This window comes from Conger conger, chromosome 16, assembly GCF_963514075.1.
Source record: "Conger conger chromosome 16, fConCon1.1, whole genome shotgun sequence".
Taxonomy (NCBI): Eukaryota; Metazoa; Chordata; class Actinopteri; order Anguilliformes; family Congridae; genus Conger; species Conger conger.
Window position 1 is genome coordinate 17,112,902 of NC_083775.1, and position 71,861 is coordinate 17,184,762.

The window sequence follows — 71,861 nt, forward strand, 5'->3', positions numbered from 1 at the left end:
TCACTCGGGGGTGCAGTGGTAATGCCTGGCCTGGGAATTGAACCTGGAACCTTTGGATTATGAGGTGAAAGAGTGAGAGAGAGTGACAGAGATAGTGAGAGAGAGAGAGAGAGAGAGACAGAGAGTGTGAGAGAGACAGACGGAATCGGAGAGCGGGGGAGAGAGGAGTTGGCCCTCGGTGTCAGGCAGGGGAGACGGGTGGGCTGCTTTGTCTCCTGGCCCCAGTTCCCTGGCCTCCATCCTGCCGGTGCTGGAGAAAGAACAAGGTCTGACGCATGCAAACAGATTCCCTCCACGCTCTGTTCCACATAAACACATCTCGGCTGCAGCTTTGCGAGGTGTCCCCTTCCACGCGATTTTTCACAACGCTCCAGGAATGCAAGCCAGGTTTCCCGACTGTCCCCTCCCCTCCTTCTCTCACAAGAATGGTATTCCCTTTGACAAAGGCACAGCAATCATGTGGTTAGTGGAAAACATATTTTTTTGTTTTGTGTGTGTGTGTGTGGGGGGGGGGGGGGGGGGGAAGGTGGGGGGGTGCTGAAGAGCAGGGAGTGCCGAGACAAATGTTGTCGGTTTATGCAACATTTTGGCTCTACGCTCCACCTACACCATTGTGAATGTGATTCTCAGCCCTGTGGGGCTTTCTGTGCCTGATTTATGCCATTTGAGGTTTGTCTTCATATTTACGGGGTGGGAAACTTTCTGAAGATTAAAATGGCATCACCTGGATGGGTGGCGGTGGTGAAAAGTGAAGTGAGGCGTTTAGCACTCTTATCCAAAGCAACTTCTTTTGCATACAACCCATCTAAAGAGCTGGATATTTGCTGAAGCAATGTAGCTTAAGGACACAGCAGCCATCACCTGGGAATCCATAGAGTTGCAAGTTCAGTTTCCTAACCAATATGCTGCATTGCTGCCAAAACCATACACCTTGAAGGCTTTTGGCAGAGAAACTTGCACATTTTATTATTTGTTTTGGTCTTTCACAGTTTTTCGAAGGCTGGAAAATTACTGAAGCAGTTCTAAGTGCCTAAGGGAACAACGGCAATGCCCCGCCTTGGCCTCGCATAAAACCATGGCCTCGTAGTGACGAGACCGGTTCTCTATCCACTATGCTAGATGGCTTCACTCAACAGCAGGCACACCCCTTCCCCCGAAAGCCAGAAGTACTGTGGCACAGACAGTGTCCCAAATCTTCCCTGTTGCCCCAAACATTTGTAAATTCACCAATTTCCTGGTCCAGCATCTGAATATAGGGGAGTGAAAAAGGACATTATACTGAATGAAGGGGAAAAAACAGCACTTAACTAAAGTTTTCATATTAGTTGACCACAATAATAAAATATCAATCAAAATCATTGCCGTTTGTCAAATATTTTTAGTCAAAGGTTTAAATTGTAGTTTATTTTACAGTGGCAATGCAAATGTTGATAGCTATACATAAAGAATACTCAATTTTATAAACAACCTTTCCTGAATTAACACCTAGGTTTAATAACCAAAATTTTAAACAAAAGTTTTGTTTTCACCAGATCATTTTAAGTTACCTGTCACAATGTGCATTTAACTCCCACAACACTGACCTCAGTGGGACACAGAGGGGGGTCGGACACGTGAAGGTTAAAAATGAAAATAAGCATGGCAGCTGACTCCATCATGTAAAACCGAATTCATTAAGCAAATCACTTTGTTCCCATGTTTTTTTTTTGTCTTCACAAAGTGGTGAACATTCGCCATCGTTCAGGGAGAGATCCACTAGTTCTAGCTTGCACCACAACCGCAATTATGGACATACCTGTCAAGCACTGCACCTGCGTAAAAGTTACCACCTTGCCAAGCTGTCAATCTCAATTACAGATTGACTATAGGGACTTAAATGAGGGTATTATGAGCTGGTGTGCTGTTCATGGGAAAGTTTACCTTTATTTCCAAAGGCAGAGATGTGTTTCCTATTGCTGATACATTTAGTCCCTATTTGGTAAGTACTATCTATCTGTGAATAAATTAAATGAACACTCACATTTCATCTCTAAAGTTTAAGGAAAAGGCCTGTTTGTACCCAGATGGAAATAAATCCAAGGTGAAGTCATCTGTATAGACTGCAATCTCAATCTCCTGGAGTAAACCACTTTAAAATATTGGCAGTTTCTCATGCTAGAATAGCCTAGCACAGTGATTTCGGTCGGGTCTCTCGGCTATGCAGTAAAAGAGTCTTGTGATTTTACTAATGCTTCAGCAGTTTTCAGGGTTTTTAAGTCAAACGGCTATTTTGTTTCTCCTACACCCCCAAAATGGTAGTTTTGGCAGAATAGTTGTTGGTAACTAGGAGCCACTGTACTGTGATATGGTCTGAAAGGCCACCACGTTCTCTTGTTCAGGCCTACGTCCTCCACAGACACTGTTCCAGTACCCCACCAATCACCACTGTTTGCAGAGCTGTGATTAAGGAGCCATTTCATGGGAAAATAAGAACAAAAAAGCACTTCTTTAAATTGTTTACTCAGGCGTTCAATGTGCATATGCACACCATAAACAGCTGTGTGAGCTTAGAACCATGCACTCTTCCACTGAAACCCCAGTGCCATTCAAACCATATTTATCTAGTAATATCCCCCGCATAAGGCCTTCTGGCTTGTTGTACAAGGTCCACAAGCAGAGAGACAGTTTAATAGGACATGTACACTTCTTTGTTCTTATTTGTATTACTTTACAACATGGGCCATGTATGAATCTGCGCTACAAAATTGAACATACAGTATTAGAGGTGGGCAACAGGAAATGTAAGCCGAGAGAGGGCTCATACCACTGGTAACAGTCATGTAACCTGTTCTTCATGATTAGCTAGTTTTACTACTTTAGTTTAGCATACTGTATAATTCTTTTTACCTCTGTGGATGTGGGAAAGAATTTTAGTTCTGATGCATTGAATGATTGGAATGACGGGTCCCATTTAAAAGAAACTTTTCTTTTACTGTTAAAAAAAACCAAGATACATTAGACAGCACCAGTGTCTGCAGACTGCATATGCTGGATTTTCTTGACAGCTTAATTCCAGTGTTTTTTTTCCCCAGACCTACTGCTTAGAGTATACCTGCCTGTACTTGCTGTTTGTGAGAAACATTTCACCGGATTTCTTTTAATTTGTTGCTATTTTATTGAAAAAACAAAAACAAAACAAAAACAAAGCCAAATGGTACACAATCATATTAACAATATTAATAATAATAACAAGATTGTCCAGAACATAGAAATCTGTACATTCCGTGGTTTTTGTTATACATTAGGAAGACAAAAATATCTGATACAAAAAGACATGTAAATGATGCTGTCTTTATGAAAAGTAAAGCTAAAATGATGGCAAGGCCTTCATTTAATGATACTAACACAGGAAGGCTAGCACTGCCACTAGCCATCAAGACATCGCTATATGCAAACTCTTCTGGCTCAGAGAAGCACACTCTACCACATCAGTACTTTTGGCGCATAATCTTTATTTACCCCAAGATTCACTTTCAGAAAAATGTGCATAAAACATTATATTGCTTCTGCTGAACTAGGCATTTTCAATTTGAATTTATAAAACAAATTCCCTGTAGCTTGTGTCTGATACTAAATGTAGTAATGATTAAATAGAAGTCTTGTCTGTGTGTTATTTCATCAAAAATATTTGGGTTTTAGGGAGGTTCTCGTGAGTGCTGATGCAATAAGGCTTGGGGAGAAGCCTTTTATGTCCTGTAATTCAGGGGTTTGATATTTATCCCAAGCTACGAGGACACAGCGTGACCTTTCCAGTGTGCCATATTCAGTGTAGACCACGGGTCCTCCATGTGCATGACACGCCACTCTCACCTTTTTAAACAGTTACCTAAACCATTTCATACAAACACCAGGAGCAGACCTGGGTCAAATATGTAATTGTTTTGGATTCTGTGCTCGATTGATCTTGTGTAGTGCAACTGAGCCAACCAGAAGGTGGGGTTTTCACTTTGAGAGCATTTCGTAGGTTCCAATACACCAGCTCAGTAAAGTGTAGAGAAGTATTTGAATCCAAAGCAATTACATATTTGGCCCAAGTCTGACCTAGAGTGTGTCATGTATGGTCCTCTTCTGCTGAGGAACAGTCACTTTATTTGCTTCACCGGTATGTCAGAAATATTTTGTGCGTTTCAAGGCGCTTGACCGAGATACTTTCCAATGTCAACAGGAACACTGACAGGACATGAACACAGGTTTGAGGTTGTGATGTCATAATGCTATCACCATTCATTCAAGATTTTTCAAGGTATAGTAATTAAATAATAATAATAATAATAATAATAATAATAATACTTTTTATGTTACAACAAAGAGAAAGAATGAAAATAAATAAATTAAGGAGCGTGCACCATTTAATTCTCTCTCGTTATGGGGCTTGTTCAATGTAAAGTTCCTAAATTCAAACTGATGAATGCACAACACAGGGAGACAGCAGCACTTCAACCAGATTAACTCAAAGGACTTAAACTCTATCCAGCTGAAATGGTAATTAAGGGGGTTATATAACAGAGTAATCCTCTCTTTTTCACACAGTTACTCATTTACATTTGGCTATAAATATGAAAATAGTTTCTTATATTTACATTTGCATTAGAAAAACACAAAAAAAAAGAAAACCATTCTATTAGAGGGAGTGCCCCATTTTTGGTTCACAGACCAAAAGCACAGTGCTTGACCTACTTGTTAAGAAATAGTCTCTCTGCGTTTCTAAGAAATATTTCTTGTTTACTTAAAAAAAAAAAAAAAGTTCATTTCAGAGAAGGATAATACATTTCGGCCATCAGTCTTTCTTTTGAATATTTCAGTGTATTACTTAGCAGCACTTTTTCTCTGACATTCATTTACTCAGTTGATTACAGACAAGGCTGTCTTGATGGTTTAGGGTGTGGTCTGCTACCAAACTAATGGCCCTGCATTGCTCAACAAAAGCTGACATGTTACTATGACACTCCAAACACCCCTCAACCAGCCTTCTAACCCTCACCATTACAGCTATCTGTAAATATCCTGCAGACAGTCACCTCAAAGTGGCTAATGCTAAGTTTTTCCCCATTTTTCTGAATGATGTTCTGACTCTGGCCCAGATTCTCATGTTGCAAGGCTATGCTATACTTAGTCAAGACGAAGACGGATCGACCTACACGTATAATGTACGTGCTCTCATATTAGCCCTGCTCTGACACAAATGTATGCTACCCCCCCCCCCCACCCCCGACACATGCACACACTCCACCATGCACTCATTTCAGCTTCTTTAATGGTGTCGCAGTCACTATGCAAAGGTCTCTTGCTTAAAGATTGGGTGCCATGGGACCAAAACACATCACATCACTTTAACAATCGTGTTAAAAAAAAGCAGGTTTGTGTCTCAGTTAAGAGGCCAGCTCATTAACAGACCATGTACTAGTTTACTTGCAATAGGTGTCAACTTACAGTACGGCAGCCAAATGAGTACCGACAGCGTGCGTCAGTTGTTGGCATTACACTGTAAAAAAGGCTGCACAGAGATCGGAACATTTTCAACTCTCACTTTCCATTAGAGGGGTTATCGTTTTTCTCTTTCAGAATAAATATTTACTTAATGTTGGCAGTCACAGCATTCAATTGGTTTCAAGATTTCTGCCATGAGCAGCAAGCATGACGGAAGTTCCTCAAAATCCCAGCCGTTCCTCTCTTTCTAACAAGAATCTCTTTCCTACCGCCAGTACTGTTCCTGCAGGAACGTTGGTCAGATTAAAACAAGGCTTCAGAACTTTCTAGACCAGGACCACATTTTTTTAATTTCTGTGCAAAAAATAGCTTCTTTGGTTTTTTTTTCATTGTGACATTTTATATATATATACTGTATATATATATATATATATATATATATATATATATATATACTTCCTACTCCAGGGGGCACTTCATTGTTTAAAGTGCTTTTTACTTAAAAAATACCACTGTGAAAAAAGGTGAAAAGGTGTGATCTATAGCAGCTCCTCATAGTAAATAAGGCAAATAAACCTATTGTTTTTTCATCTCTGCAGGACAGATGAAATATGACAGGACATTGCTGTTAGCTTTTCTGTTTTCACTGTTTTTTCTCTTGGTTCTTTCCCTTCAGATTTTATTTACCCACACATATTTGTTGATTCAATAAACCATAATTAGCATACCATAATCCATTCTCTGTTTTTTTCTCCGACAGCCTTTGCCTCTGTATCTGCACAAACCCAACAGTGCCTCCGTCCTGTACCCCTGTCCTCCCAACCCTTCATCTTTTCAAGAATAACACTCTTATTTTAAGTTCTCAGTCCAGCTACTCCACACTCCTTCACGGCCGGTCCATTGGGCTCAGAAGTGGAGGGCGTGAGGGATAGTTCAGCTTATACGTTCCTTTTTTACAGGAACCTCAAATCTCTGCTCAGTTTGTCCAAACGGTCATATTTCTGATTCCCTACGCAGGGTCCTGGGGTCAGGAGGCACCATGCACTGGTTGGGCCCAGAGTCCGATACAGCGTCCGTGTTGGTACCCTCGGGCCCCACGCTACCGCCCCCACTGTCGTCCTCCTCCATTTCCTCCTTGTCCGTCAACGCCACCTCGTTCTCGTAGCAGAAGGAGTTGGAGCTGGACGAGGCATACTTCTTTTCTGCGAACTCCCTGGCGCTACAAAGTGGTGTGCTGGGCACCTCGTAGGTCTTGTGAAAGCGGGAGTAGTCCACCTTGTAGTAGCTCCTCTGCTCAAAGAGGACAGGCTCAAAGCGATGGCCCCACAGGACCTCACTGGCCACGTAGGAGCTACGGCACTGCGTGGTCATAGCTGTAGCCTCCACCATCCCCTCCAAGATCACCACGATCTCGAACTCGGAGGAATCCAGGTCTTGCTTGCTCATGTCGTAGAAGGGGCTGTCCTCGTCGATCTCGTGGACGATGGTGATGGGGGAGACCAGGAAAATGCGGTCCAGGCCGCTGTCGAAGCCCACGTCAATGTCCACCTGGTCCAGTGGGATGAACTCGCCCTCGGCCGTGGTGCGGGACTTGAGGAGCTGCGCCCGGATGTGCGCCTCCACCAGGTGGCTCTTGCGCAGGTTGCCCACACGCCACATGAGACAAAGCTTGCCGTCACGCAGGGCGATGGTGGCGTTGTGGCTGAACACCAGCGTTTCGTTCCTCTTCTTGGGCTTCGCCATCTTGGCCATGACGGCGCCGATGATGAAGGCGTCGATGATGCAGCCCACGATGCTCTGGAAGACCACCATGAAGACCGCCACAGGGCACTCCTCTGTCACGTAGTGGTAGCCATAGCCTATGGTGGTCTGCGTCTCCACGGAGAAGAGGAAGGCCGACGTGAAGCTGTTGACGTTGGCGACGCACTTCTGCGAGCCGTAGAAGATGGCAACCAGCCAGAAGGCACAGCCAAAAAACAGCCAGGAGAGGAGGAAAGACAGGCAGAAGATGAGCATCATCCAGCGCCAGCGGATGTCCACGCAGGTGGTGAAGATGTCGGCCAGGTAGCGCTGGCCCTTCTCGCTCATGTTGACGAACTGCACGTTGCAGTGGCCGTCCTTCTTCACAAAGCGGCTCTGGGACCGCTGCCGCGTGTTCACCTTGCCCTGGCCGTTGCCGTAGCCGTTGGGCACGGCGATGGTGGCCAGCTTCATGCCGTCCTCCTCCGAGGACACGATGCTGTAGCGGTGGGCCCGCACGCTGCCCATCGCCTCTGCCTGCGCCTGGGAGGGCTGCGTGGAGTCCGCCTTGGGGAACAGTCTGAGTTTTTGGAAGAACCTTTGGAGAAACAGTTTTGAACTCTTGCGGGGTCCAACGCACGCGGGAAATAGGAGTGACCGGACTGGAACAGGAGTGGTGAAGGGGGCGGGGGGAAGGGGGGGGGGGGAGGGGGGGGTTAGAATCCGCAGGTCGTGCCGAATGCAGGAAGTTTTTGGAAGAGGGGTCGCCTCTGCCTTGGTCAGCTGTGGCGAAGGGGCTCCGCTGGGGCCCTGAGTGTGTCGTGTCACTCAGACCTCTGCCTCTGGCAGTCGGGATCTCATCAGGGAAGTGTACTGTAAGAATAACGTCAGAGAGAGAGAGAGAGAAAAACTGTGTGAGACTAATTGGCGGAAACAAGAGGAAAGGCTTCTGCCTTCCGGTATTATGGTTACCTGTTCCCTAAATAATGCATTCTGAATTAGCAGTTGCCAGCCCATGCTCTTTTGTTTCCCCTTCCAAAGTTAAGAGAAGAGCTTTTCATGCATTGTTTACTGCAACTGTTCAACACTTTAACAATAGGCATCCGTTCAACTTTTTGGGAGATGCCCTCTCCTAAGGCAACATTAAATGTTAAATATTTGTCTAGCCAGATATGCAGATAGGTATTTCACCAAAGTAGTTTATGTGCCTTCTCTGGGGCACTACCATTATGCCCTTGAGCATGGTACTAAACCAACCTGAATTGGCAGTGAAATATCCAGCTGTATAAATTGATAATAATAATAATTATAATAATGAATTATTCATAAGGAATATGTGCACATTGTTCTGAATTTGTTCTGAAAAAAGTTGAACAAGATCAAAGATGTTTTTCAGAAGTGATCCTGCAACCTTTGGGTTATGAGCCCTGTTCCTCTAGATTAAACCGCCTATTGCACATGAATTACCAGTGAACTCATGTTGCAGGTCCTGTTTGCAGTATTTCAGCAGGCACTTGTCACAAGGGAAGGAAATACAGTGCAGTTTGCTGCCCAAACTGAGCACCCAGCAACTGTGAGTACATCAACCCGTAAAAAAGAAGAGGCACACTGCATTGATACTGAAGGCTGTCCAATCACAGCAACCCTGCAGATGTTTAACATTTTAACCTATACAAATATTGACATTTCCTATTTTTACGCAAGCTTGTGAATCATTTATCTTACTATCACACAAATACACACACAGGTATGCACACATACATCTGCACACACATGCACAAACACAGATAGCTAATAATTTTGCCATACTGTATATTGAATAGCTATCTACTGTATAGATCCAAAAATATAGAAAGACAGATCCAAATATGTCATTCTTTTTACCTAAAACAGGTTGCCATGTTAGAGAAGGAAGTGTCTGTTACAAAATGTTCCAATATCACATTTCCCAGCCATGTCATTTTTCATTTTTCATCAGTTTGTTTTTAATATTTGTGAATTGTAATGACAGTACACTGATTTTCCATACAATGCTTACATAACATTGAATACAATGTAGCTCAAGAACATGGGCTGCTAATTAGCAATCTGCTATTGACTGGGGCAGCAGGCTGAAGGCAATATTTTTTCTAGCTACGCAATGCTCCCCTATACACTACCAATATTTCATGCAGAGCCAAAACCAACTGCCAGTGATTTAAATCTTGTCCGCTATTCTGTGGGTCAGAATGATCTCTTAGAATGATCCACACCCACACCCTTGGAGGGTTCCTAAATGTACATTTAAGATTTTACATTTAAATTTTACATTTTACATTTTACATAATGTATATATAGCACTTAAAGAAAAGCCAATCATTTTCAACTTAAAAATGTATAGCAAAAACTGAATTTAGCCTATAATTGATATTAAGTGTTCACATCCCTGGTGGAGAGTATCCAATTAAAACGTGTAATTGTAATAAAGAAAATTCAGAAGCACTCTTTTTAGCTGTCTGTCAGTCTAGTTGTAATTACAGATTGTGTTGTGTAAACCCATTGGCACATTTCATTATATTGTTTATTTTATTTATCAGGCACTCAGATTACTTTGAAGAGTAATTATTCTAATGAAGTAAAGTGCTTCTCCATCTTCCATCTAATGGTGACATTAGATGTTCATATACAAACCTAATAAGACAGGCCGATTGCTACTGGGGATTAAGTACGTGTGTGGAAATATGAGCTATGAGAATTTTATATGTTGCCTGATGTCCGATGCACCACAGGTTAACCATGTTAAGGCGAAGCTTGGCTAATCCATGTCTAAACATGTCCAAAAAAGCCGTATTGAACTCTTCTGCAGGTTTTCTGTTATTTCCCTTATATTGGTACTCCGGTTGACCACCAATTTATTTAACAACTTTTGTCATTGTACAGCAAATATCTATTCTGGGTGTGAGTCACCACACCAATACACCTCTAGACCCTTCCCATTGTCTGTCATTACTTTGGGCTGCCTATATATAACCTAACTATCACTTGTTTTCGAAGTCAATGTTAAGTTTGACAGGAAATATAATTTATTTCTCAGAAGCTACAAAGCCAAGCATCAGTCTTTAACTTGCCATGTCTAATACCAATGCTGCAATTGAGCAAAGACTAAAAGACTAAAGCCATGACACAATATATCACTATCAAGATCGACAGAGAGGCACTAACACTGCAAAATTACACAACCATGTCAACAACAAGTCCAAAGACATTTTTCATGGCTGAGACCAGGGCCACAACATTGGTGACCTGAAGACAAAGGCATGAGGTCTATTGATGGGTGAAACCAGCTGCCAGCAGCACAGTGAACTGAGGAGATTCACAAACTGGTGACTTTTGTCAGTTACAATGCAGTTACAATTGCTGCACTCTACCTGACAATAAAGTCACATTCCCAGTTATTTTAATAATATCTTGTGCACTTGGACACTACATTTGTCCATAAATTGGGTGTTCTTCCTCAGGCAAACCAGTCGTCATCATAAATAGGAACTGTCTTATGTCATCCCAGAGAGACTGGAACTCTTAAGACTGCAAACTTTACTTCTTCAAAGAGAGCAATTCTCCTCTGTGCTGGTAAATATTTTTCATGGATGATAAAGCAGGCAGGAAAGGGCCCTATTTGCCTCTAATGAAGCTCCCACTCATTCTGTGTTAGTATAAATAAAGTCCAAGGCAAAAAAACAAATGGAAAATGATTACATAAAACACATTCTATTTCCTGCCCAAGAGATCAATAGATTTTTATTCAATATCCAGGAGTGCTGTGTTTTGGCATGACCTGTCACACATGCCTGAGCTTCTATAGAAAGTTGGACAAGTATTAGAGGACAGTCCCCTGATGATGATGATGATGATGATGATGATGATGATGATGAGAATTCAAATAAATCCTATCTGCCACAACTGTATACATCTTGTTTCATTATAAACTACATTCAAACGTATGACTCGTATGACTCACTGAAGTAGGCCAATAGCGCTTAATTATAGGCATTGGTTATTGCGGTGGTTATATTGCTCATAGCATTAATGGAATATTTAGAAATTGCGGTTACGCCAGATTCATCTTTTTATTTTACATGTGTAATATTTTCCAAAAACAATTTGGGCCGACCCGTTAAATGCGGGTTACATCTGGACTTCATTTTATTTTCGCCCTTTGTCAGTGACATCGTGTTTGCACTTATAAGCGGGAACAGGTGCTGTACTAAAACAGGGTAAATATTTTTCGGTGTGAGAAGGAAGCGACTCTGTGACCAGATGATAAACTTTCAAAAACGGGTGATTCATTCGTGGTCCGTAGTCCAGTTAGGATCACAATAAACCCTGGGAACTGACGTCCCTAATATAAACACTGTTGCCCGTCAATAGCGCATGGATTAGCCGGGGGGAAGTTGGTGCGGGTTGCAGTAGGCGCAACTGTTGTAGTCAAACATGAATTGCTATGACCAGGAACTGCATTCCACTGACGGAACAAACTATTTGCACGAACATGAAGGAAATAAATATTATACACGTGATAGCTATGGGCTACTTAAATTTTCCACTGGAATATAGGCTAGCTACACTATCTAAACGGAAAGTAGCCTAATTCGTGTCATAAACTTAAAATCGCTTGAGAAGTGCAATGCTCTACATTAAAATTAAATCGAAAACGGCGCAACAATACTCGACTACATCTGTGTAGTATAATTATTATCGATAATGAATAAACTATTTTTTTTTATTTAACATTTTACGGACACTGGTAGCCTACGTTATTTAATGTTTGAGATGAATCCTTTATTAATCTCTTAAATGCTTGTAGTTTAAGAAATTTTAAAATCTTTCAAGTGACACTTCACGATGCGATTATCCACAATCTTAACGTGGAGTTAAAATATTGAATATGTTCATTCTAAAATAGCCTATACCAAGTAGCGTCACTTAGATTTCTGACCACAACGTCATGTCACAATTTACCGAGCACAAGATGATATTTACATGCGTGCAAGTAAATCCCGTTTAAGCGAATTGGACAGTGTTTATCATGTAGCATTCAGGTTCATGACTGACTCCACTCATTGCACACATCACTGTACCCTGTATCAGAAAGCTGGACTGCCCTCTCAGCCCGTAGGCAATATCATTGGTTAATTTGGATTCATAAAGCTGTCCTTGGTCAGCTCCCACTGTATTTAAGTTATTTGCTATAGAGGACAAACACAAATTCATATTCATTGAGATCACATCACATGATTTTGTTTAATGTTCCAAAAGTACGTGCTGTCTTTGGTGAAAAGGCGTTCAGCTATGCTGCACCCTCAACATGGAAGAAGCAGCTACAAGAAAAAATCCAGCTTAATATACTGATTCCATTAGAAAATTTTTAACTGCTTATCCGCGATGCAATGGACACTGTGTGCACTTGTTTTACCTAAATGTTCTATGTTATTACTTGTTTTAGCCTAAATCGTTTGTATATTGCGTATGTTCTTCTGTGTCTTGCTGTATGAAATGCAAATCTGTGTTATTTGTTATATTTTAAGCCATACAAGGACTCTTATAAAAGAGATTTAAATGTCAGTGGGACTATTTCCTGGTAAAATAAAGGTAAAATAAAATAAAATAAATAAATAATAAGTTTTACTGAAGCATCCTTTCACATCACATAGTAATATTTGACGGTGTAGTAATTATGAATATATTGCAATAGTTTCTGTTTTAGGTTCTATAGGTTCCTTTTTTACCGTTGTAACGATGCTTCAAGCGAGAAAGAGGAAAGTTTCTAGGCACTGCATAACAGAAGCTTACCTGTTGATCATCTGCGATAATAAACATGCACTGGCTTATTGTGATACATCCTCGGAGATATAAAATATCCATGCATATCCACAATTTGATTCTTTTTGCCTTGTCCTCATGTACTTGTTGCGTTTTTTCTGAAGACTGCTATGTACCAATTTAAGTTATGACGGCAAAGGCATACCCGTTCCATTCGCCACTGCAATGACTGAGAGTTTCACTTCACATCGCTGAGAGTATTATTAACACCGCTTTCCGCCTATCCCCGCCCCATCAGGACAAACTAGCCAATCAAATTGCAGGAGAGCACACGTTGGCGGCTGTTCGAGACAGTTTGTGCCCTATGCATACATCTGTAATCTGCGGAAGTAAGTGAACGTCTTTGTCGTCATAATGGAGAACTTCGTGAGAAAATGATGATAGGAAATTATGTAATAAAATGAACGGGGAACAAAGTTATGTCAGCGCCAATATGAATATGAATATGAATTAATAGGCTACCTAGTATGCTTGTGAGACTTAGGTAGTCCAGCAGTGTGTCTCCCGTTGAAATGAAAATGGGAATTGAGTGAGCCCATCCTACATAAGCTCATGCAATATCCCATGAGTACTACTTAAAATGCATTAACTGTGTGTTTGGAAATTAACTTATTATTAACCCAGAACCTACACTGAGTCTCAGACCTCAGAGAATCACCAGTCACAGCCTAATTTTCTACACGTGGAACTACCAACCCGGTTTATTTTCCCGAGTTAGTTTTACATTTATCCTCCTAGCTTTTTATAATGCAGTTATATAAGCAAAGTAAGCAGTTGCGTTATTAAATCCATGTCAGTGTAGGTTGTTTGGTTAAAGAAAATTCGTTTCTTTTTCTTTAAAAGACAGAGTTTAGCCACAGGGCAATTACTTACCAACAAGAATTCATATTGTCCACAAGGACTGAACATTATAGTAAATGGCATTTTAAAAGTGTTACCAGGGGCGTCTGGCTTCAATTTACGTTCCAGCAATCATCAAATCTGGACCTCAAATACAAATCCTGCCCTGGTTTTCTTTTCACCTAGTTAATTGGCTGAACAATTAGTGCTACTGATTGGCAGGACCGTCTTCGCACCTGAGTCCCAGGTAAAGGGAGGGTGGAAAAACAGCAGTTCTCTGGCCTTGAGGACTGTGATTTGATGATCCCTGATCACTATACCCATGCCACAAAGACTGTCATAATTGAATATAGGTTATAATCCATTTCAATATTGTTAGATAATGCAAGTTTAGTTTTTTAAGCTTCCTGTTTGTAGTTCACATAACAAGGTATTTATGATATTTGTACTCCGTTTTAATTATTTAATTATTAATTATTTACCCACTCATTTATTGACAATTATTGAGTCTTTTGGATTGTGGAACAATTTAACTATTTATTTGGAAAATTACAGTAGCCACAATTGAAGTAAATCTGTAAGCCTTGTTTTATTGTATTTTTATAGGTATTGTATCGGAGACACCGAGGAGCCAAGACTCATAATATCTTAAGACCAGACCCTGGTAGTCAAGTAGTCATCATAGATTTAGCCTGTTTTACGATTGTTAGGATATGCTTTATGGTTTTATATAGATAGGTGTATTAGGTGTTTGTTTTTTGGATCAAGGTTGGCCAGGCAACGTCACTGGTCAAGTTTAACACTGCTGTTCGCTCAACTCGTGTCTTCTCTTTTATTTAAAGCTGAAATAGTCAGTAGTATGGAGTTGTAGACAGTTAAATAGAGAGTGTGCATTTGTGACAACTTACGCCATCAGTGGTAACACTATGTCGGGTAAATTATCACGCTGGATTATCAACAGATAAGAACACAACTAATTAATTGTCAATATATATATATATATATATATTTTTTTTAATTTTTTTTTTTATTTATTTATTTATTTATATTTTTTCATTATTAAATTAAATTAAAGAACTCCAAATGTAAACGAACATGCTTAGTAATAAATAGCCTATAAGTACTGTACAGTACACATACAAATACGGAAAACGTTTTTGTTTTTTTCTGGAGCTATTTCGAATAATTTACTTTCAAATAGAAAAATAAATTATCGGAATAATCCAGTAGATAATTTGATAGCAATTAGATTTACGTCTTCACACAATCGAGATATTTTTTTTCTAAACCCTACAAGCAGAAACTTGTAGTCCTATTGTGAGTGTATCATTCCCACGTATTTGGAGTAAGCTACGATACTTCATTCACAATTCGTCATTGCGGGGGCGAACACTACCCAATTAACGTGAAATGCCGGATTGACCTGCTCTGTCTCGATAAAAGTGGATGTTAATACATTAGCCGTTGCACATAGTTAATACACTCCGTGCAGATAGTTCTGGGGTTGTGGTTATCGATGAGCTGTATCGCGATGCGGGCGTGTTGATTTGTGTTTAGATAGTGAGACGAACACAGCGTATTTTAATACACTTGATGGAAATAGAGTGTTTTTGTTGTTACCACTTTTATCTCCTGCCATACATAATGAGGGGTATTTTAAACCTTCGCGTGCTGCCGCATCTGTTGTGTCTCACCTCACTGCGTGTGGGGAATTTTTATTTTTGAACCGAACTTTGTTCAGACCACAAGGTGGCGATCGCTGGTGAAATATTTCCTAATTATCTGACTGCTTGCACATGGGCTCGTTTTTCCTCAAATCAGTTACTCGCCATTGCTGGTATTGGGTATTGACCAGCTACGTCTTTCTTAGCATTTATCACTTATAATCAGCCTGAATTAATGAATTAATTGAGTGAAGTACACATGCTGTAGTGGCCAAACCAACAAAAAAGTTACTCTCCAGGATCTGACACCCAATATTTACGTATTTAACCAAACAATTGAACAATTGAACCTTTCTCAGAGGTTCTGTCTATTAACAATAAGACATAGGTTCTGTGGTTTTCTGCTTGGATACTTGGAATAACTATTTAGGCAGTGCAAGTGCTGCAGAGGTTTACTGGTGAAGGTACCTCATAAGAGCCAAAGAAAGAAAAAATACAAATAGGCATCGCTGGTCTACACCAGAAAACCTGAAAAGAATTGCCTTTATTTATGTACCCTGCCTGTACGTAGGCCTACAGTGGGTAAAGTAAGCCTAAGTCATCAAAGCCTGGTGTTTTTTGTGACATAGATCAGGAGACAAAAAGAACACAGATTTTTTGAGGGGGAACACAGATAACTTTTTTATTTGTTTGGCAAATGACAGGAAGCACCAAGAGTAGATTATGATTGAAAAGGCATTATGTTACCTTTTAACGGCTGTATACATTGCCTATTAACTTGGGTCTAGATAAAAATGGCCTAGTGATTAAGAAATGGACATGAAGGTGTCCAGGTCTGTTTGCATATGTGTATGGTTTAACATTTAGTATCACTTGCTGGGCTGTAAATGACATTTTTCTCAGACCATAAAGGCAGCTTATCAACCCTGTTTGTCATGTGAAATGCAACATCACCCTCCAGTACAACCACCTCAATCAGAAGACTTTCTGATCAAAATAACATATAGGCTAGCATAATGATCGCTTTGGGAACAAGCCTTGTAATATTAGAGATTGTCAGTCACCTCTGCGGCATACTTGTAAAGAATAATTGTATTATTAAATCAAGGCAGCCTGTAAACACAAACAAGTCCACACCCCCGATGCATAGCGGCAGTTGTTGCTGTTTTTTATGATAATGAACGATCAGCAATCCTTTGCAAGTTGCTAGCATGATGGTGTTCATGACACCACTATTTTGACTGTGTTTATCATGCTATAATTGCAATAACATTGCGATAAGAGTGACCTTTTAATGTCACTCACAGTCGTCAATAATGTTCTGAGGGCCTCATTCTCACTGTATGCACTTATTACGTGTGTGTGCGTATTTGTTACGTGTCTGTGTGTATATGTGTAAAAACATATATAAATGTGTGCCAGGATACATTCCTTTATTGGAGACAATTAATAAATCAGAAGAGGGTTTGTGCTGAAGCAGAGGAATAAAAATGAATATTGAGGAATAAAGTCTTGTCAAACACACGGTATAAAACTTAAATAGGTCTACAATAGCAGTACATTTACATGCTTAAAAAGTAAATAGACAACTATATTACATATCAAGTATCTGGATTGGGTAAGTGCTGCAACATGAAACATGAACATGAAACATGAAAGAAACCATAGTCACTCACTTTCCACTTTTTCTTTTCCTCCCCATTTCAGCTTATAAGATTATACTACAGCATATCAATAAAACACTACATAAAAGTGTGCTCTCAGAAAGCATGTCACAAATGAAACAATTCTTCCCCACACTTGCGCACACACTTGCGCACACAGATAAGACTATAGTTTTATGTCTAACAAGTAGAAAAAAGCTCTTACATGGATTGAATTTTTCACCACACGAATAATGTTTGGAAGATTTGTCAGGGACATGATGTACAACAATCATTCATCAGGAAGAACCATAGGCCAAATGCATCAGAAACCCTACATTTCCATTCATTGACCAAGCTTTCATCCAGCAACAAACCCTGTTTCTGAATCCGGCAAGGTACAGTCCTGAACAAATTATGGCAGACCTTGGGTGAACAATCTGAGAGGGATGGAGGGAGAGAAAGAGGTGCATAGATCAATAATTCTCTCAATCCACTTTATTGGATTGTCTGTTCCGCTCCTTTTTAATGTTGTTTGGGCATTACATGACCTTTTTGTGCAAACTGATCAATCTGGTCTAGGTTCTCACCCATTCACTAGCATTACTTGTAAACAGCTTTTTGACATTACGCACCACACCATGTTGCAAATAGCGTACCATGAATCTTGGCTCATGAAGGTGTTTTTTTTGTTTGTTTTGTGAGGTCACCAGCCACCCCCCAAACACGAAGAGCATCTATCCACAGATGTGAAATGCGTATGCATATGTGTGTGTTTGTGTGTGTATCTGAGAGAGAGAGGGAGGGCAGGAACAAAACTCACACCTTGCTCTTCTATTGACTTGTTGTCCCCATTGATCTCTATCTTTTATCACCCAAGTGTGTATAAAAGGATTAACTCTACTTTCAGAAGAAGGAAATCTCTTTCTGCTGAGAAAATGTCTGCCCTTAATCAGGTTGGCTTATCTCTCTCAGGGCTAAAGTTTAGGTCAAGGCTGTTGGTTAACTGGTTGGTACATTTACATGCTTAAAAAGTAAATAGACAACTATATTACATATCAAGTATCTGAATATTAAAACAAAAGATAAACTATAAAATGTTCTCTGCAAGTACATAGTCTTTTCTGCAGTAATTTTTTGTACTATAGTAGAAGGAGAAGGATCCACCATAGAACAGTAAAATATATTAATTCATTGTGAAATTGGTAACTATTAAGTAGATTAAATGCAAAATACATATACATTCATACTGATTTTCATACAGATTTTTATTTAAATGCATATACCACTAGAAATGTTTGAAAAAAAGTTTGTTCTTGCCCCGAGCTCTGGACGTTGAACCAACTGTCTGTTCAGGGTGCTGCAGAAAAGATGCTGGGGTTTGTAGGGCCATAGTCAGCTCTTGGGTCATACCAAATGTGGCTGGGGCCAGCCCACTACAGCCAGGCTTCCTGATAGGTGCTCGCGTCAAAAGTGGCGGGAACGGCCGAGCCGTTGGAGAACAGCGTGCGTGGCGTCATCCTGTCGTGCTCGGCTGCGCTGACGTGCGGCACCGCCACGGCGACGGTCTCATGGAACGTGGCGTAGTCCGCGTGGTAGTGGGTCCTCCCCGCCTTCAGCATGTCCTGGAAGCGCTGGCCCCAGCGGATTTCGGAGGGGGTGTAGGAGGTGCGCGTCTGGTGCAGAACGCCCGTGGAGTCGCCCGTGTAGGTGAAGGTGACCACCACCTCAAAGCTCTCCTTCAGGAGGTCCTCAGGGCCCAGCCTGTACAGGGAGCTACCCGGCACCAGCCTGTGGACAAGAGTGGTGGGAGTGGCTAGGATAATATGGTCGCACTCGATCTCCAGGTTCAGGTAGGATAGGGCTGTGTCCCCGGACGGGCGTGGCACATGGCGGATGAGCTGTGCCTGGGCCACGCCCTCCAGGATGTGGTTGCCGCGGAAGTCACCCAGGCGCCAAGACAGGCACATGACGCCGTCCCGCAGGTTGACCACCGCGCAGCTGCTGAAGCCCACGGTCTGCGCCCTCTTGCGGGCGGACGCCATCTTGGCCACCACGAGGCCGATGACCACCGTGTCGATGAGGCAGCTGAGGACGTCCTGCACTGTCACCACGGCGATGGCCTCGGCGCAGTTCTCCGTCATGCCGCGGAAGCCGTAGCCGATGGTGGCCTGCGTCTCCATGGAGAAGAGGAAGGCGGCGGCGAAGCTACGCACGTTCTCCACACACGGCCGAGTGCCCGGGTCCGTGAGGTCGCCGTGGGCCAGAGCGATCACCCAGTACAAGAGCCCGAACAGCAGCCAGGACACGATGTACGAGAGGGAGAAGATGAGGAACATCACCCGCCACCTGGACTCCACCAGGGTGGTGAAGATGTCCGTCACGTACAGGCCGCATTCCCCCGGGGCCTGGCGAAAGGAGACGTGGCACCGGCCGTCTCTCCCCACGTAGCGCCTCGTCCGGGCGCTCTCCGTCCGCACGCTCAGGGAGGCGGGGTCACTGGAGCCACTCGCCCCATCGTACAGGTCGCTCTCTGAGTTCATCCCGTCCGGGAGAGGGGTAGCGAAAAGAAACTGTCCTTTTCTGCTGGATTGGGTAAGTGCTGCAACATGAAAGAAAACATAGTCACTCACTTTCCACTTTTTCTTTTCCTCCCCATTTCAGCTTATAAGATTATACTACAGCATATCAATAAAACACTACATAAAAGTGTGCTCTCAGAAAGCATGTCACAAATGAAACAATTCTTCCCCACACTTGCGCACACACTTGCGCACACAGATAAGACTATAGTTTTATGTCTAACAAGTAGAAAAAAGCTCTTACATGGATTGAATTTTTCACCACACGAATAATGTTTGGAAGATTTGTCAGGGACATGATGTACAACAATCATTCATCAGGAAGAACCATAGGCCAAATGCATCAGAAACCCTACATTTCCATTCATTGACCAAGCTTTCATCCAGCAACAAACCCTGTTTCTGAATCCGGCAAGGTACAGTCCTGAACAAATTATGGCAGACCTTGGGTGAACAATCTGAGAGGGATGGAGGGAGAGAAAGAGGTGCATAGATCAATAATTCTCTCAATCCACTTTATTGGATTGTCTGTTCCGCTCCTTTTTAATGTTGTTTGGGCATTACATGACCTTTTTGTGCAAACTGATCAATCTGGTCTAGGTTCTCACCCATTCACTAGCATTACTTGTAAACAGCTTTTTGACATTACGCACCACACCATGTTGCAAATAGCGTACCATGAATCTTGGCTCATGAAGGTGTTTTTTTTGTTTGTTTTGTGAGGTCACCAGCCACCCCCCAAACACGAAGAGCATCTATCCACAGATGTGAAATGCGTATGCATATGTGTGTGTTTGTGTGTGTATCTGAGAGAGAGAGGGAGGGCAGGAACAAAACTCACACCTTGCTCTTCTATTGACTTGTTGTCCCCATTGATCTCTATCTTTTATCACCCAAGTGTGTATAAAAGGATTAACTCTACTTTCAGAAGAAGGAAATCTCTTTCTGCTGAGAAAATGTCTGCCCTTAATCAGGTTGGCTTATCTCTCTCAGGGCTAAAGTTTAGGTCAAGGCTGTTGGTTAACTGGTTGGTTTAGATCAGTGGTGCGTAGGAACTGTTTTTAAGATTTTAAAATATCCATATATCCATACACAGTATGAATGAAACCACAGCCTAAAAGAAAAACTCCTGTGAGAGATTCCTTTAAAAGTGAATTCCTGTGAAGTCATACACACTGACAAGCATAGGCCATGGATTCAGCTGCCAGCTCAGAGGACTGGTGCAAGGACGCCCAGTTTAAGAGGGTGCGGAATGATACACTTTCATATGACCCAAAGGCTAAAGGCTGACCTGCCCGGGCAAAAGCTCAATGCCATTGACCTTGGATCCAAGCAATAAGCGGCATACTATGTTGATAGACAGTATTTGCACCTAAATGGTAAATGGTTGGCATTTATATAGCTGTACAATTGATGCTTCTCATTCACCCATTCACACACCAACGGCGATTGGCTGCCATGCAAGGAGCCGACCAGCTCGTCAGGAGCATTTGCGGGTTGGGTGTCTTTTTCAGGGACACTTCGACACAGCCCGGGCGGGGGATCGAACCGGCAACCCTTCGACTGCCAGACGACTGCCGACTGCCTCTTACTGCCTGAGCCTATGGAGCCTATGGAGCCTATGGAGCCTATGGAATTTCAAAGTAACCATTCGGAAGGATTAAGGACTTTGTCCGCAGTGATTCCAGATGTGTTGACGGTGTCGGGAAACTGAAAAGGCGAACAAAGATTTTGTCATTCTTGCCATTTTCTTGACCACCACATCACATCACAGGTGCAGAGAGGTGTACGCATCAACCAGCTATACTGAAGCCAGCCTGCTCTGTGAACATGCCCCAACTATAATAATAATGTTCAGAACAAGATTCTTGGCTTTGCCAAATTGAGGAGAAATGTGGATACCGATGGTGAGCAGGTGAACTAAAACTTGGTTCAATACATGAAGGGAGTCTGAAGGGAAATAAATCAGTCCAGATTCCCTAAATTTAGTTCCTGTAATTGGTGCCCTCAAATTACTAATTTATTCCATCATAATAGTACCTGGCGGCACGGATGGTGCAGTGGGTAGCACTGCCGCCTCACAGCAAGGAGGTCCTGGGTTCGAATCCCCGTCGGGCGGGGCCTCTCTGTGTGGAGTTTGCATGTTCTCCCCGTGTCTGCGTGGGTTTCCTCCGGGTACTCCGGTTTCCTCCCACAGTCCAAAGACATGCAGGTTAGGCTGATTGGAGAGTCTAAATTTCCCATAGGTATGAGTGTGTGAGTGAATGGTGTGTGTGCCCTGAGATGGACTGGCGACCTGTCCAGGGTGTATTCCTGCCTTTCGCCCAATGTATGCTGGGATAGGCTCCAGCACCCTGCAGCCCTGTTCAGGATAAGCGGGTTAGGATAATTAATGAATGAATGAATGAATAATAGTACCTCTTGCCCTCAAATAGCTTAAAAATCATTCATTTGAATTGCTAATGGGTGCCCTCAACCAAACATGTTGCAAGAAACATAAACACATTTTCACCCTCTCTGCACGGAACAGTGTACCAAACATAAGCTGCCACGATAAACAGAGAGATGAAAATGGAAAGCATTCTATGAGAAATTCCAAGTTTAAACAAGAGTGATTTGAAGCCCCAAATTCAAGAGCACCAATTCTTGATTCAAGGTCATGGATTATAAACTTGTTGAAGTAATTTGTGGGGGCACGGATGACTAATTCAAGGGCAGCAATTATTAATGGGAGGGCATGGATGGTTAATTCCAGGGAACAATTTAGAAATTTGAGGGATTCTTTTTCTCTCTCTTCATTAGATGTTTACTGAGTTATTTTTGATGATTTCCAATTTTGCTGAAGAGTGCACTGCAGCCATTTTCAGCTCCTGCTTCAGCCCCCACTTAATTCAGTCGGATTCAGATCAGGTAAATTACTTTTGGCTTTACACAACTCCCTTGTTGCTGTAGCAACATGTAAATATGTATGTTTGGGGTGACTGTGTTGCTGCTGGATGAAGCGCCATCCACAGGATTTTGAGGCATTTGCTTGAACTTGAACAGATAAGATGTTTCTGTACACTCCGTACATTCTGCTGCTGTTATTAGCAGTTTCATCATCAATGAAGACAAGTGAGCCAGTATTTGTGGCATCCATACATCCCCAAACCATAAAACCTTCACTACCATGCTTCACAGATGAGAGGGGAGGGATGTTTTGTCAATCTTGTTCTTTTTTCCAGAACTCTGCAGGCTCTTTTAGGTACTTCCTAGCATGCTGTAACCTGCCCATCCTGTTTTTGTAACTTGCCTCTGTAGTTCTGTTTGTCACTGTCACATCAAACCTGTTTCTGATCTGTTGCACAGGTGTTTGGGTGTTTTTCTTACAATCATTCGGTAATCAACTGTAGAGGTCTTCCTTGGCCTACCAGGTGCAATTACTGAGCTCCCCAGTGCTCTCTTTCTTCTTAATGAAGGTTCAAAAAAGCCTAAGGTTTGGCCTATCTGACTATCTTTTTCTTATTTATCAGCCTTATAATGGCTTTCTTGACTTTCCAACTCCAGTCAACATATTGACAAACACCAATAACAGACCCTAAAGGCAATAAAAAGACCAGAATCAAGACTAGTTACTGAGAGCTTACTTATACCTGCACCAAGGATGCAATTAAACACAACTGAGGCTATTTTTCCCAAACATTACCGTGGCCTGAAATAGGGGAGAATGTGCCCTTTAACAACATGCACATTATTTGATCACAAATTTATATTTGTGGAGTGCAGAGCCAAATCAAGGACAAATATGACTTTTTTTACAAAACTGTATGGACTGTACACTATATATACGTTTTAATAAATACTATTTTAATCACTATTAACTGATCGACCACAATATAGAATTACTATGATGTCATTGGTTAATATTATTATGTTAATGACTGATAACAGTATGCGACAGGCTCCCTTTCACAGAGTTGTCAACTTGCTGTCCCCCAGGCTTGGGGAAACACAAAGCCCATCATGCCAAACAGTGTGTGGGGTGGTCGAGCACTTTGACTCGGCCACTTGGCTCTCAGTACCCACTTCCAGCGCAGTGTTTCCTACTTTTCTTTTATCATCCATTTCTTTCTCTCTGAAGCAATATAATTCACCCATGCATGCCATGTTCAGTAGTTAGTTGGCCACTGAACCTTATACGGGTAAATAAATACCTTTGCAAATGACCCTCCCCCGCTAAGTGTTTCCTGCAGAAGAAGATTGTTAACCTTGAAGGGCTTCCCGCCTTCCATTGCCTGGTTTTGTTCTATTTTATAGTCACGAACGTAGAATTAACAATAATTCAGTCCACAATAACTTATAGTCCGAGCAGAATTATGCGTTTTGTTTCCCATAGGACTTCATTACAAGAAATCTTGGTCGGATTTAACAATCTGTGCAACAGCTTATCATTACAGCTTGGTAAGTCGATGGCTCTATTTTTCCACCATTCAAGTTTGCCTCAGAGATAAGTCCACCGTGTACACATGTACATGAAGTGCCTTTGCCACACGGAATTTAAACACAGCTGAATTTGGGTTCCACAACCAAACTTACTGACCAATTGATTTCAAATTGACCATGTCCACTTAAGTGCAATGTCCTGTAAAGCATTTTCCGAATTTCAATGCATGTTACACTTTACTCAGATTTATCAGAAGGCATCTATATCCTGTTATATCCTGTCTTTATTTTGAACATCAATATCATTAAGGAGAAATGCGTTTCTGACTTCTGAAGTTCCAGTTCCTTGAGGCAAGTCAGTTGAACCATTAAGCAAGTGACTTAACCTTGAGTTGCTTCAACCCTACATGGATAAGAAACAATATAATCTATGTAATTTTCCACAGATAAAGGCATCCGCAAAAGCAAATAAATTATGAGCAATAACTGTGTCCTTTCAAACAGCACAGAACATTTGTTTACTTTGATCCTGATTGATTTATTGCTTTATGAGTTCTTTTATTGTTTGTTTCAGTACATGCAGTTTATTTAATATGATGAAAGCATTCATTGGTGTACTGTATTTCAGCTTTGCACTTCATTATACAGTGCCCTCCAAAAGTATTGGAACCGCAAGGTCAATTTCCTTGTTTTTGCTATACACTGAAAACAATTGAGTCTGAGGTCAAAAGAAGTACCGAATTTCAGCTTTTCCTGGTATTTTTATCTAGTCTTTGTTAAACAACTAGGAACATCCATCCACCATTCACTCACACCCTCATACCTACGGGTAATTTAGACTCTCCAGTCAGCCTATCCTGCATGTCTTTGGACTGTGGGAGGAAACCCACGCAGACACGGGGAGAACATGCAAACTCCACACAGAGAGGCCCCGGCCGACGGGGATTCGAACCCAGGACCTCCTTGCTGTGAGGCGGCAGTGCTACCCACTGCACCATCCGTGCCGCCTACTAGGAACATACCACACATATATAGACCCAAAATACACTGCCAACTAAGGACATCATTAGGGAGAAAAAGTGAAAGGTTTTAGCCTGGCCAAGTCAATCACCAGACCTCAACCCAATTCAGCATGTATTTCACCTCCTGAAGTGGAGATTGAAGGGAAACAAACAACAACTGAAAGAGGCTGCAGTAAAAGCCTGGAAAAGCATCACAAAAGAAGAATGTAACAGTTTGGTGATGTCAATAGGTTGCAGGCTTGATGCAGTCATTGCAAGCAAGGGATATGCTACCAAATATGAAGTGTTATTTACTTTCATTCACTTAAATACCCTCTGTTCCAATACTTTTGCTCACCTAAACATTGGGTGGTCTGATACCAAAGGTGCTATGTTCTAAGTAGTTTAACACATCTAGGTTTAAATACCAGGAAATAAAAGCTGGCCTTGCTGCTCCAATACTTTTGGAGGGGACTGTCTCCAATACAGTCCTTATTAATTAATTCATATTTCCATTTATTATTCAGCTAATTAAATAGCATATAATCTAATCGATCATTTCTGCACTATGGGGCCCAGGCTGCACTGTCTCAGTAAGCACTTTTGATTTAAAAAAAGATTTACTGTTTCTGTAAATCCTCCATTCTAAAAATCATTATTCCAAAAATAGCTGTAAATAGAATATGACAGCCTATAAGTGTCCCTGTGACAACCTGATTAGTTTAAGTGGATGGGTAAATCTTATGTTTCCTAATTTCTGAGGATCTCCCAATAAATTGAACTGTACATTTCAATAAAGCATTGTTTTTATTGTTTCTTAGCTGTGAATGAGAATGCCTTAATTTCTCATATATTGATAGGTGGGCTCTCATCTTCCCTGGCTTACACTCTCCAGAAGACAGCAGTACAAATTAACTTGCAAGTGGCATGGATGCCACAGTTTAGGATGGGAGAAGCAGTGTAAAGCACGTACAGACCCTGCGTCATTAAACAATGACTTTTGCAGTGAGACACCACCACGGTTTACTGCATTTATCTAGGCCAACTTTGTTTACCCATGATTCCCTCCGTATGAACTTGTGCTGACCGCAAACATGTGGTGTCAACAAGAGGCTGTCTGTTATAAATAATGTGTTTCGATTGCACACATAAGTTCAAAACTTGGTACAAGTGCAAAGATAATAGCTATCCCAAGTAATTTAGTTACAAAATGAAGATTTAATCCTCTGTTGTTTGGAGATACTGAGTAATGATTTAATTCCCCAAAAGGAGTATGTCACTTTTTGGAACCAAACAATTCTAATGATCATTCCGTATTATATAAATGTAACTAACTTCTACAATTTTAGATTATTAAATCTGCGCAAATATATGTTATTTCTAAGTCCTTATTTCCTACTATCATAATGCTCAACAGAAATTTGGAATGCCACTGTTTTCCCAAAAAGAAGCAAAAATGCTTAACTGACATTTTTGCTTGTTTATTTTTAAAAACAATTTAATAAAGTGGTTTTCACTGAATTTAATAAGCATTAAAGAAATTACATTTGCGACAAGTAAGAAAATTTACGCCATACAAGCGCAGTTTTAAGGGATTACCTGAGAGGGAGAAGGTAGAGGCAGCCAGGTGGAAAGCAGTGGAACACAGGGAACCGGGCAAGAGGAGGAGGAAAAAACCGTGCTGACACCTGAAGGGAATGTGTGCATATGTGTTTATCACCCAATTACAAGCACACTCAAGCACATGGGCGGGGCTTTCCCTTCTAGTCAAAGTCTGACGAGCTTATCCTGTACTTACTCCACTCTCAGGCATGGCTGCTATTTTTACAGTTTTACAACTCTGACGTGCAGTAATTTGAAAGGATATCCCTATGCAGATGGACAAGCAGAACCAAAAAACAAGAGGTGAGAGCCAAATACTCAAGGCTGTCATACCAGCCTTCTCTGCACAATTAACCGTTAATTATAATTATAGTAACTGATTTTCTTTATTTTTTTTGTCCCTAATTTTGATTCTGTGTTTACTACTCTTTGCAGGAGAAGGGAGGATTTGGGACATTTAGTCACGTATCATCCGTAATTCATTTGTCAGCCAGTTAACCTTTGCACCACAAAGCCCAAAGGTCTTTATCATTAGTGAGATCTTTTATTGTCCTGGCTGCACTCTATTAGCAGCTAATGGCTATGTAGCAAGATGAAAAGGATGCAATCAAGCTGAATCTGTTGAACTACCACCCTAAGCCTGTTTTTTATTGGGTCCAGAGTGGCAACACTATCACAACATGGCAGCCTTTGCCAGCTTCTTTCTATCTTGGCTCACAGGGACAGCATAAAGAAAGCTCAATGACTAAGTAATTTCAGTGCCTGAAACTCACCTACTCTGAACTTTGCGTAGTGAACTGCAAAGGATTGTAAGGAAAAGGAAAGTAGTGTAAATAAAATGCTTGGAATTGGGGGAAATAATGGTATGGGGAAGTGTGATCTCATGAGATTAGTTTCACAAATCTTTGATCATCGTCACTAGGATTTAGGACTATTTTTGTGTTTGCTGCTGTTTTTATTTTTTAAATTTGACCAACAGACAAAATACATACTTTAATACTTTTTTACTTTAATTAAGAGGTTTGCAGCCAAATGTGTGTCAGGTATGCATCCTCTGGCACCCACTATAATAATCCTGCTTCAGGATTCAGGCTTCTGGGACACACTCAAAGCACTTTCTGTCATGGTGGGAGGTAGTGACCGATTATGGCCACCAGAGGGCAGGGGCTCATTGTTTTCACCTGGCCCTCATTAGTGCCTGGGGAGCCTACCTCCTGAGAGTATTTAAAGCCAGTGCTGGCAGTCTATCAACGCTTTGGTGTCAACTGTTTGCTCTTGCACAAAGCTGGTAAGCACACGGTAGACTCAATGGGTCTCATTCATGAAACGTTAGTAAATCTATGTTCAGATTTGCACATAAACGTCCACGCTACTAAAAACCTACTCCGGATTCATGAACGCTGCGGGAAACTCAGATCTGATCGTAAACTTGTGTGTATGATCATGAATGCCAATCCATCGTAAAGTGAAAGCGCGCTCCCGGTAATCAGCAATTAGCATAAATCCCCGCCCATGAATAGACAATGATTACCATATAATGTAATGATTACGCATCCGGTCGACCTGTCAGTCATCATGGCGCAAAAACAAATAGAGAGAGAAAGAAAAAAAACTTTTCCGAAGCGGAGATCGAAATCATTTTGGGTGAAGTGGAGTCAAGAAAAAATATTTTCTTTTCTTCTATCAGTAGTGGTGTTCTGACAGGGACAGGTAAAGCGAAGGCCTGGAAGGAGGTGACAGATGCTGTTAATGTTGCCTCTGTAGACAATAGAATCATATCCGAGGTGAAACGTAAATGGTTTGACATGAAACTGGAGGCAAAGAAACGCATAAGTGCACACAAAAAACATGCATCAGCCACAGGAGGAGGAGGCTCACAGGCACAAATATCACCTGCTGACGAGCGCATCACTGGCATTATTGGGGAGACCTCTCTGTCAGGAATTATACCTGACGGAGACACCGACATGCCTCCACTGGAGACAACATCAAACCCAGATGGTAAGGTGATAATTGTTGTATCATAATACATTCTTAAAACCATCACTGATAGCTTAGTGGTTAGTATAGTTTAACCTAGGTCGTACAGTCCCACCAAACAAACAAAACATTTGTGGGGGTTTCTCTTCGGATTGAATGAAGTGGAAACGGGAAACCAGTAATGTTATATTGTGCGTAATGGTGCGTAATGGATATCAGTGTCGGAATGTAGAGCTATTTAATATTCATTTCAAGAAAGGGTATGGATAACATATAGCCCACTGCAGTTTTGTATGCATCGTCTTCAAATTATTTGAATCTTAATAGCCTAAAGTTCTGTTTTATACTGTACAGCTCCAAATAAGTCAGTCTGCAGCCAACGTAAATTAAACATTTTTCAAATAAGATTTATTAAAGATTACTTTCAAATGAAAAAAGAGCCACACATAAAACAAAAAAAAAACAAACGTTGTCTCATATTTCTAGCTGGCGAGTGCAATTGTATAGGCAGGCTATATTCTTACCAATGAGCCAGTCGTTCCTCACAGCTCCATCCTCCAAACGCGTGCCAACTGCACTATTACGCAGGATAAATGCATCATGCGTCCCACCAGGCCACCGTGCCACAACGTTTAACAGCACACACTTTGCATCACAGATCAGTTGCACATTAATGGAATGAAAGTTTTTCCGGTTTATGTAAGCAAATGCATCACCAGATGGAGCCTTGATGCGTACGTGTGTGCAGTCTATGGCACCGATGACACCTGGCATGTTTGCAATTGCACTGAATCCCTGAATCACTTCTACCTGCCATTGTGCGTCATAGGGAAATTTTATGTACTCTGGCACTAGTTTTAAAATACCATTGAGCACAGCAGGGAGAATTCGGCTCATATTGGTTGTGAAATGCCGGACCTGTCACCTATCTCGCGCTGGAAGGTCCCTGTGGCTAGAAAACCAAGCACAGATAGTACCTGTAGATGTGCAGGGATGGCATGGCTGCGTCTTGTTGGCCTTGTCAGATTAGGCACCAAAATGTTGCATAAATGCAAAAGAATTGTTCTTGGTATTCGGAAACGACTAATCAACCATTCATCACTCTCAGCCAACATATCTGCCCGATCCCTGAAATACCTGTCTCTCCAGCGTCTTAATTGCGCCAAATCATGCAAGAGCGCAAGGTCAGCCATTGTTACCATTAACTAAGACTGAAGGCCTTTTATATTGTGGGAAGTGACCCAGATATGGTAATTGTTTACATCCTTTTTGTGATTTTAGCCTATTATTGGCCTATATTCTTATATATAAATTTTTTTTTATTATCATTCAACATGTAGAAAGAATGTGTAATCTATTGAGTCGATTTACATAGATAATTCACAATCATGAACCTAATCTGGATCTTAAACCTGCTAATTGCCAACTTTTAATTGTTTGTCATGTTCATATCACGTGTTTCAAAGGCATCTGTGTATTGTTTACATAACAGAGCGCAATATGAAGTAAAATGTAAATTTCCAATAGTGACAAGCATTATTTATGTGCATTCTTGAATTTACACAAGCACTACGCGTGGTCAGCAGCAGGTGTAGATTTTGTTAGTAGCTACGAAAAGATCGGATTGATGAATGCCAAAAACCTGTAAATTTCCCTCTACTCACATTTTACACACAAATTCATTCTGCTCACGTTTCATGAATGAGACCCAGTGACTTTATGAGTCAGGTATTGTGCTGGTTTGGGTTTCGTATACATTTAAAAGAAAAAGGTAAGGAAGGTGTTCAGTTCGCTAGTGTTGTGTACACTGCTGACTCCTTCCTAAAGGTTCTTTATTTTTCTCTTTTATTTTCGAGCTCGTGTGAGCCTGTGGTTGAGGGACGTTGTCCCCGCTAAATGTATTTTGGTTTGTGTTTTTTCCTGAGCTGCGTCTCAAGGTTTTTATTTTCGTGCCTAGTGTTGTAGGTTGTACTTTTATTTTGATCCTCGGTCTGGGGTTTTCAGTGCTCACCTTTAAGCACTTATTTTGGTTGGGTAGTTTGCCCTGTTTTTTAAGGGTCGTTTTCTTATAGCCGTTTTGGGCTTTATTTCTGATTTGGTCGGAGATTGCGTCCAAGTTCTTTTCTGTTCCTCCCCCTGTTTTGGGAGAAGTCCCCATTCGTATTTGTGTTATCCCTGTTCCTTTATCTTCCAGGATTTTGTGGAACTAAGGGTTTACCCTTAGTCGCTTCTGGCTCTCCGCCTATCCCCGACATCACACTTTCATGCCCATTTTTGAATATTTTCTTATCACTTCTTATCACATATTAAGTCTATAAGCCTTATATCTCTTAGGTAGTTATACTCACCTTATACAATACTCTTGTTAGACCACACTTGGGTGCTGGAAAAGGTTCAGAGAAGAGAAACCAGATTGATTCCAGGTATAAATGAACGCGAGGGCACAAATGGAAATCAACAAAGGAGAAATTCCGTACAGATATAGGAAAGTTTTTTTCACACAGCGAGTACTCACTGTGTGGAATTGCTTGCCTGGACATGTAATGGAGGCTGAAACACTGGGGGTTTTCAAGAGCTTGATGCAGTACTAGATACTATTTAGCTTTTAGGCACCTAAGCAGTAGGTACACTTTGGGGTAGGAAAAGGCGAATATTGCTGGGCCGAATGGTCTGTTCTCGCCATCATGTTATGTTTTGTTAAGCATCGAGGCAGAGATTTGCATGCATGACACATGTTATTTTGTAGCAACTACCAGATAATAATAATAAATGTGTTGGCTGTCAATCAATAGCAATAAAAGATAGAACACCACAGATCAGTTTTATTGTCAGATGAATGTTTTTTAATCAGAATGTTTTTTTACATGTGACACAAGTAACATACAAATACAAATTCATCCAATGAAAAACATCGAAAAACATCTTCACGAGGGAAAAGACACCATGGCAGCAAACTCTTCAGGAAATTCAGACTTTATTAGCACAAGTGCATAAAGCCGGACCAGTTTTGCAGAAAAATTGACTTTGAATGTCATTTTTACACCCATTTTATACACTGTTCTTATCTTAACTCCTCCTACCTAAAACAGGTGCAAACATCATTGTGGCAAATCACCCACACTGTTCTTATCTTAACTCCTCCTACACCAGGTGCAAACATCACTGTGGCAAATCGCCCAAGGTCCTCATGCTCTGCCAACTCTCTACAAAGTTCAGGATGCTCCTGCCTCCACCATTTTGTATCTAAGCATACACGTCATTTTGTATTTTTCCACTCAGGTTACATATGGGTCAGCATAAAAATCATGTTTGGTACTTTGGATTACACATGGGTCACTTATGCACTTCTAACACGAACTTATCAGCAGTAAATCATTGAAAATATACAGACATACTAAACATTTGATTAATATTCTCTTCTAATATTATTTTCTCATATACAGACGTAGTAAACATTTGATTAACATTCTCTCCTAAGTGAGTAAATGTCCGTTGCATTCTTTGCTCTCATTTCAACAGTTTTCACTGTGGTTTCTTGAGTTTTCATAAGCCCAGCTGTAATTAATGTTCTAGGTTCATTTGATTTGATAACAAGCAGCGTACATGTGATATATTGATTATAAGCCACTTACATATAGATACACCTTTAGCATAAATCATCGAGAGTTTTGGAGGAACTAGCTTGCTCATCAAGGTTGAGTCTGATTTTGACTTTGTTTATCATGCTTTTAGGAGGGAGATTAGGAGGGAGATCTTTTGTTCTGTGAATTTTCCCCGAAACTATATTCACTCACATCATCAATAATCTTTATCATCAGGGGGTGTTACTTTTTTTTACAGTACGTTGACTTTTAAAAACCATCATGCCCCTGCATTTATCTCTAAAAATAAGCTTGACTTTTTAGTCTGAAGTGGAATTTTTGTCAGTTGTGGGGTATTTTCAAGACTGCTTTTTTCATCAGTCTGAGAAAATTGGCAGAACTGGACTGGATGTATATTGAATATCAAAAGCAATTGGTCCTCTGATGTTGAATCCCAAGTAAAATGAAACCAGGCCAGAAGAGTGAACCTTACTGTCAGGATGAACCAAAACCTTGTGTTGTCCATAACAGGCAAACATTTTACGGTGCTCAACGACCCCATTAACCCGGAGGAGTTCAGCATTATCCCAGGCTGCTGAATTTCTCCACTGGTCAAAGGCCCTGCTCCCCTGCGTATCAACCTTGACATCGGCTATGAGTCGATGTTTGACCACAGACCAATGGACCAGCCGGCTATACTCTGTCCCTTCCTTCAGGAAGAAATGGGGCCGGATGTAGCGGGAGCGAAGCTGCTTGTGGTAGCACTGCTCATAGGCCTTTTGCAGTTGTGCCACATAGTTGTTTATGTCATAGCCTGCTTCTCTGAGGTTGTTTTCTTGACCACCATCCTGGGAGGGGATACTGTCAGTGTTACCTGGCCACAGCAACATCAGGGCCAGGAAGTACAGCTCTGGTTCATGATCTTGTCTATGTTCCTCCCTTAGCAGTCTGTGTAGAATGGATGTCAGTTCTGCAAAGGGCAGGATGTCTTCAGATTCTGGATCCACACAGCTCAGAGCAATGTTTGAAAGCAGGTAGCACAGAGTGTCTGAGAGGGGGTCAGCAAGTGAAGGGAGGTCAACAACCTTTTTCCAAATCTCTGTGATCTCTGTTATATCCTTGACCCCTTTGTTCGTCTCCAGGCAGCAGTTCTCTTTTTGAGTTCTCCATGAATCCCAACTGCTCCTGGTCCACTGAACTTATTTCCCAAATCTACATACTTGACATAGCAGGAAGTGACTGTTTCACGGATATGAGGCATGTCCTTGTCCTGTTCTGAGTATGTGAGGAAGCGCTCAAAAAAGTTGAATGTCCTCTCGACTTTGTCCTTGAAGCTGGTAAGCAATGTCTTGAAACTCTGGAGTGTTATACTGGTGACCATTCCATATGGTAACTCAACTTCTGCCAGCATCAGGGCCATCTCTTGGGCTTCCTGGGAAGGAAGGCATTCAAGCATTTCAATGGCAACAAAGCTGGCAACCTGCATAAAGCCTAACAGGCCACTGCAGTTGAAGAAGTATGCTGTGCCCTCAGCATCCTCTGGCCCTGCCTCCTCCTCTGCCACCTTCCACTGCTCCTCAAATGCATCAACTGCTTTTTTCACCAGCTCCAGTTGCATGTCCAGACTGTCAGGCGTCTGCTTCTGCAGATGGCGTTTATGAAGCTGTCCCAATGTATCTGCAACAAAGGAGTTGTTAGGCATTACCCTCTTGGCTTCAGAGGCATATTTTTCTGCCTGTGAGTAGTCCTCCTCGCTAATGTAAAGGAAACGGGCCAGGACTTGCAGTAAGAAGGCATTATGAGGGTACTTCTCGCAAACAGACTTAAGAAGGTGTACACAGTCCGAAGGTTTGCAATTTCTCAGGTCCTCAATCAGGGGGGAAAACCTTTTGTTTGTCCTTCTGACCTGCTTGTCAAAATCATTGATCAAGGCCCTTGTCATCTGATGTAACGTCAAGCCAGCATCCTGAAGGGCCTGAAGACAGTAAGTAGCTATCAATGGGTGAGCCATACAGACAAGATCATGACTGACCAGGTTCTCCCATCTGGAAAAGGTGATTAACAGCCCTGTAAAAGGCTCCATCAGGGATTCAAAGGATGGGCCGCCATTAATGGAGTCAGGGGGTCCCAAGAAGGCTTGGCATTCTGATTTTAACAGGGAGGATCCAGGGACATAGGAGTTTAAAAGGGCCAAAATGGAAAGAAGTTTGGTGTTCTTAGCAGCAAGCTCCGCCTTGTCCATGATAGGGCCGATCACATTCTTCACAAACTCTCCTGAAAAATTGTGTCTCATGATGTTGAAGCCGTGGAATCCCTCAGTTTTCTGTCTATGGAACTGCCGCACTGAAGTCTCTTTCTCAGTAAATTGTTCCTCTTCATGATACGACAGCTTCTGCGGGCAGATGATGTCAGTCTGTTGCTGGCTGTCACTAATGATAACTCGCATGCAGTTGAGAATGATGACGACAGGGATGTTGCCATCTGCATGGCTGGTGGCCACATGACGCACCAGGCCTCTCTGTAGAATGTCCATCTTGGGCAGGTTGTCAATGAGAAGGAGGATGGTGTTCTGCTTCCTTGACCCTCCAGCCTTGTACAGGGCAATGATCTGGTGTGCGATGTCCTGGACAGTTGCACCACTGTCCCTCAGCACAGCACACCGCAGCCTTTTCCGGAAGTCCCACAGCACCTGCATGGTGTAATGTTAGTATGTTGCTGCAATGTGTGTTGCAGTCACCCTTACACTCTGCTAGCTCGGAGCATAATGGTGTCTCATAGCCAGGGGAACTGACTGAAATCAGCTGAGTGCACCCTTATTCACTTTCATTCATTCATCCATCCATTATCTTAACCCGCTTATCCTGAACAGGGTCGCCGGAGCCTATCCCAGCATAAATTGGGCGAAAGGCAGGAATACACCCTGGACAGGTCGCCAGTCCATCGCAGGGCACACACACCATTCACTTACACACTCATACACTCATACACTCATACACTCATACACTCATACCTACGGGCAATTTAGACTCTCCAATCAGCCTAACCTGCATGTCTTTGGACTGTGGGAGGAAACCGGAGTACCCAGAGGAAACCCACGCAGACACGGGGAGAAGATGCAAACTCCGCACAGAGAGGCCCCGGCCGACGAGGATTTGAACCCAGGACCTTCTTGCTGCGAGGCGGCAGTGCTACCCACTGCACCATCCGTGCCGCCCCCCTTATTCACTTGACACTCAGTAAGGCGGTTGCATGGAATTTAAGCTATTCCAGACACTCCTACTGTAAGTTTCCTTGTGGTTACAACAAAGATAAGAACTTGATATCTTAGAAATGAAACTATAAGCAAGTGTGGTGGAAATCTATGATTACTAATTAGATATAAAGAGATGGGTGAAGTACAAGTCAAGCAGGTTCCAATTTGACCTTTATTAAATAAGTTATCTGGGGAAAAGGAAACTGACAAGTTGACAGGGCTTTGTTTGAAGACAGATGGTGGTGTGATCATAGCTACTAATAATTAATATGGTTTTCAGAGTCTGAAGTAAGCAGGGGTATAGGGTTTAAATCTTTTTTGTAACTGGTCAAAACCTTGTATGATACTGCATAGATAACGACTGATGTAATTGTGAAAGTTAATTGCTCTGCAGAATAACTCTCACACTCTGCAGTCTTTGGATTGCAATAAAGACTGTGTTCCTCTGGATAACTTTGTCTCCGAGTGATCAATTGCTACTACATAAGGAATTGGGGAGTGTCAGTGCTCGGCAGAGGTAAAATGTGCACAATATCTTGCATGGCATGATATCATCTCCTGCTGTCCCCTGCCACCAACCCTGCCTCTCAGCATCAAAATGTTTCTGTGTATTTTGTCAGGAGTTGTGTCGTTATACTTCAAGGCCTGGGGTTGGTCTTGGCATGAGTAACGATTTCAGTGAATGAAATTAATACATGGAGTGCCACTACAAAGAAAATGTGAAACAAGAGTCTACAAATATACAGCCACAATTTACACAGCAGCACGAGGTTAAACCAGTCTCTTCTTCTAAGCCTGACAGCTAGTCCTTTAATAGCTGTCAGGCATCAATATGCTGGTCAAATTTTAAATATTAACACCCACATGAAATGGTTAGAAAACTCACCAGGTGATTCCCGTACTCAATGTGTGTTGCAGTCACCCTTACACTCTGCTAGCTCGGAGCATAATGGTGTCTCATAGCCGGGGAACCGACTGAAATCAGCTGAGTGCACCCTTATTCACTTTCATTCATTTATTCATTATCCTAACCCGCTTATCCTGAACAGGGTCGCAGGGGGGCCGGAGCCTATCCCAGCATACATTGGGCGAAAGGCAGGAATACACCCTGGACAGGTCGCCAGTCCATCGCAGGGCACACACACCATTAACTCACACACTCATACCTACGGGCAATTTAGACTCTCCAATCAGCCTAACCTGCATGTCTTTGGACTGTGGGAAGAAACCGGAGTACCCGGAGGAAACCCACGCAGACACGGGGAGAAGATGCAAACTCCGCACAGAGAGGCCCCGGCCGACGGGGATTTGAACCCAGGACCTCCTTGCTGCAAGGCGGCAGTGCTACCCACTGCACCATCCGTGCCGCCCCCCTTATTCACTTGACACTCAGTAAGGCGGTTGCATGGAATTTAAGCTATTCCAGACACTCCTACTGTAAGTTTCCTTGTGGTTACAACAAAGATAAGAACTTGATATCTTAGAAATGAAACTACAAGCAAGTGTGGAGGAAATCTATGATTACTAATTAGATATAAAGAGATGGGTGAAGTGGCGGCACGGATGGCGCAGTGGGTAGCACTGCCGCCTCACAGCAAGGAGGTCCTGGGTTCGAATCCCCGTCGGCCGGGGCCTCTCTGTGTGGAGTTTGCATGTTCTCCCCGTGACTGCGTGGGTTTCCTCCGGGTACTCCGGTTTCCTCCCATAGTCCAAAGACATGCAGGTTAGGCTGATTGGAGAGTCTAAATTGCCCGTAGGTATGAGTGTGTGAGTGAATGGTGTGTGTGCCCTGCGATGGACTGGCGACCTGTCCAGGGTATATTCCTGCCTTTCGCCCAATGTATGCTGGGATAGGCTCCAGCCCCCCTGCGACCCTGTTCAGGATAAGCGGGTTCAGATAATGGATGGATGGATGGAGATGGGTGAAGTACAAGTCAAGCAGGTTCCAAGTTGACCTTTATTAAATAAGTTATCTGGGGAAAAGGAAACTGACAAGTTGACAGGGCTTTGTTTGAAGACAGATGGTGGTGTGATCATAGCTACTAATAATTAATATGGTTTTCAGAGTCTGAAGTAAGCAGGGGTATAGGGTTGAAATCTTTTTTGTAACTGGTCAAAACCTTGTATGATGCTGCATATATGAATGGTAAATGGTTGGCATTTATATAGCGCCTTTATCCAAAGCGCTGTACAATTGATGCATTCACCCATTCATACACACACTCACACACCAACAGTGATTGGCTGCCATGCAAGGCGCCAACCAGCTCGTCAGGAGCAAATATTAACACCCACATGAAATGGCTAGAAAGCTCACCAGGTGATTCCCGTACTCAATGTGTGTTGCAGTCACCCTTACACTTTGATTGCTCAGAGCATAACTGTGTCTCATAGCCAGGGGAACTGACTGAAATCGCTATACATACATCTGGGTAATCAGCAAACAGTCCCATCATGCACCAGGGCTGTAAACCATAACTGTCAACTAAAAGCTGCCATGCTAAAAAGGTAGGAGAGGACAGTGCTCAACTAAACATATATAAATCATTGACATTTTTCCATTGAACAGACCAAAAGGAAATCTAACCAAAAACAAACACAAATCATTAAGGTGACATACTTAGAATGCAACTATATACAAGTGATTATCGTAATTATAACTATCTATAGTGAGTACACCGTGAGTACAATAATTAATTGGACAGTGACACATTTTTTGTTATTTTGGTTCTGTACTGTAAAGCAATTTAAGCTGGCCGTCATAAGGCTCGGAAATGAAAATCAATCAACCAGGAACATTACAAAAACCCTGGGTGTGCACAAGTCAACAGTTTGGTTCATTATTAACAAAAAAAAAACTACTGGTGTACTAAATTACTGGTGAGCATCCATTCACGGTGTGGACGGACCACAAAAATCTGGAGTACATCCAAACCGCTAAGACACGCAACTCACGTCAGGCCTGCTGGGCGCTGTTTTTTGCGCGTTTTTCTTTTACTGTGACGTATCGTCCATGATCAAAGAACATAAAACCAGACGCCCTCTCTCGGGTTTTTGATGAGACGGACAGGGAACATGCTCCTGAACCCATTCTCTCTGGGGCTCAAATCTGGGCGCCACTGATTTGGGAGGTTGAGTCGGCAGTGCGGAGAGCTTTACGCCTAGAGCCGGATCCAGGAGGGGGTCCGCATCACTGCCTCTGTGTGTCCGCTGGGGTTTGGTCCCAAGTGCTACAGTGGGGACATGCCTCACGGCTGGCGGAGCATCCCGGGGTTCACCACTCCAAGGATTTTTTGTCCAGACGGTTCTGGTGGATGGAAAAGGACGTCCGGGAGTTTGTGGCCACCTGTCCGGTTTGCGCATGCAGCAAGGGCTCACACCGTCTCCCCTCAGGGCTGCTACGCCCGTTACCTATCCCGAGGCGCCCTTGGAGCCACGTCACCCTGGACTTTATCACGGGGTTGCCGCCATCAGAAGGCAAAACGGTCATTTTGGTCGTGGTGGATCGGTTTTCCAAGGCAGCTCATTTTGTGGCGCTGCCTAAATTACCGTCGGCAGTGGAGACTGCGCGGTTGGTGGTCGACCACGTGTTCAGGCTACACGGCCTGCCTCAGGACGTGGTGTCTGATCGTGGACCCCAGTTCGCCTCCCAGTTCTGGCGGGCGTTCTGTTCCCTGTTGAGTGCCACGGTAAGCCTCTCATCTGGCTTTCACCCAGAGACCAATGGGCAGATGGAACGCACCAATCAGACACTGGAAAACACGCTCCGGTGCCTGGCTGCTGCCTACCCCACTTCGTGGAGTCGCCAACTCACGTGGGCGAAGTACGCCCGCAATACGCTGCATAATGCCTTCACAGGTCTCTCGCCTTTCGAGGTTCAGTTTGGGTACCCTCCGCCACTGTTCCCGGAACTGGAGAGGGGGGGCGAAGTGCCCTCTGCTGAGGTTTTTGTTCGGCGGTGCCGGGCCACCTGGAATAAGGTGCGGGCTGCGCTCCTAAGGGCTACAGCCAACCAGAAGAGGCTGGCCGACAGGCATCGCCAGTCGGCGCCCTCCTATAGAGTGGGGCAATGCAGGGGGCTGAAGGATCGTCTGGGGCCGCTCCTTAGTAGGGGGGTCCTGTCATGGTGGGAGGTAGTGACCAGGTATGCATCCTCTGGCTCCCATTATAATAATTCTGCTTCAGGATTCAGGCTTCTGGGACACACTCAAAGCACTTTCTGTCATGATGGGAGGTAGTGACTGCTTGTGGCCACCAGAGGGCAGGGGCTCATTGTTTTCACCTGGCCCTCATTAGTGCCTGGGGAGCCTACCTCCTGAGAGTATTTAAAGCCAGTGCTGGCAGTCTATCAACGCTTTGGTGTCAATTGTTCGCTCTTGCACAAAGCTGGTAAGCACACGGTAGACTCAGTGACTTTATGAGTCAGGTATTGTGCTGGTTTGGGTTTTGTATACATTTAAAAGAAAAAGGTAAGGAAGGTGTTCAGTTCGCTAGTGTTGTGTACACTGCTGACGCCTTCCTAAAGGTTCTTTGTTTTTCTCTTTTATTTTCGAGCTCGTGTGAGCCTGTGGTTGAGGGACGTTGTCCCCAGTAAATGTATTTTGGTTTGTGTTTGTTCCTGAGCTGCGTCTCAAGGTTTTTATTTTCGTGCCTAGTGTTTTTTCGAGGTTGTACTTTTATTTTGATCCCCGGTCTGGGGTTTTCAGTGCTCACCTTTAAGCATTTATTTTGGTTGGGTAGTTCGCCCTGTTTTTTTAAGGGTTTTTTATTTTTTTATAGCCGTTTTGGGCTTTATTTCTGATTTGGTCGGAGATTGCGTCCGAGTTCTTTTCTGTTCCGGGAGAAGGCCACATTCATATTTGTGTTATCCCTGTTCCTTTATCTTCCGGGATTTTGTGGCAAACATGTTAGCGTGTTCGCTAAGGGTTTACCCTTAGTCGATTCTGGCTCTCCGCCTATCCCCGCCATCACACTTCCATGCCCATTTTTGTATCTTTTCTTCTCACTTCATATTAAGTCTATAAGCCTTATATGTCTTAGGTAGTTATACTCACCTTATACAATACTCTTGTTAGGCCACACTTGGGTGCTGGAAAAGGTTCAGAGAAGAGAAACCAGATTGATTCCAGGTATAAAAGATAAGGGTAATGAGGATAGATGCTTAATCTCTTTAATCTTATTAAAAGGAGACTTGGGGGGAGGATTTGATTGAGGCTTTTCATTCATTAAAGGGATTAACAAAGTTAACTATAGGCGATTCTTCGGGGGGGTTCCATGAACGCGAGGGCACAAATAGAAATCAACAAAGGAGAAATTCCGTACAGATATAGGAAAGTTTTTTTCACACAACGAGTAATCACTGTGTGGAATTGCTTGCCCACACATGTAATGGAGGCTGAAACACTGGGGGTTTTCAAGAGCTTGATACGGTGCTAGATACTATTTAGCTTTTAGGCACCTAAGCTGTAGGTACACTTCGGGGTAGGAAAAGGCGAGTATTGCTGGGCCGAATGGCCTGTTCTCGCCATCACGTTATGTTTTTGTAATGGTCACAAGCATACTAAGAATTAACCCTGCAGAGCAAGGAGAAGTTTGGAAGTATCAAAATATAATTTATTAAACATTGATTTCATTACGGAATGTTTGAGAGCATAATAAAACTTCCCCAAAGTTAGCAAGGACTAACCCAAAACTTAAAACAATTATTTTACTCTTCTGAGGCAGAGCAAAGGGTTAAACACACCTTCGGTCAGAAACACCCCACACATAAAGGATCATCCGGTGCAAACAAAGAACCAAGTTCAAATCTTCACACAATGTGGCACTGCAAACATTAGCCCTGCTCTTCCTCCCAACATACATATATCCGGCGCTGGGTTAGCCTGGCAAACAATCAGGAAGGTTTTGACAAACAAAACAAGCAAACAAATATACAAAGCTGCTAACCAGCGCCGTCACAGGCCAGAGTGCTAAGTGAACACAGGCTGATCAACTCATCAGCATTATCATGGGTGCTGGCTAGCAAAAAGGATTAAACACTCAGAAACAAAATCAAACAAAAGAAACATGAAAGAACACCAGAGGAACAGCGATTGCCACACACTTCCACTCTGCTGTTGTCCTCTCAATGAAAAACATCCCCAGCAGTCTCCCAGGAAACTGTACCCGCTCATACCTCCATACCAGGAGAACAATCAGCAGCTTCCTTCCACTGGCTGCACACACACCTTGTGAGAAGCATGGGACAGGTGCTGAAAATCAGTGGCCTTCATTAAACATTCCCTTCCCCCATCACATATAGGGAGGAACCAGTTTCAAACATGAGCCATCTAGTGGCTAGTTAGTGTAACTTCCACCCCACTGCCACATTCTGTTAAGCATCGAGGCAGAGATTTGCATGCATGACACGTTATTTTGTAGCAACTACCAGATAATAATAATAAATGTGTTGGCTGTCAATCAATAGCAATAAAAGATAGAACACCACAGATCAGTTTTATTGTCAGATGAATGTTTTTTAATCAGAATGTTTTTTTACATGTGACACAAGTAACACACAAATACAAATTCATCCAATGACAGAATGCAATGGATCTTCAAAACACTACTATATATACAACATTGCATATACTGTACAATTTTCAATAGGAAGAGTAGGAGGCATTTAACTTTCACTATTGTCGTGTCTAGGAAACGACAGAATTCTAAGTCCAATCTCCAAATTGTCGAAAAACATCTTCACGAGGGAAAAGACACCACGGCAGCAAAAAGCCGGACCAGTTTTGCAGAAAAATGGACTTCGAATGTCATTTTTACACCCATTTTATACACTGTTCTTATCTTAACTCCTTCTACCTAAAACAGGTGGAAACATCTTTGTGGCAAATTGCCCAAGGTCCTCATGCTCTGCCAACTCTACAGTTCAGGACGCCCCTGCCTCCACCATTTTGTATCTTTCCATGGTTTTTTATAAGCATACATGTCATTTTGTATTTTTCCACTCAGGTTACATATGGGTCAGCATAAAAATCATGTTTGGTACTTTGGATTACACATGGGTCACTTATGCACTTCTAACACAAACTTATCAGCAGTAAATCATTGAAAATATACAGACATACTAAACATTTGATTAATATTCTCTTCTAATATTCTTTTCTAATATACAGACATACAAAACATTTGATTAATATTCTCTTCTAATATTCTTTTCTAATATACAGACATACTAAACATTTGATTAATATTCTCTTCTACTATTCTTTTCTAATATACAGACATACTAAACATTTGATTAACATTGAGCTCTTCTAAGTAAGTAAATGTCCGTTGCATTATTTGCATTCTTTGCTCTCATTTCAACAGTTTTCACTGTGGTTTCTTGCGTTTTCATAAGCTCAGCTGTAATTAATGTTCTAGGTTCATTTGATTTGATAACAAGCAGCGTACATGTGATATATTGATTATAAGCCACTTACATATAGATACACCTTTAGCATAAATCATCGAGAGTTTTGGAGGAACCAGCTTGCTCATCAAGGTTGAGTCTAATTTTGACTTGTGATTGTTTATCATGCTTTTAGGAGGGAGATTAGGAGGGAGATCTTTTGTTCTGTGAATTTTCCCCGAAACTATATTCACTCACATCACCGGTGTTACTTTTTTGTACAGTACCTTGACTTTTAAAAACCCTCACAGCATAACTGCCCCTGCATTTATCTCTAAAAATAAGCTTGACTTCTGAGTCTGAAGTGGAATTTTTGTCAGTTGTGGGGTATTTTCAAGACTGCTTTTTTCATCAGTTTGAGAAAATTGGCAGAACTGGACCGGATGTATATTGAATATCATAAGCAATTGGTCCTCTGATGTTGAATCCCAAGTAAAATGAAACCAGGCCAGGAGAGCGAACCTCACTGTCAGGATGAACCAAAACCTTGTGTTGTCCATAACAGGCAAACATTTTACGGTGCTCGACGACCCCATGAACCCGGAGGAGTTTAGCATTTTCCCAGACTGCTTGATTTCTCCGCCGGAGAAAGGCCCTGCTACCCTGCGTATCAACCTTGACATCGGCTATGAGTCGATGTTTGACCACAGACCAATGGACCAGCCGGCTATACTCCGTCCCTTCCTTCAGGAAGAAATGGGGCCGGATGTAGCGGGAGCGAAGCTGCTTGTGGTAGCACTGCTCATAGGCCTTTTGCAGTTGTGCCACATAGTTGTTTATGTCATAGCCTGCTTCTCTGAGGTTGTTTTGTTGACCACCATCCTGGGAGGGGATGCTGTCAGTGTTACCTGGCCACAGCAACATCAGGGCCAGGAAGTACAGCTCTGGTTCATGATCTTGTCTATGTTCCTCCCTTAGCAGTCTGTGTAGAATGGATGTCAGTTCTGAAAAGGGCAGGATGTCTTCAGATTCTGGATCCACACAGCTCAGAGCAATGTTTGAAAGCAGGTAGCACAGAGTGTCTGAGAGGGGGTCAGCAGGTGAAGGGAGGTCAACAACTTTTTTCCAAATCTTTGTGATCTCTGTTATATCCTTGACCCCTTTGTTCATCTCCAGGCAGTGGAGCAGCCCTGGAAAGCTGGCAGCAGTTCTCTTGTTGAGTTCTCCACGAATCCCAACTGCTCCCAGTCCACTGAACTCATTTCCCAAATCTACATACTTGACATAGCAGGAAGTGACTGTTTCACGGATATGAGGCATGTCCTTGTCCCGTTCTGAGTATGTGAGGAAGCGCTCAAAAAAGTTGAATGTCCTCTCGACTTTGTCCTTGAAACTGGTAAGCAATGTCTTGAAACTCCGGAGTGTTATACTGGTGACCATTCCATATGGTAACTCAACTGCTGTCAGCATCAGGGCCATCTCTTGGGCTTCCTGGGAAGGAAGGCATTCAAGCATTTCAATGGCAACAAAGCTGGCAACCTGCATAAAGCCTAACAGGCCACTGCAGTTGAAGAAGTATGCTGTGCCCTCAGCATCCTCTGGCCCTGCCTCCTCCTCTGCCACCTTCCACTGCTCCTCAAATGCATCAACTGCTTTATTCACCAGCTCTAGTTGCATGTCCAGACTGTCAGGCGTCTGCTTCTGCAGATGGTGTTTATGAAGCTGTCCCAATGTATCTGCAACAAAGGAGTTGTTAGGCATTACCCTCTTGGCTTCAGAGGCATATTTTTCTGCCTGTGAGTAGTCCTGCGTCGTGCTAAGGTAAAGGAAACGGGCCAGGGCTTGCAGTAAGAAGGCATTGCGAGGGTACTTCTCACAAACAGACTTAAGAAGGAGTACACAGTCCAAAGGTTTGCAATTTCTCAGGTCCTCAATCAGGGGGGAAAACTGCTTCTTTGTCGTTCTGAGCACCAGCAGCTCATTTACAGTCTGAAGCAGTGGCTTGTGCCTCTGCTCCTTGTCAAAATCATTGATCAAGGTCCTTGTCATCTTATATAATGTCAAGCCAGCAGCCTGAAGGGCCTGACAACAGTAAGTAGCTATCAATGGGTGAACCATACAGACAAGATCATGACTGACCAGGTTCTCCCGTCTGGAAAAGGTGATTAATAGCCCTGTAAAAGGCTCCATCTGGATTTCAAAGGATGGTCCCCCATTAATAGGGTCAGGGGGTCCCAAGAAGGCTTGGCATTCTGATTTTAACAGGGAGGATCCAGGGACATAGGAGTTTAAAAGGGCCAAAATGGAAATAAGTTTGGTGTTCTTAGCAGCAAGCTTCACTTTGTTCATGATAGGGCTGATCACATTCCTCACAAACTCTCCTGAAAAATTGTGTCTCATGACGTTGAAGCCGTGGAATCCCTCAGTTTTCTGTCCATGGAACTGCCGCACTGAAGCCTCTTTCTCAATAAATTGTTCCTCTTCATGATCCGACAGCTCCTGCAGGCAGATGATGTCAGTCTGTTGCTGGCTGTCACTAATGATAACTCGCTTGCAGTTGAGAATGATGACGACAGGGATGTTGCCATCTACATGGCTGGTGGCCACGTGATGCACCAGGCCTCTCTGTAGAATGTCCATCTTGGGCAGGTTGTCAATGAGAAGGAGGACAGTGTTCTGCTTCCTTGACCCTCCAGCCTTGTACAGAGCAATGATCTGATTTGCAATGTCCTGGACAGTTGCGCCACTGTCCCTCAGCACAGCACACCGCAGCCTTTTCCGGAAGTCCCACAGCACCTGCATGGCCACTGTGGTCCCTCCGCTGCCTGGCTCATGGGTGAGGTATACAAAGCACACGCTCAGTTTGCTCCGCATCTGCCTTTCCACCCGTTCAACAACACTCTGATATACGTCCCTCTTGATGAAGGGTGCCAGGTAGAAGTTGAGCCACTGTACCTGCCCCCCACGGTAGAAGTAGGCCTCTGTGCTAGTTGCGGAGTCTTTAGGGACTGGAAAAGTCTCACATTCATTTGCATATAAAATATCCAGGCTGGGCAGAGTGTCCAGCAGGGAACTCTTCAAATTGACCATGCCCTGGCCAGAATTGGGAACGTAGTTGTCAGTTTCCATTTTCAGTTATAAGCAGTCACAGTGAAGCTCTCTTGGGCATGTGCTGCTTTCTTCTAAATGGTTAGGGTCATAGGGAATCGATCCTATAATGAAAGAAAGAATCACGACAGATGAGTGGTGTGTGGATGTGAATGTTTACATATCATATAGAACGATTAGCAAGTTGATGAACTGATTTCTTGGAAAAATGAAGAATGAAGTGTAACAGTTCCCCATTCTGTCACCAGATGCCACTTCCCTTCCATTGCGTTCCTTGTAGTTTGTTTGGTGTAAGCCAACAAACTACAGGTACTACAGCGAAAAAGTTCCTCAAGTCAAAATGTCTTTTTAGATTTTGATTGGGGACGCTTAAAAAAAGCTAATAGTTTTGTATTATGACTTTTATTACATTTCTTAACATATTATCTCATGAATTAATATAAAGGAGTACATTTGCATTAGTTATATATATATATATATATATATATATATATATATATATATATTTATATGTTATATATATATGTATAACATTATATATGTATATAATTTAAAGTAAAATGTATTAAGTGTTCCAGTAACAAGTAGAACTTGCATATTTTACCAGTTTTGGAATCATCCCTGTTTGGCTCTGTGTTGGACTGGATTCTACAGTATACTCCATAAGACATTTTTGTTACGGTCTTCTGTAAAAAGCACTGTACAAATAAAATTGAATTGACTATCTGAAGTCCAAATGCACAAGGTCAAAGCCCCACCTCTACTGTATTTATCTGTGCAGTAGAGCAATGCACCATGTCCTATGTTCTTCTCTTTATTATGACTATTATTGTTAGGCTGGATTTGGAGCGTTTGGAGTGTAAAAAAGTTTTCAGTCTGCAGTTACAAAGTGAATGCTCTAGCTGCACTATCAGATGAAGATTTTCTGTTTACTGATGGGGCACCACCAAAGGAACAATTTGCATACAAATTCCACCTTGATGACCTATGTCAACAGGAAAAGCAATACTAGTGCTTTTCATTTAAAGTTTTATGATCATTCACATTAATGTGGCTAAATAGAGTTTCACAAGGTATGTTTATTACATGGATAACCTAAGAAATATCAAGCCTCTGCAAATGCTGAATCATTTCTATTATAAGCATGTGGTACTGGGTCGGGGTAACACCTTTAAACTACTTAGCAAAAGCCCAGACCAAGGCTTGGATGCAGTAAACATTTATCTGTTCTTGACAATAGCAGTCAATTGAGCTTTTTTTTATTTCATGAATTTCAGTTCAGCTGAGTTCAGCAAACATAAACACAAACATTGACGCCAAACTACAGTATGTGAATTAAGTATTACTTTCATTTCATTTTTCATTTCTTAGTCAAAGGACAGTTCAGAAAACTGATCAAAGGTCATTTTATTATTTCATCGCTGTATCTTTTAACACAAAAGGCATCAATATGCTGGTCAAATATTAAATATTAACACCCACATGAAATGGCTAGAAAACTCACCAGGTGATTCCCGTACTGAATGTGTGTTGCAGTCACCCTTATACTTTGCTAGCTCAGAGCATAATGGTGTCTCATAGCCAGGGGAACCGGCTGAAATCAGCTGAGTGCACCCTTATTCACTTGACACTCAGTAAGGCAGTTGCATGGAATTTAAGCTGTTCCAGACACTCCTACTGTAAGTTTCTTTGTGGTTTCAACAAAGGTAAGAACTAAGAACATTTCTTGGAAATGAAACTACAAGCAAGTTCGGTGGAAATATATAATTAGTAATTAGATATATATTCATGAACAAAGATATTCCAATCCTGTCTCATATATTCTTGCTGAATGGTTTAACATATTGTCACAGGCCAGCAGTCTGTTAGTTAGAGCTCAGAGATGGGTAAAGTACTAGTCCAAGCAGGTACCATTGACCATTATTAAAGAAGACAAAGTTACCTGGGGAAAACCAAACTGACATGTTGACAGGGCTTCGTTTGAAGACAGATGGTGGTGTGGCCATAGCTACTAATAATTAATATGGTTAATATGGAGTCTGTAACAGGGGTGTAGGGTTTAAATCTTTTTTGTAACAGGTCAAAACCTTGTATGATGCTGCATATATAACTACTGAAGTAATTGTGAAAGTTAGTTGCTCTGCAGAATAACTCTGCAATCTTTGGATTGCAATAAAGACTGTGTTCCTCTGGATAACTTTGTCTCCGAGTGATCAATTGCTACTACATAAGGAATTGGGGAGTGTCAGTGCTCGGCAGAAGTAAAATGTGCACAATATCTTGCATGGCAAGATATCATCCCCTGCTGTCCCCTGCCACCAACCCTGCCTCTCAACATCAAAAAGTTTGTTGTGTATTTTGTCAGGAGTTATATGTGCCGTTATACTTCAAGGCCTGGGGTTGGTCTTGGCATGAGTAACGTTTTCAGTGAATGAAATGGATGCATGGAGTGCCACTACAAAGAAAATGTGAAACAAGAGTCTACAAAAATACAGCCACAATTTACACAGCAGCACTAGGTTAAACTAGTCTCTTCTTCTAAGCCTGACAGCTAGTCCTTTAATAGAGCAATGAGCAATGAGCGTAAGCTGCTACCACATAGCTAATACAAAACGTTCTCACAATGTTGCTGCCATGTAGTGCCAATGTAATAACACTGACAAAACATTCCAGTAACATTGTGAGACATCTTGTGTTCGTGGGGCTAATGCTGTCCATGGTCTTGCAGCTCTCTCAGGACAATGAAACACCTGAGAGGATGAAGGGACAGCACCACAGATACAGGAGCAGATTGAATTTTGATTTCAAAAACACCTTTATAAAAAAATATATAAGAAAATAAAAAATAATAATAAATTACCAATGGGCAGTTCTAGCAACAGTACACATTTAGTATGCTAGGGCAATACTGGTGGTATAGGTAAGAAACTGGAAGGTTAGACTAATCACAGAAACATCAGTTGTGTTCTACATTATCTCAGGAATTGGTTTAGCAATTGCAACAGAGGGCAAACAGAGGGCATCTGAAACTTTGCCATACTTCTGCATTAAAACATTAATCACTGAAAATGATCATTTACAATGGGTTTGGTTATGCATCACTGCACTCCAGTTCATGTTTACAGACATATTGCATTACTGCTTCACTTCCTCCTTTTGTAGCAGCAAGACTCCTTACTATTGGAGCAGAGTACTCATCTAATACATTAGTACATTAGTGTAAGGGACAATAAGGAGAGTCCAAAAACCTGGAAGAGAATTGTGGTCCAGTAATATACAACCATTGAAGTTGAAAAAAGATGCCTTTCTATTGCAGAAGCCTCCACATATTTGCCATCTCTGGAGATCCATTCCAGTCTTCCCAAAAATGGAATTTGGCATTTGAATGTGGCTCATGTAATAAATTAATATATGGGACAATATGGAACCCCAGAAGAGATCAATGTGCTCCAGTAATACAGTATAAGCCACCATTGTAGTTCTTGTCTGTTAATCATTCCAAATATAATGTTCGTTGCCCAGCTGTGTATTTCCACATTGTTTTTAGAGTTGCCGAGCCATGACTGCCATGTTTAGCTGTCATTCAAGCGCATTTCCCAAATGTGGCCTTGTTACCGACAACCTAGGGCTGGTATCAGAGCTCAACTTTAAAACCTTTCACTCCGACCGTCTTCACACAGGTGGACACGCACCACTCCAAAGAAAGGTAATTGGATATACATTTTGTCATTAGAGTTGTTTACTCAGCAGTGCATAATGAAAGCTAGAGAGTCAAATACTCAATAGAAACTGCAGTCAAGCATGAATGATGCAACCTCAGTTTTGGACCATGTTCAATCCTTGTTGTTTTTTAATTAATTTGAGTGTGCAGAGCACCTGATGACCTCTCTTTGTAGAATACCCTCATTGTATGTGCTTTCATTTGTTTCCGGTGGAGATAATGCCACACACACACAAATGGCAGCAGCCCTTTTAAGAAGACCAGCAGATGACAGGGATCCAAAGCAGAAGACCTGCCCTGTCTGAGGAGAACAGAGGACTCCTGACCTTTCCAATGCGAAGAAGGACGAGAGGAGTCAGCGCTCAGAATCAGCCTTGCTTCCTCCTGGAGTCACAGCCTAATCTTTCAAATTGTGAAGTTGCAGGAAGACCTTAAACTAGAGAGGTCGGTTCAAAGAAGAGAAAGCAACAGTGCATGACACGGTGAATATACAGTATATTTTAGAACATGGAGTAGTTATTAATGTTTAAAACAAAATGAACAACAGAATTATAATTACATTTTTGAAAGCATGATGCTGTAATATCGAGATTGTAAACTAACTTTTTGTCAGTTTTTGTATTTTAAATTTCTGTACAATAATTGAAGAATATACTATCGATCTTAGTCAGTGCACTGTAAACTGACACATTGGTAAACAATTCTAGTAAGTTTTCTTCTGATCAGATGCATGGCACCAGAGACCTAACCAATGATTAGCATCATGATTAGCTATCTGGTAGGCATCCATAGTGCTGCTGCTTTTGAGGTAGTTACAGTAACACCTGTATTTTGTGCACTGCAGAAGCACCAGTATGGAAGCAGGTAGCCAGGGGTTCCTGACTGGTTTCTTCACACTCCTCCACCTTACAGGTGCCTTACTTTTACCACTGCACAAACTTGTGGGTTCTGACATCAAAATGTTTTTTTAGCTGAATATCTTAGTTGGAAGACTGCTAACGAAGAAGTAGGATTGTAGTGTTTGGTACTTACATTTAGGAAATTTGAAGAAAATGTCTTTTTTTATTTTTGAATCATTATTTCCAGTGATTTCACTGACTTTCAAAAATATATTCATAGCGTAGTTGACATGTTGTTGTTGCTGCTGTCAGTTAACTAAACATAGCGTTAATAGTCTTATGATTGATATTCAGTGTGAAATATACACTTTATTAGGAACATTTTTACTTTATTACACCTAATCATTCATGCTATTATCTAATCAGCCAATAGTGTGGCAGCAGTGCAATGCATACAATCATGATAGAATAGATACTGGTCAGGAGCTTCAGTTAATGTTCACATCAACCATCAGAATGGGTAAAAAAATTTGATTTAAGTGACTTTGACCATGGAATGATTGTTGGTGGCAGACAGGGTGGTTTGAGTATCTCAGAAACTCCTGATCTCCTGGGATTTTCAATCACACTAGTCTCTAGAGTTTGGCTAGACTGGTCAAAGCTGACAGGACGGTGACAGTAACGCAAATAACCACACATTACAACAGTGGTATGCAGAAGACCATTTCTGAACACACAACGCATCATAACTTTAAGTGGATAGGCTACAGTAGTAGATTCTAATAAAGTGCTCAGTGAGTATATGTGATCTAACTGTGAATACTGATAAATGTGAGGATAAACAGGATTCTGGTGTCACGGAGACATCTTTCATTATTCAGTCTGCATAGCGACCAGCCCTACCTGTGTGACCAGGAGATGTCTTTCCAACAAACTCATTGATCAGGATATTGTCAGCCAGCCACAGTCAGAAAACTGCACCGTGGATGTTTTCCTGAAACGGATAATTTACCAAACAGTGGATGTTGTGAGTGTCATACTCTAAAACTATTAAGATTTTTAAACATTTTGTAAATCAAATCAATCTTTTACCTTTCAATGGCACGGTTGTGGTTGAGTGTTAATTGGTCGTTTTTCTATTGCTGCTGGAGATAATTGAAGATTTGCCGTTTCTGTGTAGTTGCTGCTGGAGGCTGTTGTAGTCATTTGGTTGTGGTGATGGTCGTCTTAGTATTAGTATATTTACTGTTGTTTTGTGGATCACGGTCGTGCTTTTGGTTAATAGTCTGTTTTCTCTGCAGAACACCAAGAAACTTCTCTTCACCAGCACTCTTAAGGTGCAGATGGTACGTACTGTATACTCAGAGAATAACTTCTGTCCATCATCCTGTACAAACACATCCTTTAAAATGTCCAATTAAACAGCAGTAGATCAACGTTACATTGTTATCCTTTTGACTTTAGCGGGGAAAAATAGGAAAACAATAACCCACACCCAAAGACATAAGGTGGATATTGTACTGTGATGATTAGGCGACTGCAATGGTCCTGTGGGTGGACGTGCCATGTGTGGCCTGATAGCAAATCCTAACCAGGCCAGATCATCCTAAGTGGTGATGGCAACTGCTCAATTGGCTATAGTTTCATCCCGGGAGCTTGCCCTAATTTCATCCAATGGACTCATCACACAAGAGAGATTCCAACATTCAGGACTGTGTTGCTTCATACAGACACCCACAGTCTGCACGGATGGAGGGGCACAGTTAGCAGTCTGCGGAGTGAAAAGGCTAGGATGAAAGCAGTCTGCACACAGCATAATCGTCTTCGAAGGATATGTGCTTATCTGCATGCTCACACTAACAGAAGATCTCGAACCAGTCAGACATCCAACACCAGTACAACAGGCACTTCAAAGATAATAATAAAATATATTGCTTAGAAAGTAAAGTAAAAGCTTGATTAAAGTAAAGTAAAACTCCACAAATTATCAAAATTCCCTTCAACTATGATGCTCCAAATCTATTGTTTTGGCCAATGTTTTAAATTGTAGGTGGAAAGCAAGTGAGATGGGATTTTCAGATGTCATGTTAAACGGATATGTGCACAATGTTTGTCTTCTGACTGTGGCAGTTTTGGAAAGACCCAGCCCTGGCCTGGAACAAATCCATGTACCCGTATGATCAGGTGATTCTACCTGCCAAAAAGGTGTGGACTCCACACCTGTCTGTGAGGAACGCGTAAGTCTATGGCACAAAATCTTAAAATCTCAATCTACTTAAAGGATTTGTCCTTCTTTTAATACATTTTTTCCTCCATTTCATGAAATTCAATAACTGTTTTCCATTTTGCTTGTTCATTTTGGTTATCGATGGAGTTGCCTAACACTGTCTTTGTGAGGAAAACCCTTGAATTTAATTTAATTGTGAGTCAAGGTGAGGAGAAATAACAAAATGGCAAATACCTAATTGAGGGATATACATTTGCTCTTTGGCACCCCCTGGTGATTTTAGGGTGAGCTCGATGTTGGAGCCTGGCACTAAAGATCTGATGGTCTTCAGCAACGGTACTGTGGTGCACCATGTTCAGATGCACATCATTGTGGGCTGCGACATCAACCTCTACACCTACCCTTTTACCACTGACTCCTGCCCCATTTACCTGAGTGGACAGGACTCAATGGGTGAGCAACAAACAGCCACTTACCCAAATATCATCAAAATAAACAAAAATAATTTATTACATTTGTCTCTACTAACAGAAATCAGATGGAACTAATTCCTTGAAAACCAATGTTCCAAAAACGATCATTGTATCATTGTTATACCCTGTTGGTTCAAAATTGTACATCCTCCACCCTGCATGTGCCGATATCACTCTGAAGCGCAGAAAGACCAATGAGTCAATCAACCTCCATAATTCAAGGCAACAGAATCCAGACACAAATAATTCGTTTTCGGTAGGAACAGCAATCCTCCCATCAGGGAATGAAGGAACGGTGGCCGCAGAAGGGTTAATAATGTATAAATGTTGTGATTGCAGGATGTGGCAGCATAATTCATATCGGAAAGATCGACCCGAAAGGTATCGAAAGAGGAGACTGGCGCACGGAATCAGTGGACAACATCAGAGATGAGAAGGGCAATACATACCTCTGGGTAATCACCAAACAGTCCCATCATGCACCAGGGCAGTAAACCAAAAATGTAAACTAAAAGCTGGCATGCTAAAAAGGCAGGAGAGGACAGTGCTCAACTAAACATATATAAATCATTGACATTTTTCCATTGACCAGACCAAAAGGAAATCTAACCAAAAACAAACACAAGTCATTAAGAAGACTTAGAATGCAACTATATACAAGTGATTATCGTAATTATAACCATATATAGGGAGTACACAGTGAGTACAATGAGTAATTGGACAGTGACACATTTTTCATTATTTTGGTTCTGTACTGTAAAGCAATTTAAGCTGGCCGTCATAAGGCTCAGAAATGAAAATCAATCAACCAGGAACATTACAAAAACCCTGGGTGTGCACAAGTCAACAGTTTGGTTCATTATTAACAAACTACTGGTGTAGTAAATTATTTCAAAAGACCCAGTAGACCGAGGAAGACCACTGTAGTGGATGACTGGAGAATACAATGGCCCAACAGATCAGAAACACTCTCCTGGATGCATGTGTAGATGTGTCAAAGTATGTGTAGAAGACTACACAAGCTGGATGACAGAGGGTATACTACAAGATGCAAACCACTGACAAGCCTGAAGAACAGAAAGGTGAGATTATGGTTTGCTTAGGCCTGCATGGCTGCCAGTGGAATGGGCTTACTTGTCTTCATTGATGATATGACTGCAGACAGAAGTAGAACCATTCTTAAGTCTCCAGAAATATTTTATGTTATCAAAGACAATGCCTGGAAATATACTGCTAGAGCAACGAAGGTTGAGGTTCAAAAAGTGGAAGATCATTGACAAGCTGATCAAAAAACAAAACAAAAAACATCCAGTGAGCAGCCAAAACACCTTGTTAATGAGAAAGGTCAGAGGAAAAGGGTCAGACTGGTCAAAGCTGACGGAAAGGTGAAAGTAGCACAAATAGCCATGCATTACAATAGTGGTATGCTATAGTCTAATAAATACCGAATAAAGTGCTCACTGAGTGCATGTATATATGTAAATGAAATGCATGCATTACTGGAGACTACTCCAGTAACATTAGGAAATTTGCATCATTTTTTGCAGTGTGATGCCCTGAGAATGAATGTGTATTTTGACTGTATCAGTATGAAGTCATGTACACGCCGGATCTGAACCAACAGGTGACAATGAGCACCAGGTCGTTTAACCCCTCGGTGACGCTGATCCTCCCCAGCATTCTGGTCATGCTGGCGGACGTCGCCAGCTTCTCTCTGCCGCTGGGCGGAGGGGAGCGCATCTCCTTCAAGGTCACGCTGGTCCTCAGCTTCATCATGTTCCTCATCATCCTCGCCGACATTCTTCCCGGGGACAGCCTCTGTAGCCCTCTGATCCGTGAGTGCCACTCTGCACACGCGTGTACATGCACAGGTATACAAAACATGAACACATGCACACCAGCATACAAAGACATGTATACGCACACACACACACAGAAAACTTGTATTTCCTGCATCCAACTTCCTTGCATGCGCGCTCTTTCTCATAAGCACACAACGCTGCATGGTTTGCGTACAGCGAACACAGAGAAATATCTTGTCCATGGTTACAACTCAAACACACCATTGTCTGCTTTGACAAAAGAACTTGTGAACACATACACAGTAGAAAGCACACAGGAACATTACCGTTTGTGTTGCGCATTCACACAGGAACATGACTGTTTGTGTTGTGCATTCACACAGGAACATTACCGTTTGTGTTGGGCGTTGACACAGGAACATGACTGTTTGTGTTGTGCATTCACACAGGAACATTACCGTTTGTGTTGTGCATTCACACAGGAACATTACCGTTTGTGTTGGGCGTTGACACAGGAACATTACCGTTCGTGTTGTGCATTCACAAAGGAACATTACCGTTTGTGTTGCGCGGTTCCCCTGCTGTTCTAACGCGGCCCTCTTGCACACTGGCAGGGTACCATTTCTGCGTGTGTCTGACCTGCCTGGTCATCAGCATGATCCTGTCTATGTTGCTGACCCGTCTGGTGGCTGACGGCTCCATCCTGCCATTCAGCCTCTCCCGCTGGTGCCCCCGAAGGGCCAAGCCGCCCCCCTCAGAGGACAGCCCAAACACTGGAGGTAAACATTACGTTTAACTCATTACCCTTCCCAGAGCCCTTTTTAGGCATAAACAAACTAGACGGTCGCATCGAGCGACACCAGCCAAGAGGGGCACAAAAGAGGAGATATAAGCAGCGCTGAGCTGAGAGATCGCGTGTGGATGTGGGGGGTCAGCTTGTGCAGGTAGGTCAAGCGCAGTTCAGAACTGACAAACATTACTTGATGATGATGTGGCACAGAGTTGAAGTTCCATGGAAGTACAATATTACAGGCCTGGCCTAGGGCACCATTATGGCCAGAAACGGCCCTCACCAACCCAAATAAATATATTTGTCTGGCCGATGAAAAAAAAAAAAAAAAGATACTGTTTACCAGATCAATGATTGAGATTTCTTTTGTGCCCTCAAGGCAATTTGTTTATTAGTTGTTATATGTTGTTCAAGCAAAGTGTGTTTATACCTTATTTCACAAATGGTTAGATGGTGTATGATTTTTTATTCTTATTTTTTTATGCGCACCATGTGAAATAAAATGTGATTTACGGACGGGCTGGCCACGCAGACTCTGAGCTGGAGGAGCAGAGCACCGCGCCGCACCTGAAGCCTGAAGACACCGCTCTTCAGAGAATGGCCAACTACCTGGAGGGCCTGGCAAAACAAGATCAGCTCGCCCACAGCCGAAAATCTCTCGCCAACAAGGTGGACAAAGTCTGCTTCTGGATCTATGTGCTGTGCTCCATCGTATATGCTAGTGTCATGTTGTACATGTTCAAATATTACGTATGCGCCGTGGACAACTTGGACTTTTAACGTGTGGGGAAAACAAAAGGAATTTGATGGCGACATGTCACAATGGCGACACGTTGTATTCTGTATTTGGTCCATAAAAATTTGTGTTGTGTTGCCATTTAAGCATAATTTTACTATGCTACATGCTTACTATGCTATGCTACACCGTTCACATTTCTCAAGTTTTCAAACACTCTAATTCCAGGGGGGATCAGCACATGTAGCCATCAGTGAGACAGAAACATAGAATGCATTGCTACTAAGAATTGTAACAGCAATTGTAACAACTCAGGAGCAAACATCAATCAAAATGTGAAGTGGCTAAGCGGAGAGAAATTGAATTGGCTCAGCTATTAAAACTTCCACGGGAAGTCTTCTAAATGCTAGAGAGAGATAATTAATGTACTTTGAGTCCATCAGTACAGCTCAAGATCAATTATTTTATTAGATTAGCAAGGTCCCAACAATAATGGAAAATAATATATACACATTTTAAAGAAAAGACAAACAAACATCAGACTCCCAGAATGCAATTCAGCAAGAGGCAGAGATCCGAGGTTTGGCGGGTGTAAAGGCTTAATAAGCTCAGGCTGATGTGTCGAATAGTCTCTCAATCATCTCCTCCACCTGTTCTGGTCTGTACTTGTGGTATTTCTCTGGATTTTTGGTAAATGATATGTTGCCATACCTGTGCAAATATAAATAAACAAATAAAAGAATAATCGTCAAACAAATGTCCCTGCACGTCATCCTTTCAACTCTTCTCATTCTCTGGGAGCGTGACTGGAAGTGTAGTTCTTGAAACACTGTGCATTCCCAGCAGGCTGTAGAGCAGGGTAATGGTCAGGGGACTGGGCTTTAAATTCGAAGGCTGTGGATTCGACTCCTAGAGCACTGCTGTCGTACCCTCACTCGAGATAGGCAATCCAAATTGCTTCGGTAAATGGTCTGCATGTAAATATCCACTCCGTGTACATTAATGGCATGGATAAGAGCACCCGCAAAATGCCTAGATGAACGAATGAGAAGCCGGCAAGGAACTGAGTTTCTTTGCCGAGGTTCTCAGGTTACTGGGAAAGCACAGAGTGGGATTAACAGAGACCAATAATCAAGCCAAAGAAACAGCCTGCAGTTTTGGCTATGGCCAGATGACCGCGCGTCCTGAGGCCTGCTCGGTGTCATCTCGTCCCTAACGGCTAAGGAGGCATCTCTGCTGCCTGCAACACTAGCAGCATTTCCTACACGCCCTACAGAGCTTAATATTATCTCAATCAGCTGCTGCAGAGGTCTAAAGAGGTTAATGGAAGCTCCAGGCGACGATGACTCACCTGTGCAAGAAGAACCTGTAGGCATCAGACACCACCTTCCTCTGGGCCTGCCGGATAGCATCTCGCTGCTCTTTGTCCGGAATGGCCCACACCTTCTGAATCTTACACAGCTCCTCCAGTCCGTCATTAAAGCCCTGCAGGTGCAGAAGGTCAAGGGTCAAAGGTCATGGGTAAATGCAGGGATTCATTTTAGCAATACCACGAATCGACAGAAAATGGTGCAGGTATTGTCAGTGACAAAGCAGACGTGTCAACTTTCAGTAGACTCAAGAGACGAATCTTACGGCACCTTGAACTTCTCCTTGATCATCTGACGTTCCTTATCCTTCAGCTGCAGCGGAGAGAGACAGACAGAGCCCGTATATTAAAACACCAGTGGCATCATGTTTGGACATGAGGAACACAAATCCAGGCCCCCCGGTTCTAACTGAGGGTAGTATTGCTGGTAGTTTGAAGATTCTCTATATGGGGCATGATTGCTACAGTCATGATGAAGAAAAAGAAATAAAATATTTATATATCCTTAGAATTACTATGGCACCTTGGACTGAATACCGCCAAGAATCCTGAGAATGAATGAAGTGCAGATGCATTGCCACACTCACCTTGGTGCCTTGCTGAAAGATGGGCATGTTCCTGTCCGTCACGTACTCAGTCACCTTCAGCCAGCTGCAGGGCCGACACGTAACGCAACGCACGTTCACACACGCAGACACGCACACGCATAAAAACACATTAGCAACGGACCCCTGAACAAAACATTCAAAACAAGTGCTTATGAGCAAATAAATAGTCATAGTCACTCATAAATAGTCGAGTTGAATTTGAACTTGTACTGTCAGTGGTGTCAGAGCGTCAGAGCTTGCGTGTTGCTTAGCGACGGACTGGGCGTGTCTGGCTCACCTGCGCTGGTATATCTGCATTTGCTGCTCCATGAGCTCCCGGTATGACACCTCTGCGTTTCTGTTTGTCACGCCCACCAGCTGAATCAGCTCCGACCTGCAACGTGTGTGAGACGCAGACCAGCAAAATCACATTACATTACACGTCATTTGGCTGACGCTTTTATCCGAAGCGACTTACAGTTGATTAGACTAAGCAGGAGGCAATCCTCCTGGAGCAAGGCAGAGTTAAGGGCCTTGCCCAAGGGCCCAGCGGCTGTGCGGATCTTATTGTGGCTACACTGGGGATTGAACCACCGACCTTGCGGGTCCCAGTCATTTACCTTAACCACTACGCTACAGGCCGCCACTATGCGCTAAAATGTGTCTGTGTTATGCGAGTCTGTGTCTGCCAGCGTCTGAACTGAGCACAGCGCCAGCATTCGGCGAGCACAGAGCCAGCATGTCTGTAATGACCTGCGGCTGAATTTTCTGCAGGTTCGGCTCATGTACTCCCTGTCTGTGTGCGATTCTGAGTGGGGAGGACTCAGTGGGCGGCCTGTAGCGTAGTGGTTAAGGTAAACGACTGGGACACGCAAGGTCGGTAGTTCAAATCCCAGCGTAGCCACAATAAGATCCACACAGCCTTTGGGCCCTTGCACAAGGCATTGCTCCAGGGGGATTGTCTCCTGCTTAGTCTAATCAACTGTATGTCGCTCTGGAGAAGAGCGTCTGCCAAATGCCAATAATGTAATGTTATGGAGCACATACTTTTCCAGGGACTTGAGGATGTAGTTGTAGTTGTTGAGGAGGAAGATGGCACTCAGGGCCGAGTCCTCGTACACCTTGGACTTGCTCAGGAGGTTCAGCTGCAGGTTCCCCAGAACCTTACCTGCAAGCAGAGTCATTCGCATGTGAGAATAGGGCTTCATCCAACTGCGCCAACAGCACTGAAATAAACCCACCCAGGACAGACAACGTTCCACTCACAGCCCTAAAAGCAGCCAAACCGACTGCGCCAACAGCACTCAAATAAACCCACCCAGGACAGACAACGTTCCACTCAACACCCCCAAAAGCAGCCAAACAAAGCCACGGTCACAGAAAGGTCAACCCAACCCATTTACATGTTACAACAGTAGCCAAACTACATAATAGACCAATGTTAGAACTACCACACAATTGTGAACTATTCACAGAAAGCCATTCCCACTGCAGTTAAATCAAACCCTGACAAATCATTCACTGAGCAGACAGATCTCCACAGTGTCAACACAAAAAAAGTTGGGCAAAGAAAATGAGAAATGCTGCCTTGAGTTCCACACCCTGCGAGGTACGTTAAACTGCATAGCCATGGAATACTTTGTGGCTCTTTGCCAAGGTGTTGAAAGGTAAATGGAGAAAGGTAGAAGACGTTTTTGAAGCTGAATGTGTATAATTTATGCCTGATAACTGTGTTGTTTTACTGCTTTTAATGAATGACGCATTTGATATTTCAAACAGTTTTTATCACCATGGTAACATTTCATCATGTTCAGTCATCTGATTTACCACGTATCTGACATCCCAACAGGATGTGCATGCGTGAGATTATACTTTATGACACAGAGACCAGTTCAATTCTACATAGCCCAGGTTCACACAGAGCAACGTGCTGAAATAAAGCAGGTCAACAAAACAGTTCCTTTCACATTCCCTACACATTCAAACAGCACACAAGAGCCATAACATTACATTATACCCAATCATTGGCAATTCCCTACGCCACAGAACCCACTTACCTGTGTAATGTTGCCTCCTAGATTACAAATCCCAATGATGCCACCTCTATTTTCCCTCAGTTACCATGGCAACCTGCACTCTAGACCCAGGCCTGAAAATGCATTGCCTTGCAAGCAATGGCTTCACAACACAATTTATGGGGCTGCCAAGCTGATATAAACATAGGCCAGTTTAACCAATCAAATTGCTGCGGTTTCTCAAGAGGCGACACTTTGAAGGACAGAACAGGGGTCGCTGGCGGCTTCAGTTCTTCAGTGCCTAATGTAGCCTTACTCTGAACAGTTTCTACAGGCGTGGCACAGTGAGAATTAACCACAGAAGAAAGCATACAGGTTTCCAATTGACTGTGATTGAAAGAGAGGAGGAGGAAAGGAGAGGGGAAGAGAAAGAGACTGTGTGAAAGAACAGAGAGGCTGCTTTGCTGGTCACCTTTTATGCTGTTGACAGAGCTGACAGCGAAAATAGCATGATATTAAAAGTACTGTTGAACATAACGGCCTTACAGATGTATGTGCTGAGCAGTCTTCTGCTGAACTCCGAGCTGTAGCTGCTGGCCGACGAGCTGCTCTCTGAGAAAACAACAACACAAAATGGCCGATTCAGTCAAAGTTATGCTTCATTACCCAAAACTCACTCATTTCATCCATCCCATGAAAATTACACTAATGCAAATTTATATTCCATGTGGAAAAATTTAACAGTTTCTAAAGACTATGCAGGTTATTAATCTGTGTGGTCCTAATTCCTAAAATAAGAATATAGAAAGTAATAATTAATGCCATTTAGGAGGGAATCGTACATAATATTGCTGGAACTGCATAATGTGCAATAACCTCAAACATTTACAGAAAGAAACCACTTTCCTTGTTAAAACTTCAAAACTTCTCCAGAAACCACTGCATTGCCATAAACACACATGATGAATCTACTATATAACCATGACATTGAATGACATCACACTTCTAAATTCTAAACACAGTAAAAAATGAAAAAAAAAATGGCCCAGATCAAACCCCACAACATTGAAAAGACGGCTGTGTTCATGATAGTGGACTTAAATCCAATTGGCTCTAGTGAAACTCCTCTCACCAACACACAACCAACCAACGCCACCCCCCCCCCCCCCCCCCAACCACCACCGCCCTACAGCCCCTCCCTCTTTTAGCCCCCACCTTCAAAAAAAGGGGCCGCGCTTACCTCTGGGGTCTAAGGGAATATTGTAAGTGTCGCCAAGGACTACAAGTCAGAGGCCAGAGAGGAAGAGGGGGGAAAAGAGGAAGAGTGCAAAACAGGTTAGAAAGTCTGATTAGTACAGTCAGCACAGCCACCACAGCCTGAGATCGAGGGAGCAGGAGGAGAAGGAGGAGGAGGTGCAGGGAGCAGGGGGCTGCTGGGCTGAACAGGAGTAAAGCAAAGGAAGAGAGGACAGGGCGGGTCACAAGGTGTGCATTCGGGGGATTAGGAGCCAGCATGTTGTATAAGTGTGTGAGTCTGTGTGAGTGTGAGTGTGTGTGTGTGAGTCTGCGTGAGTCTGCGTGAGTCTGTGTGAGTCTGTGTGTGTGTGTGTGTGTGTGTGTGTGTGTGTGTGTGTGTGTGAGTCTGTGTGAGTGTTAGTGTGTGTGTGTGCGTGTGCGTGTGTGCGTGAATGAGTGTGTGCGTGTGGGTGTGCGTATGAGTGTGCATGCGTGTGTGTGAGAATGTGTGTGTGAGAGAGAGTGTGTGAGTGTGTGTGTGTGTGTGTGTGTGTGTGTGTGTGTGTGTGTGTGTGTGTGTGTCGGGGGTGTTATGGCACTGCAGAGGGCAGGGAGAACCATGCTGGGAGGGGGGGGGGGGGGATTTCAGCACTGAAGCCAGAGGAACGGGCAGTGGCAATGAACCTGCTGTTAAATCCTAGAGACTCCACACAATAACAGTGGATGCTTTTGATGTCATTTCAAGAAGGCTACTGTTCAAAGCAAAGATCAGCCTGTTGAAATGGAAAGATCTTGGCAACAGCAGTACCTTCAAAAGCCGCAACTGGCACTGAGAGCAGGGGTCACCAGCGAAAGTCTGAGACGGGCGTGGATTCACTTCACTCAGTACTCCTCAACATAACTTTGATATAGAAATGAATACGGGTGTTCCTTTTTTTTTTTTTTTTCTCTAACTTAGTCTGGCGAGCTCAACATTCACTCCCCACACTGGTGGTAAAGAAAAATGGAAAGCCATCATTTGCAGGTTAACATTAGCATCTGCATGTGAATTCAAGCCTTAACAGAAGCAGGGAAAGTCAGTGAATGCAAGCTAGTGATGACTGGGCTCCCCCTGGTGGCCCAAAAGCAGAACTAAGAGAGGAAATGGACAGAGCAGGAAAAGAGAAACTCGGGGGGTAATGGCCCACACTGACGGAACACAGCTACGGGATTGGGGAGCAAGGGGAGGGTCTTCACCATATACACCAGTGCACGCCGTTTTCATCACTAACAAACAAAACCTTTCATTGTGGAGTGGACATCTGAAAACCCTCTAAACACTTTTGCCCTTGACTTACTGGATAAAAGGTTTCCTTAAAGAATGATTTGAATTGTTCATTTATAAAATCAATGATTTTGTAATCATTTGGAATTGGTCAGTGATACTGTGTGTCTGCACTGGAGGTGGTCAGTAATTCTGTGGGTCTGTGTTGGAAGTAGTCAGTGATGCTGTGTGTCTGCCCTGGAGGTGGTCAGTAATTCTGTGGGTCTGTGTTGGAGGTAGTCATTGATGCAGTGGTCAGTGGAGGTGGTCAGTGGAGGTTGTAGAATTGGGGAACAGGAGACTGGCCCTCCACAGCCCAGCTACCTTGGGAAGCCAACATGGCTCCGGCAGTCTCCTGGAAGTCCAGCAGCTGTTGCAGGAACAGGATGGCCTGGAGGTACCAGAGAACCAGAGTCACATCCAGGCTACACCCTCAAAAAAACAGTACATACAAAGCACTTGACTGCAACTCAAGAGATGTCCCACCAAAACCTTCACCACTGATATTTCCCTCCTAAACCTTCATCATTGAAATCTCCCTCATAAAAACATCACCACTGAAACTGTCCCTCCTAGAACCTCACCACAGAACCTCACCAATGAAAGTCTCCACCTAACCCTCAATACTGAAATTCCCTTGTCCTCCCATCCTAAACCACGGGAAATGAAAATGTTTTGTTGGACAGTGTTTCAGAGGTGACCTTGCCCTTGCCCTTGGGTGGTGTGCGTGTGTGTGTATCTTTGTGTGTGCTCTCACATTACTGGTGAGTTCATGAACGGTTCCATCCTTAGGCATGTTATACTCCTTGTCAGGATCATTCTGCAAGGGCAAGAAATCAGACACTCATCAAAAGGGGTGTTTTCACTAGAGTAGACTATCCACAGAAACATCACCAGAGAAAATGCTGGACCTCATATGCATGTTCATGTAAAGGGCTTAATCACATCACACCCATACATTGAAAGCCATGTACGGTTCACAATCAAAATACAATACTTGCAGCTTGGACAGTCCTCTGATAATGCACATGTTTGACAGGGGTTAGTGGAAATAAGACAAAACCTCTCTTCCACACGACAGGGACATGCATAGCAAAAGTATCCATGTAAACATTCCTTTAAACCTGAATTGACTGAATTAAAAATAAGGCACTCTTTCCATTATAGATGATTATGGTGAATATTTTTTGAGAAATAAAATACACCTTCAGCATGCATAGGGACCCTCAATGCCACAGCGCTTTGGAGAATCATGGAATGGACAGCGCGTGACCAGCACTTCTTGTGGTACACAATCTTTGGGGAGGCCTACCTTAATGCTGTCAGCAAACTCCTCCAGAGCTTTAGCTCCAATGGTCTCCATGGAGGTGATCAGGGTGGGCAGCTTGTTCTTGGTGCTGGCGGCCGTACCCTGGAGACAATTTATATCACAATTTGAGGGAACATGTTTTCATTCTGAGGGAACAAGTTCACCTGATTCTGACTAAGAATTATCATGTTTATCAAAAATTTCTCTTTCTAAACCTCTGAAGCATAATATTTCAATAATATTTCAATCTAGACTTCCCCCAGTGCTGATTGATCAATTCCTTGTTGACATCTGAGGATTCCAGAGTAGATTCCAGATGGAATTACGTTTTTCCTTCACGGAGTTAAATTAGCCCATACCTAGAGCACTGCGGACACAGCCCCGGGCATACCTGGAGCACAGAGTCGAAATCGGCCTTGGTCTGTTTCAGGTGCCGCAGGATGGGGAAGATGGTGAGCACGGCCGAGTAGTCATGACGCATGATGGCCCGTCGCGCCGCCGACACGATGTCATCACCCTCCAGCATCAGGTTGTCCAGCGCCCCCTGCAGGAACACAGCCCACAAGCCTGGGGTCAACTGGAGGGCATCGACAGCCACGGTGGGCACCCTCACCCTCCACATCCGCCCTCCGTAGGACAGGCATCCTTCTCGCGCTCCTCTTTCTCCACCTCACCCCCCCCCAGCGATTGCCATCGAGTTCCTATGATTTATTAAAGAAACGTGACTAATGTAGTAACAAGTTCAGACGAAGAGAGCCATCGCAGTGAAGAATTCACCACCTTCAGCTCCTGACAAAGGAACAGAAGCACCGTCACCAAGAAGAGGCACGTGAAGAGTCTCATAACGGAGGACAACCGCTGCTGCTGATAACAGCGGACAACCGCCCACCGGTGACCCCAGGTTGACCTCTGACCTGGATGAGCGAGTCGAAGGTCTTCTTCTGGTGGTGTTCTGGGATGATCTCCGTCAGGAGGGCGTACTCGCTGTGGGCCAGCTTCACAAAGGCGCTGATGCAGTGGATGTAGGAGTCGATCTCGATGTCCAGCACGTCATCCTTCCCTAGGGGCACGGGGACAGAGCGTCTGACCACATCTGCCCCTCACCTCACCTCCTTCATCTACTTCTGTACACACAGCTACCCTTATTATTTCATATCACCAATGAACTTCAGTTATCTGTGTATCTGCACAAGACTGGCTCCTGTTTCACTAACACTTACACAGCTTTAACATTTAACTAAAGTAAAACTTAATCTCACTATATTCAACCACATCTACCCTCACCTTCAAACGTAATGCATAGCACATCTACCAATCAACTGTACCAGTGTGGAGACAGATCGATGTTGACCTGTGCTATGGATACCAGGCTTCAATGAACACCTTGGAACAATTTAAATCTCACTTTGGTCCAGCACCTGTGATCTCTTATAATAGCCTCAATGTACATTAATCTTTCATTTCAGAGATGCACACATAGTGTCCTATCAACTGTCCTTTAGGTTGTCTCTGTTCATATCTGGGCTGATACAGATTCCTGCAACATATACTTTGTTAGAACTAGGGCACAACAGCACCTAATAACAGCATGCACTGGCCTTTCTGCAGTGTGAAGCCGTATAATACCAGCATGACTGGCCTTTCTGCAGTGTAAACCAGTATAATACCAGCATGCACTGGCCTTTCTGCAGTGTAAAGCCGTATAATACCAGCATGACTGGCCTTCCTGCAGTGTAAACCAGTATAATACCGGCATGCACTGGCCTTTCTGCAGTGTAAACCAGTATAATACCAGCATGCACTGGCCTTTCTGCAGTGTAAACCAGTATAATACCAGCATGCACTGGCCTTTCTGCAGTGTAAACCAGTATAATACCGGCATGCACTGGCCTTTCTGCAGTGTAAACCAGTATAATACCAGCATGCACTGGCCTTTCTGCAGTGTAAACCGGTATAATACCAGCATGCACAGCGGGTTAACATTCATCACCAACTTGCAATGCATTTGTATGTACATTTCAATAACATACATTTGCAGGTTTAATACGGAGGTGATAAAATGGCATACTATGAAAGGGTTATTTATAACAAAGGCATGCATCTATTAAAGGATGAAACGGGTCTGATTACAGACAGTTTGTCAAGTGTCTAGGCTAAATAACTTGTAGTCTATAACTGGCAGCTGACCTTCCCCAGTAACCCAGTCAACACCAAGACGCCCCGTTACCATGGCTCCTCTTGGCCGTACTCACCTGCAGATGCCCCCTGCTTCTCACTCAGGGCATCAGAGAGGTGTTTGACTCTGAGGTCATGATCATGACCTAGTGGGTGTCACATGACCAAGGTTAAACCTGGGTCACTTTCGGGGCCAAGGGGTCGAACCTGGGACTTTCCTGATAGACACACACCGGCCACCAAGCACCCAGCAGGGGAAGCAGCGAGGGGCCCCAGGGGTGGGGACCCTGGTGTGTGGAGGTTAGTACGCTGCTTCACACAAACCCGTTTTTTCCCGCTGGAACAACGGCAGTCACAGAAGCTTTGGGGTTTGCGCACCATTAATCAAGGTCTTATGTTTTCACAAGCTTTTCACTAGGTTCCCGAAATCCGTGGAAAGAATCGATGCTAGCCAAAGTGCCAAGCTCCTCTACGTCAGAGAGGATAAAGTACACCGGTCAGCCAGTAAAAACACTTGCGCGCAGGTGAATTACGTACCACCAAAGCTACTGTGAGCAAACGTCAGTTCCAGCCTGTCCCAACAGAACCTCGCAGGTTCGGGGGATGCGAGTGACGCCCGCGTAGAGGAGTTGAGAGGAGGGCCGAGTGGGGGGGGGGGGGGGGGGGGGAGACACCGAAATAGCACGGAAAAGAGGAGCAGTTACCTTCCAAAGGAGTGAGGTTAGAACCCCCCTTTCTCCCATCCAGCCCGTGCTGTGAGTACTGTTTCAGAAGGTTCTGAGCCTTCCGGATCGTTCCTTAGCGTCCCGCAGAGAAGGAGAGAGAGACCCAGCAGGAAGAGGGGTAGTACGCCCAGTGGGGTGAGGGGTGGGGGTGGGGTTGCAGGGAGAGAGAGGAAATGGCCCCGGACAAGGCAGGGAAGGGGAGGGGGGGGGGGGGGGGGACAGGAAGAAGAGAGGAGGAGAGCTAGAAAGTGAGCGAAGAACATCCACCATCACTGCCGTTCCACCACTGACCCAACCGCCACCACAGCTCGGAGAGAGAAAGAGCGCTGGAGCAGCACCCCCGACACAGAGACACGACAGAAACCGTACAAAACTGTGGCTATGCCACACAGCACAACACCAAGCAGCTACGACACAGACTCCGCTCCATAAGGGCACAGCAAACAAAGGGTACATGTTAATTATCAATACAGAACACAGCCAAACAAACACAAAACAATTAATACAATGCATTAATGTACAATGCTGTTATTACAGTCATTCATCCACAGTAATCCAGTTTAGTTTCTATAACTAAAAATAACTTGAATAGGCTCATGTCACAGTTATACAGGAAGCATATAACATACAGCAGTGTTAAACATATCAGTGTTCAGTGAGTATGTTAGTAAGTAGTCAGTAGTGCAGCAACTTCACCTACTGGGTTGAAAAATCGAATGAAATTTATGGAAGCGTGACCTTCATGCAGCGAAACACTCCGGAACAGCTTTGTGACATCATCAGGCCCTTTCCTGCCCTGCACCACCCCGTACGGCTGACCAACCAGACGGTCCACTCCCTAACTCCCAACACCGGTGCAGTGCGGTTTCCCTTCCCTTACAGCATAACATTCCCACTTCTGCACCACGTATAAGCCTGCACGGCTCTGTTGCTAACCTTGTCGGAAGAAGGTCGGTCAGTAGGAGAGAGGTGACCATCTGATTAGTCTGTGGTAACATACATGCCAGTATGAATGGATACAGCAACGGGTGTGGTGGGGATGTAATGTTCGCAGCCCTGCCAGTGAGTGGAGACACTCTGTGCTCTTTCTCGGAGAGACTACGGAGTTCCCAGCAGCATTACGTCAAGCTCAAACAGCCCCGCAATCATCGTCTATGTGCAGGCAACAGGGCAGACTTCATCAGCAGTGTGCACGAAAAGGTATAACCAGAACACAGCACTATAGCCACACTGTAGTAAACAAACAGTTTCAGACCGCACGGAGAATAGGTTGCAAATATTTCTGGAGCTATCCTGTGCAATTTTACAAATATGTACAGTACCAGTCAAACGTTTGAACACACCTTGCCCTTCTCAGTTTTTACTTTATTCAGGACAAACTGAGGAAATATAATATTAAACAATTCACATATGGTCAGTTTAGATACTCAGCTTTAATTAATGTGACTTATTATACCCCCCCCCCCCCTCTTCAATGTTTGAGACAAATGAACAATGTCAAATAAAGTAGTCATGTTTTGCATTCATCATTTACATCGTAATTTACCACCGAATTACGTCCCACCCCCCAATTCCCATAGAGATCCATTTAAATGCAAAGAGGATTTAGTATCGCTCGTAAGGTAACCTGAAAGCAAGATATCCAGACTGTGATGTTGAAAGGATATGCTACCAAATAACAATTACTCCATGGTGAAACCAAAATGTATAAAAATACTCTTTCATACAAGCTGAGGATCTGCACTTTGAACACGACTTGTTTTATGGCAAACGATGTTTTATTTCCTCTAATTGGAAAAAGCAGGAAAAAGCCAGGTGTGTCCAAAATTCCGACCGATTACCTTATCTGTGAACAGCCTTTAGAGAGGTTTTTAGCCTCACTAAAATGGTGGCTCACAGCATCAATTACTAGTACTCAGCGGAGGGCGAGCGGCCGGTCGCCAAGAACAGAGCAGGAGCAACGACGTGACGAAGACAAAGCGGTCGTTTACGGCTGGAGAGCTGTGTGACTGAGCAGCGGAACGAGACAGCGAAATAACCCTGACTTTATTAATTACCATGCACTCTGACCCCATACTTCTTATAGCCTGCGACACAAGGCATAGCGTCAACCTAAAACTACCAACTATTTTCCCGCTCGCATTTCTTCTGCTGTCTGCAGACGTTAATTAAATATACAATTCTAAAGTGAAATTAAGGAAACCCCAGAGAACTGGTAAGCCACTGTGCCCCTGATTTAAAAACTTTTACAGAAACTTATAAACTTAAATAGAAAAACTATTTTCTAGTCAGTCCTCTCTCATGGACACATGACTGCACAGCTCGGGAGCAGTTCTGAGTCAGAGCCAAACCACATCTCTGTCTAAAGAGGACTGGCCAAATAAATGACTCGTTTAACAGCCAGCTTAGAATCGTGCATAATGAATCCAGAGAGCTCTCCATCAGGGCTATGTGAAATGCCACTGTAATAGACATACAGCGCTAGCAGGGATGAGCACTAGGGCTGCTGCCGTGGTGATATGGCAAACAGAAGCAAGCGATGGGGCGTGGCACGCTAAAAGCTGTGTCTTTACCTGGAATGTAGACTAGAGTGAGGGGAGGGTCATCACGCAAATAAAAACAAGGAGAGAGAGAACAGGACGATTAGAAACTGAGGAGGTTAAAGTAACACAGGGACAGAGCGCAGAAATGACAGAAAACGCACACGCACACGCACACGCACACGCACACGCACACGCACACGCACACGCACACACACACACACACACACACACACACACATACATACATACAAATCAAAACTCTAATAATTTGCTATACTTCAACCCTTTTAGAAACAAGTAAAATTAGGGCAGATTACTAAATGTTTCAAACAAAACCATTTTAACCAATACGTAGTATATTACAAGGTATATTCATAATAATTTATAATTTGGGGGGGCATGCGTTTAAAGGTCCGATATTGAACACCTTTCCAGGGTTTTATTTGTGGTCCTGATATCAATAAGAATACATTTCTGTGGTTTTAAGTAGCAAAAATAATCTCTTTCCATTTTTATATGTCCATTCTCCAGCGCCTCCCATGAGTTTTATCAAGAACAGGCTGTTTAGTGACTGTGCCTTTAAAGCTCCTTATTATCAGTGAACTTCTGTTCTGATTGGCTGGCTAGCTCTGCAACAAACGGAACACAACCGAGTGCTTGGATTTGTTCCTGCTACAAGGGCCGTGCAAATATGTGAATGCGTGCATCGTTGTGACATCACAACTTGGATGTCCAAACGGCCTGTTTAAATGCAAATTCACTTCATAGGGATTGTGTTTTGATACTTTCAGAGTGTTTCTATAGCACCTTCAACTCTTTTATAATCCACATGTCAAAGTATTTCTCACAATATGGGACCTTTAAAGCTTGACCTGCATCGAAAGAGTGAAAGTATTTCAAACACTTGTTTAACCTCGGTCAGGTATGCGTACTCCATATGTACACGCATACTGTACACAGGCACACAAACACACACATACGCTAACCGCCGGATATTTCTGGTCCGATGTGGCAGTTGCCAATCAGTAGTGGTTAGTGAGGGTCTGTGGGTGCTCAAGGCCGGTTTTTGATTGACAGGTAGGGGGTGAGATTGGAGAAGCGCGGCTGACTGGTGGGACAGGGGAGCTCCCTCTGACCTGGTCTCTTAGGAGCCTTCTTGGTGGGCGTGTCCTTGCGCTTGTTGGGCACGGCGGGGGAGTAGAGGATCCCGGAGGAGGCGCTGTTCTTGCGAAAGTGCTCTTTCAGACCTTTAATGGAGCGATCCAGCTGGGAGGAGCGCACCTGGAAGTACACCGTCATGAAGTCTGCAGAGAGACAGCGAGAGGGAGATTACATTAACTGTGGGACCATTTCCCATTTTGCTCTGGGTGTATACAAATGGCAGGGGAGTGTTTTCTTAACGCCACCATCCATGTACCCCCTGTGGTTGTCTTACCGTGCGAATTAAGTCCGTTTGAATGTGAGAGTGAGAAAGAGAAATGGGCACAGGGCACTTGCACAGACTGCAGGAGAGGAACATTCATGAGTGAGAGAAATGAAAGGCAAGCAAGCACTTTAAGACAGGCGGAAAACATGAGGGGATAGAACAAGTTAGTTTGAAGGGATTGCACAATAGATATGAATAAATTCCAAAAGGAAAAGTCAAAGACATGGATGGTTCAGTGGGCTTTAAATTATCTACTACATTAAATTCTTGATGTTTTAGAAAGATGTGTTGGCTTATATTTTTAATGGTTCTCTACATCTCTTTGCAACCCTCTTACTCACTGAGCAGTTGTAAAGTGTTTGTTGGCCTAAGGTGGCCTGTCACCTGTCTGACTCTCTCCCACTTACTCCTGTGTTCCAGGACCCTGCCTCTGCTGTGAGACTGGGCAGATGCCAGC

General features: G+C 43.1%; 4 protein-coding genes across 16 annotated transcripts in view; 1 reads left to right on the top strand and 3 right to left on the bottom strand.

The window, feature by feature from the left end:
• Positions 1–3,130: 3,130 nt before the first annotated feature.
• LOC133114552 (inward rectifier potassium channel 2-like) lies at positions 3,131–13,225 on the bottom strand. Its single transcript, XM_061224049.1, has 2 exons — positions 13,036–13,225; positions 3,131–8,079 (listed from the first exon to the last, which is right to left on the bottom strand). The coding sequence occupies exon 2, from the start codon at positions 7,732–7,734 to the stop codon at positions 6,460–6,462; it is 1,275 nt and encodes a 424-aa protein (XP_061080033.1). The 5' UTR covers positions 7,735–8,079; positions 13,036–13,225; the 3' UTR covers positions 3,131–6,459.
• Positions 13,226–18,623: 5,398 nt separating this feature from the next.
• Positions 18,624–26,892, bottom strand: LOC133115352 (inward rectifier potassium channel 16-like). The gene is made up of 2 exons (XM_061225221.1): positions 26,817–26,892; positions 18,624–19,814 (listed from the first exon to the last, which is right to left on the bottom strand). The coding sequence occupies exon 2, from the start codon at positions 19,753–19,755 to the stop codon at positions 18,649–18,651; it is 1,107 nt and encodes a 368-aa protein (XP_061081205.1). The 5' UTR covers positions 19,756–19,814; positions 26,817–26,892; the 3' UTR covers positions 18,624–18,648.
• Positions 26,893–50,141: 23,249 nt separating this feature from the next.
• LOC133114228 (5-hydroxytryptamine receptor 3A-like) lies at positions 50,142–57,457 on the top strand. 2 transcript variants are annotated; one of them, XM_061223426.1, is made up of 10 exons: positions 50,142–50,331; positions 50,694–50,761; positions 51,570–51,715; positions 51,990–52,034; positions 52,819–52,925; positions 53,199–53,368; positions 53,728–53,843; positions 55,013–55,223; positions 55,805–55,969; positions 56,513–57,457. In XM_061223426.1, the coding sequence occupies exons 1-10, from the start codon at positions 50,324–50,326 to the stop codon at positions 56,758–56,760; spliced, it is 1,284 nt and encodes a 427-aa protein (XP_061079410.1). In that variant the 5' UTR covers positions 50,142–50,323; the 3' UTR covers positions 56,761–57,457. The 2 variants fall into 2 exon arrangements, with proteins under 2 accessions (XP_061079410.1, XP_061079411.1); XM_061223427.1 differs by having other exon boundaries at positions 50,142–50,293.
• Positions 57,160–71,861, bottom strand: part of exoc7 (exocyst complex component 7) — a 17,311-nt gene continuing 2,609 nt past the window's right edge. For 2 of the 12 annotated variants that reach the window (XM_061223410.1, XM_061223416.1), the window contains exons 6-20: positions 71,115–71,282; positions 67,415–67,507; positions 65,450–65,595; positions 64,927–65,079; positions 64,539–64,637; positions 63,984–64,046; positions 63,551–63,617; positions 61,928–61,966; positions 61,234–61,299; positions 59,720–59,840; positions 58,971–59,066; positions 58,673–58,736; positions 58,357–58,398; positions 58,068–58,201; positions 57,160–57,427 (exon numbers count right to left, since the gene is read on the bottom strand). In XM_061223410.1, coding sequence (XP_061079394.1) covers positions 57,325–57,427; positions 58,068–58,201; positions 58,357–58,398; positions 58,673–58,736; positions 58,971–59,066; positions 59,720–59,840; positions 61,234–61,299; positions 61,928–61,966; positions 63,551–63,617; positions 63,984–64,046; positions 64,539–64,637; positions 64,927–65,079; positions 65,450–65,595; positions 67,415–67,507; positions 71,115–71,282 — 1,454 coding nt within the window. In that variant the 3' untranslated portion in view covers positions 57,160–57,324. Of the gene's footprint in view, positions 57,428–58,067; positions 58,202–58,356; positions 58,399–58,672; positions 58,737–58,970; positions 59,067–59,719; positions 59,841–61,233; positions 61,300–61,927; positions 61,967–63,550; positions 63,618–63,983; positions 64,047–64,538; positions 64,638–64,926; positions 65,080–65,449; positions 65,596–66,787; positions 66,857–67,414; positions 67,508–70,008; positions 70,021–71,114; positions 71,283–71,861 lie in introns of all 12 variants that reach the window. The other 10 variants (XM_061223419.1, XM_061223420.1, XM_061223409.1 and 7 more) reach the window with 10 other exon arrangements.

Excerpts from the sequence above, each read along its gene's own strand:
- LOC133114552 (XM_061224049.1), bottom strand. The coding sequence starts at position 7,734 with ATGGGCAGCGTGCGGGCCCACCGCTACAGCATCGTGTCCTCGGAGGAG.
- LOC133114228 (XM_061223426.1), top strand. Across the intron at positions 50,762-51,569 it reads CACACTCCTCCACCTTACAG|TCTGCATAGCGACCAGCCCT; the intron begins GTGCCTTACTTT and ends TTCATTATTCAG. Across the intron at positions 53,844-55,012 it reads AGGGCAATACATACCTCTGG|GTGACAATGAGCACCAGGTC; the intron begins GTAATCACCAAA and ends CTGAACCAACAG.
- LOC133115352 (XM_061225221.1), bottom strand. The coding sequence starts at position 19,755 with ATGAACTCAGAGAGCGACCTGTACGATGGGGCGAGTGGCTCCAGTGAC.